The following is a 72,089-nucleotide window of genomic DNA, read 5'->3' on the forward strand; positions in this document are numbered from 1 at the left end:
TTCCCTGTTTATGTCAAACAGAACAAACAGATCTGGTGTTGTAAAGACCTATAGCTAGCATAACTATGGACCGGCTGCTAGCTAGCTGCTAGCCGAGATAGTTTTGTGGCCACAGCAGCTTCCACCGAGGGAAACAGAGTGACAGTGACGCCATTTATGAGTCCTTGGGATGCCTGTGTCATTGTCAGGCCTTATCAGGATCTAAGGGGGAAACGGGGAGAAAATGCACATGGCTTTAATAACAACTTTATCAGCTTCTGCCTCCCCCCTCTAATATGTAAAGGACTCCGGATTCTCGGCTAAGGGAGAGGAAACGCGTTTACCTTTACCAGTTTCTTATTGCCTGTCAGTCTCTCTAATTTGATCTGGCATTGGACAGTTATCGTTTTGGGCAGCGGAGTCAAGCAACATATTGGCAGGAGGAAGACTGGCAGCTAATAAAGCCCGTTGGAATTTACTCTCCCCCTTCCCCCCCCCCCCTTTATTTATACATCTCAATATTGTCATTATGAATATATATGTATTTAGCTTCACCTGTATCTGCTCTTGGCCCTGCTCAGCTAATAATGTGTTATTGATTTCCGTATACTGGACTGTGTGCCTGTATAGCTATTTTAATTGTAAAGTCTTATCTCTTTGCGTTTCGCGTGATCTCTGGCTTTCTTTTCTCATCAGTGTATTATTAAGTCTTTTATAAGACTGGAAGCAAGCATGTAGGCCTACTGCATTGTGAGCCTGTCTACTTTCTTCTATCAGGCTCCTTGCTTCAGTCAGGCTTGAGCAGCCTGTAGTCTTAATGGATTTAAACAGGTGTCGTCAATGTAACAGATTGCTGATATATAATGTAGAATATAATAGAACAGAATAGATCAGAGAAAATACAATCCAGTGTCTGGATTAGCAATTAACACCATTTATAAGCACTTTATGCACAAATGAACAATTTGCTAATTACACCAGCTAATTTGATTTATTTCATGAAGGTTCTGTTCTTCTGCTCCTCCACAAGTGCTATCCTCAGACTAGAGAAAGGTCTGACGCCCCAGCCTAGCTGACCCTACTGGGTAGAGAGGCCTCAGAGGGCCACTGACTTGCCTTCCATCTTCTTGGCCCTACTCCCATCATTCTGGAACAAGGGAGGGATGAAAGATGTGAGGGAAAGGAGGAGCAGGAGGAGGACGAAGAAAAATAGGTTTGGCATGGAGAAGGAGAAATAAGCAGCGCATGTGCGATACATATATGCCCGCTCAGCAGAAAAGGGACCGAGTCAGCCGATTGCCGGGCCTTTGCCGCATGCTAAAACACATAGAGGCAAAGCCCATTAAAAATGAATGCCCAGCGATAATCACATTCGCACTTAACGTTTTATGTGGGCTACTTGGTGGCTTGACAAAGAGGAGCAGGGATAGGGCACTGTGATTATGGCCCACGTCTTGTGTACTTCCGCACTCGGAGGTGACGACTACGTTTGGAGGTGACACCTTCGTTTGGCCCCTGCGAAGCGTTCTCTGATTCGAGGTGAGTGGAGGAGTGGAGTGCAGGTCACAGGTCCTAATTGTTATAAATATCTTAAAGGGCTTCCTAGATCAGGGCCAGTATTCACAAAGCGTCTCAGAGTAGGAGTGCTGATCTAGAATCAGGCCCTCCTTGCATGTCCATGTAATTGTATTCATTATGATCTAAAAGAGAAAACTGATCCTAGATTAGCATTCTCATTGCCTTAAAGGACGTACAGTATGAGGTACTCTGAAAGGGCCTTTGATGGAAGGGTGGATTTATTTCATACCAGGCCTTTTCTCTCCGTCATATTTGTATCAATGTGTACAGTTCTCATTCTATGAATCTTGGGAATATTTTCAATATTTTTATCTGTGTATATGTGACTGGTTTGAGTCAGAAGACTGCAATATGCATCTCTTTGCAGGCTGGCTAGGAAAAGACAGGACAAAATGGTGGACAGCAAAATCTCCAAAAGGTTACACCATCCCCCTGCCAGGTGATGCAGGGAGACCCAGGGGCCCTCATTTGGGGAGGCAGGCAGGGGAGACAATGAGTGGGTGAGGGAAGTGAGGAGAGCCCCATTCGCCACTCCAAACCTGAGCTCAAGTGGGCTGGAGATGGCCAAGAAGAGCACTTCCTGGCAAAAAAAGCCAAATAAATGTTAATTTGGCCTAGCATAATATTGTCAGAGTGAAGCACAAAAGAAGCCTCTTGTCCCCCGTGTGTGTCTGTGTGCTGTGCAGTCCCCACTTAACCCCTCCTGATCCATGGAGGTAGAGTGTGTCCCAAATGGCACGTTATTCCCTTTAAAGTATACTACCTTTAACCAGGGCCCACAGGGCTCTTGTCAAAAGTAGTGCACTTTATAGGAAATATGGGATCATTTGGATGGAAGCGTAAAGTGTTCCCTGGTTCTCTTCCCAAGGTCAGGTTGCCCTGAAAGACACCCTCAGAACAAATTCTGCCCTTTTATGAACGTGAGGGATATCGCTGTCTCGACCCCCTTTCTCACCCCCTCACCCCACCCCCTCCACATCACCCACCCCCTTCTTCCTCCTTCTGCCTTCACAAAAATATGGAAGTCCTTGGAGTACAAGAAAGACAATAAAACAGAAGGAAAAGTGATGTTTTGAATGCGGGCGAAGTACAGCAAAGCAAACCAGGTTAGCGAGTGTTGGACGGAATACAGAGCTCGTCTTTTTAATGACTACTTAATAAGGAGAGGCACATTGGCAATGGTGGTTGTTTGTGTTAACCCTTCCTTCATTACTATCTTATTATCATACACATGGTAGGGTAGAAATGATGCAAAAGTTTTGAGACAACTAGACCAGCAAAACAAATGGATAAGTGTCAAACGCCTAGACACGGCAGTAGTCCTAGCTACCTATGAAACAGAACTTTTCCATCGTTATCTAGGTCACAATATGCGGAGCGATTTCAACAGATGGGTCGCAGAGTACTCCCCAGGCGAACAGAAGTTTCTCTCTTTCTTTTCTCTCCTTGACGTTCTTCCCCCTCTCTCTCTCTTGCGAAGGATTCCATCATCTCTTTGTCACGGATACCTTCCCTAACACAAACTTACGCACACGCCCATACCTACAAGCACAACCACACACAGGCACATTCTCATAGTTTAATGTCAACACATGGCCTGAGACCAACAGTAGACATACTGTACATGCAGCAAGGAACAAAACACAAATTCTTTGAACTAGTTCATAACTACGTCCTCATTCTTCCTTGATTTAATGTATTAATGCACCAGTAATAACACAATGACAAAACAACGGCGGGCCGCACATTACTACTTGTGTACATCACTATGTGACAAGGTTAGTTTAATAAATCAATGCTATTTTCCTTCTATCGTCCATAATATACGACTGTTTCCTCAAATTCCATATGCACTGATAAGACTATTGATCAAAACACATTCACTCCTGAACGATGCTGTAATGACTGAGGAAGACCTGGGAACGAAAAGGAAGGAGCACAATTGTTGGAAAAATGGAGGGAGTGATGGGGGAAGGAAGCAGTAGAAGAAAGTGAGTGCGGTGACGTGGGGGGCCAGACTGTGATATGGATCCTGTGGAACCCCAACACCCCCTCCACACCCTCCCGTCCACACCCACACCCACACCCCACTCTGTGTACGATGTTACAAAGAGCGTCGGTGAAAGACACCCTGGAGAGGCGAGGGAGGCCGTTGTGAAGGCTTGTGGCCCAGCAACAGCACAAAGGGTCCTGTTTTGAACGGGGGTAGAGGGGGCCCGGAAAAAAAATACACACAAAACAAAATAGGAAAAAAAGCCCACAAGCAGTGGGGTGGTGGGCAGTGATGGAGGAATGCAGCGGAGAGGGGGAGTGTGTGTGTGTGTGTGTGTGTGTGTGTGTGTGTGTGTGTGTGAGGTAGTGTGTGGGAGATGCGGAGAGGGGACCCACACAATGGAGGGGCTCCACCTGTTTACACTTCTTCGCCTGGCACATTCTTCAGCAGGCCCCTTTGGAGGGCCCTTGTCTCCACTGGGGCGGCTAACTGCCTTTAGGGAGCCCTCCACCAACCCTCCACCAGGGTACAAAGAACATCAGAAAGAAGCCCAATGAAGGGAAGAGAGGGAAAGGGGGAAATGGACAAGAGCAAGAAGGGTGAGGAGTGAACAAAAAAGTGAAAGAGAGGGAGTTGGAGGTAGAGAGAGAAAGAGAGATCCAAAATAAAAGTGAATCTCTTCCAATCAAGTCCCTCTAATGAGGTCTACCGTTAATTCAGTGACATCAGGGGAAAAAATGAGAGAGAGTGGAGGGGGACGAAGATGAGAGGGTCGAAGGGAGTGAGTGAGGGAGGGCGATGTGTGTACAGTGAGCCATTTTTTTCCATCTTTCTAGTCCTTCGTAATGCTTTCCCCATTCCCCGGACCTGTGTGTGTCGGAGTGTGGGATGGTGATGAGAAAGCGAGGGAGGCTGGGGGGGAGGGGGGGGGGCAGACATCGGGCCTTTGTGTGCAAATTTCCCAGCAGCTCCTTACTAGTTAATTAAGGAGGTCGGAGGGAGCGGGGGAGCGGGCCTAACGAGCTGTCCACACCGCATGAATGAGGGGTTTGTCCCAAACTGAGCGGCAAGAGGCCAAACAATGTCAGAAGCAATTAGCGCCAGTGGTGGGCAGCCAAGGGCCCCCGAGACTGAGCATAGCAGAGTATGGATGCAAACACACACACATACAGGCACGCACACACACACACACACACACACACACACACACACACACACACACACACACACACACACACACACACACACACACAGATGTAGACAGGAACACACACACACACACCCAACATGCACAAATACATTTGTGACGGAGGAGGAGTGAGGGGGTGGAGGGGTAGGTGGATAGCTGGGCAGGTGGGACTTCACCTCAGCTCAAATATAGGTCTTGAAGTCCTTGACCTGCTGGTTGAGAGCTTCGGATCTACAACGTAGTGGGAGCTCATAATACAGTTGCCATATTCTGTATAGTGTGACTACGGTTGGGTAGTAACTGATTGCACGTAATCTCTTACATGTAACCTGATTATACAAAAAGTGCACCTTTAATCAGGTACATTAAATATTGTAATTAGATTCAAATCAATCTTCTTAGGAATAGCCCCCTTTTTTTGTCAATTTTCGCCTAAATGACATATCAAAATCTAACTGCCTGTAGCTCAGGCAAATCGTGAAGCAGACATTCGCATTTATATTCCATTTTCTGCAAGAATATCGTCAAATCTGTATACTTGGACTTTGATTTAGCTTTCCAAGTATTAGTAGCTATATTATAAGTTCAACATTTGCAAAACAACCAGTTTTCATAACTCTGAATATCCTTATAATTTTTGTCCAAAATTAAAAGGCATGCTATTGTACAAGGTTAGTACCTACATTTTATGACATATACATGGTTTCCCGTAAATCCCAGTTCACTGGCTATCTAGCTAGCTTTGTTTGACCCTGATTGGTGCTTTATTTGACAAAGATACAGCCGTTCAAGTGATAGCCTCCGCATCATCGGCGTGCCATGAAGGCGTTGCTCTCTGACCAAATATGGTGTCCTACAGGATATACTATACCCCTAATGAAATAGTGAAGTCTTGTTACTTTCTAGGATCCCGGGGAAATAGATACGAACGTGATTTGACCTGTTCAAACAACGTTTAGGGTGAGATTTTCACAGATTCCTTTTTTGGCAAATTGAACGAGCAAAATCGATCGTGCGTGCTATATGGATCTTTTTAGGATATGAAAAATTATTTTATCTAACAAAACGACACTTCATGTCATCTCTGGGACCCTTTAGATGATAAATCAGAGCAAGATTTCAGAATGTAAGTACACATTTCACCTTCAGAGATGAATTTATCAAACCTATCGTGTTGAAAAAAAACTGTTTTGTTGTTAGGAGCTCTCCTCAAACAATAGCATGGCATTTTTTCGCAGTAATAGCTACGTGCAGTTATATTAACAAGAATGTAAGCTTTCAGCCGATGTAAGACACTTCTATGTACCGACATTTGTTGTTACTCTAAAATCTGCAATCTTTATATAACACGCTGCATGATTTATAACTGTCCCGTTGACGGACCGACAATCTTATTTGAAGATACTTTAGAAAACGACATGATTACTTTTTGTAAACATTTTTGTAAACATGTTACGACACCTTTCTGTTTTCTCAATGACATTCAAAACAGTATTTAAAAAAGTTGCAAGTTAACATCTGTAATCAGATTACATTACTGAGTTTGGGTAATCCAAAAGTTACATTACTGATTACAATTTTGGACAAGTAACTAGTAACTGTAATGGATTGCATTTATAAAGTCACCTACCCAACCCCGAGTGTGACCTCTGGGGTATGTTGTTAGTTATTACCGCTGGTTGTGTGTGACTGTGTGCGTGGCTTCTACAGGTTGTATGTCTACAAATGTGTCAAGGTCGACGTTGAAACCCATTGTTGGATTGTTCCATACTCTGTTTGGAAAAACAGACGCCCTTTGGCCAGTGAGTCACTCAAATCACTCCTCCACCGGGTCCATCGTTTGGCACTGTATAACACATTCACTTGTCTGAACACAATCGTTACCATTCTTGGCACAATATGAGGGACTAAAGTGTTTGTTTAATTGTGATCTGTAAAGTGAAGTGCCCCTCTTGTACTTCAGTGTCTACAAGCTGGCAGAGGCACCGGTTTCTAGTTGATTTGGACTCGGATGAAAACCCAAAGGCACTGAGAAAGGCACCCAAAGGCACTGAGAAAGTGCTGTGTTTTGCCTTTGTGTGTATAAACTAAAGCAAACGAGAAGACCACAAAAACAAGAGGCTGAGATAGTGTCAGAGTTTGACTTTTTCCCCATTTTCCTCTTTGTCAATATTTATCATATTTTTTTTTGTATGCTATTGTGTACCGGCCAATTGTGACGAGATGGAGGGAAGAGGGGAGTTGGTGGCGGTGAGAAAATAGAGAGCGCAGACTGGGGTCTGTCTGGAAAGTAGGTTGAGGTGGCGTGGATGGGAGGGATGTGGGGTGGTGGGGGGGAGTGTTTTGGCCACCGTCATTGCTGTTGGAGAAGGAGAGCGTGGTCACAATGGGGCATGAGAAATGTGGGCACAAGTCCTGTGCCAGGGTCTGTCTGGTTCTGATTCTGTCTGCCATGCAACAACAGTACCGGTCAACTAGTGGGTCAGTTCCTCAACCATTCCATATACAGTATTATATAGTATAGTTGTGTACAGTGTACTGTGTCATACATTGTGGTTCAATTAAAAGCCAGAGCTGGCTCACACCCAGAGAACATTATTTAGTGTAGAGGTGCTGAGTAACGGAGAATAAACTGGAAGCTATAAAAACAAAGAGAGTCAGACACTCCATATGTATAACCTCACAGTAATTTATTGGGTAAAAAAACGAAACGTTAGTTGTTTTTTACCCAATAAATTACTGGGAGGTTAAACATGTGGAGTGTCTGACTCTCTTTGTTTTTATACATTGGGGTTCCACACACATTATTTACATACTGTACACTATATTGTAAATGGTAGTACTGAGAATTTCCCTCTTTATTTCTTCTCAATGCTCTACTTATTCCATAATATCTCACTATTTCTACATATACATCTTAAGGAATATTGATAATCACTTGACTGTGCAACATTTTGGCCCAGAGCTGTAATCAACGACAAACGAACCAAACGAACCAATCCATATTCCGATTTCCAATTTCCTTCCACCTAGGCTACAGCCGCAATACAATGAAGAAAACATCATTTTGGGGGTTGCGTCCATCCTGTCCTTCAGAGCAATCCATAACACTCCTCAACCAGTAATCAGAGCTGGGCCGGGTGATCAGTGACAAAAGATAGGCAGCCAGACGTAAACCTGCTGGAGGGGGTGAGGGGGCGGAGTAATCGAAGCGCCGGCGAGCGGCACAGAGAAATTGCCATGCAGATTTAGTGCCCATAAAGGCGGATGCTTGGTCGGTTCCTTTGCCTTGCTCCCCCCCTCCTCTCCTCCATCCCTCCTTCCCCCTCTCCCTCGCTCCCTCTCTCCAGTGCTAATTGGAGGCAGGTAGCCCCAGATGCGAGCCCAGGTTACTGTAACCTTGGTGGCGAGATCTGCTGCTTGCCTTCATGCGGCTGGCTATTCATCAAATGCAGAAGGGGAGTGGGAGTGGAGGGGGTTTGGCGGAAGGGGGTGGCAGAATATGCAGCAGGGGAAATGAGCGTCCAAGACAGCCTCCCAAAAGGGTAACAAATCACCCCCCTCGCCCCTAATCCACTGAGAGGGGGACCCGGCAGACCGTGGTACCGAGTGACCATGGGATTTCACTGCCAGTGTGGATGTGGCGAGGTCGGTCTGAGAGGTGTACACAAATCTGGGACTGTAGTGACATATTCACCTATTATTACCCTCTCCTTCCCTACATGGTCCACGAAAGGTTCTACCCTAATTTCCCCTAAACGTGTTAACGTTTCCATCCTTATGACACACATCCTATACACATACCTGCTTTTACCCTAAAGATGTTTGTTACTCTATCTATCCCTACTCTATCCATCCCTATAGTGTAGCTAATAGATCTGAATTATTTACCTGATTTTAACTTAAACATTTAGGCTTCCTAAAGATGAACAACAGTCTGACACTAACTAAACACAAACATATACGAATCAAACCCATCTTTATGGTGTTGATATTCATTCGTTAGACATGGGACATAGAAGAAGTCGAGGCGAGGCTGTGGGTAATGCAATCGAAGCAATAGGCTGTAAACCAGTAGGATTCTTATCGGCTCCATCCGCCATAATCGATTGCTGCGGTTGTATTATCAATCATCCGTCGCAGCATTGATATCTCTACAATACCCATAATCTCACCTGATCAGAATCATTGATTGATCAAAATATCTATTAGAGACCAGTGGCTAATTAAAGTATGATAGAGACGTTGTCAAAAAGCGAACAACACTAACCTTTTTAAATCTCCGTTACTTACAACTAGCTGGACAACGACGTCGTGCAAAATGTAATAGTGAGGGTATGCTTTGGAAAATATGATTTTTAATCCAATAGTATGAAAATTCAAATGTTTTACTATTAGAGTATATTTCACATTTGACATTACAATATAATTACAGCTGATCTTGTGTTGGAAATGATGGTTTCATCCTCCTTGGAGAATACTGTGACAATGCCTCATATATTCAGCAGGGAAAACAAGCAGCCGCAGCACAGAAGCACTCAAAAACCCCTCTGCATAGAACCTTAATCATGCCAGGTTGGTGTGTGTGTGTGTTTGTGCATATATGGATATTGTGTGTGTGTGTGTGTGAATATGTGTGTGCGCCTGAGAACTCATCCCTCCAATTCCCCCGTGAAGCCCTCTACACCAATTTCCAGCTTTGGGCAATCACTCACTCAGCACACACATCTACATACAGGCTGATGAGATCCTCGGAGGACCCCGTCATGTGACTAGGGCCGGTCATGTGAGCCGAGGCTCCCCCAGTGTTCTCACTGTATGCTGGTAGAAGAGTCACAAGGGGGTGTGACTGTATCCGAATGATCTACATACACTTATGATACATAGGTCATCTCCGAGGGAGAAATCAAAGATACTCCCTGCTATGTTTCCCTTGAATGGTAAAGAATCTGTCATTTTTGCATGCTTATTATCAGCAGGGGTGATATGTCTTCCAGTTCCTCCAGTTTCAGATGTCCTTGCACCTGGAGAGTGTTTTTATATATATTGGCTTTCTGTAGTGACTGATGAACTACATTGGATGTAGGCTTTACTATATTCAGATTAGATCCTAGATATTTAACCCTTAAGTGCTCATGGTAATGCAGGTTATCATACATGTATGACCACCGCTCATTTGCACCCTTTTCTGAATGAAAACCCATTGGCATGGTCATGTGATATAGAATATTTACATTGTAGCCTATGCATGGCAAATACTTCCAGCGTCGCCTCGTGCCATGATTTGGTTGAGTCCCTTCACTTCCTCATGTGCGTTCAGTTTCTACTGCACCCCAAGCTTCACTTTACATCTCACCTCATCTTCATTTATCCTGCCAGCTATTCGTTTCCATGTCGTGTTTTGTCTGTATATTGTAGCTAGCTGGTCTCCTGGGAAAAGTGCTGTTTTGACTGAACAAGAGAGGGAATTTCCTCCGAGTTGCACAACAGAACATGGCTCCCCGCCCACCTGCCTTCAACCAACACCCTCCACCCCCCCCCCCCGCTGCTGAAGTCAGTCAATACACAGCCCAGGTTGGTTCTGGGGACACAATTGCTAATCTGAAGGTAGACAGATGTAGTTCCTAGAGGTGGAAGGTCAATACATAGGCCTATAATGGAAAATGTGCAGAGTGAGTTATACCACTCTAACTTGTTTCTGCGAGGGAGATATTGGAAGTGTTAAAAATGTCGTGTTGCAATTATCCCCAGTCCCCCCTGATCTCTGTTTGCTCCAGGGGAACAAGTAGAAGAGATACAAAGGTGCAGTGAACGGTAAGTGTTAGGCGGACATCCTAAAATGTGAGTTTGCCTAAATGAGAATGAACTATTAGCTAGGCAGCTCACCTGCATCTGTGGCTTACGTTTTGAAAGACATGTTGCAAACATGCTAGTGAGGTTGCACTGCAGGCTGCCGTGGTGATAACAACATTTCATTAGCTTGGAGGGGGGGGGGGGGGCACATGGTCCTCCACTGTCTTCCACAGCCCCTAGCATGCTAATACAGTGGAGGCTGGTGGGAGGAGCTGCAGGAGGATGGGCTCAATGTAATGGCTGGAAAGGATTAAATGGAACTGAGTGAAACACGTGGCTTCCATATGTTTGATATGCTTGATTACCGTTCAATTGATTCGATTTCAGCCATTTAAATGAGCCCGTACTCTTAAAGATCCTCTCAACAGCTTCCTCTGTGCTAATATTATGCTAAAAGTAAACAAGGGGCGCTACATTCCTTCTTTTTCTGGCACAACATGTGAGTCAATGATTGTGCCCCCAAACACTATTTTATATGAAAATATAAGTAATCAGTGTCACTTTTGACACATTTCATAGGGTTACGATTGGCAATAATGTAAAAGTGAAAGAGAACAGTCAAATAGTGGTTAGCATGCTAATCTATTCATCTGTATTGTAATACTGTACATATTTGTTGTATAAGATGGAACATCATCACAAACTATAGGCTTATACGTAAAGGTCCTTTAGCCATACATTGCAAACAGCTAGCATTAAAGCTAGTATTTATTTGGGCATTAGCATTGAGGCAAAATTATAAACGGAGCCTGTGAAAGCATATTCTGTAAGCATCCATGTTTTGTCATGTGGTGTGTAATGGTCAAAGATTTGACCAATAAAAATGAAGAAATAATGTATCTTTCATCTCTCTGTGTTTTCATAATTTTGGCTGAATGGCTGAATCTCACCAGAGAAATCATCAGCGCGAAGGAAACAGCACCTCCCTGTCTCAGTTTGTGTAGCCCATGTATCTGATGGTGTCTGGACCAAAATAGTATAACATGTTGCCTCCTTAGCATTTGATTGATTGATGCCAGCAAGAATATGGCCTTCCTTGATAAAAAATTCAGTAAAACAATTAGCCAATCAGCGTTGAGCTGAGGCCAGTATGGATTTGACTTCAGACCAATCAAATCACTTCCTAAGCAAAACATAATTTTCAGAAAACGTGTCTGTTTCTGGTCAGCTTCTGTTGATGTCCTGCAGTAGCTAGCTTGCTAAATCGTCCCTTTCCTAAGCCATGGATCGAGATGGGGATTTGGACGTACAGTGGGGCAAAAAAGTATTTAGTCAGCCACCAATTGTGCAAGTTCTCCCACTTAAAAAGATGAGAGATGCCTGTAATTTTCATCATAGGTACACTTCAACTATGACAGACAAAATTAGAAAAAAAAATCCAGAAAATCACATTGTAGGATTTTTATGAATTTATTTGCAAATTATGGTGGAAAATAAGTATTTGGTCACCTACAAAGAAGCAAGATTTCTGGCTCTCACAGACCTGTAACTTCTTCTTTAAGAGGCTCCTCTGTCCTCCACTCGTTACCTGTATTAATGGCACATGTTTGAACTTGTTATCAGTATAAAAGACACCTGTCCACAACCTCAAACAGTCACACTCCAAACTCCACTATGGCCAAGACCAAAGAGCTGTCAAAGGACACCAGAAACAAAAGTGTAGACCTGCACCAGGCTGGGAAGACTGAATCTGCAATAGGTAAGCAGCTTGGTTTGAAGAAATCAACTGTGGGAGCAATTATTAGGAAATGGAAGACATACAAGACCACTGATAATCTCCCTCGATCTGGGGCTCCACGCAAGATCTCACCCCGTGGGGTCAAAATGATCACAAGAACGGTGAGCAAAAATCCCAGAACCACACGGGGGGACCTAGTGAATGACCTGCAGAGAGCTGGGACCAAAGTAACAAAGCCTACCATCAGTAACACACTACATCGCCAGGGACTCAAATCCTGCAGTGCCAGACGTGTCCCCCTGCTTAAGTCAGTACATGTCCAGGCCTGTCTGAAGTTTGCTAGAGAGCATTTGGATGATCCAGAAGAAGATTGGGAGAATGTCATATGGTCAGATGAAACCAAAATATAACTTTTTGGTAAAAACTCAACTCGTCGTGTTTGGAGGACAAAGAATGCTGAGTTGCATCCAAAGAACACCATACCTACTGTGAAACATGGGGGTGGAAACATCATGCTTTGGGGCTGTTTTTCTGCAAAGGGACCAGGACGACTGATCCATGTAAAAGAAAGAATGAATGGGGCCATGTATTGTGAGATTTTGAGTGAAAACCTCCTTCAGCAAGGGCATTGAAGATGAAATGTGATTTTCTGGATTTTTTTCCCATTTTGTCTGTCATAGTTGAAGTGTACCTATGATGAAAATTACAGGCCTCTCTCATCTTTTTAAGTGGGGGAACCTGCACAATTGGTGGCTGACTAAATACTTTTTTGCCCCACTGTAACTCCGTACAGGCCAAGGATTATGACGGCGATTCTGATCCAACAATAAAAATAATATAGCCTAGATGTCGCCTAGTAGGCTCACGTCAACTAGCTAGCTAACTTAGCTGGTTCATTGTTGCACATGTGAGGAACTTAGGCTAGTAGCAAGCATTTGAGCTAGGTAGCCTATGAAGAAAAAATAAGAAACCTGCACACTGCTCTTGCTAGTATCACTGCTCTTTATTAAGGTTTACGTATTAGCCTCAAGCCCTTCACTAGGTAGCCTAGGACACCAAAACTAAAAGCGTACTGTATGACAGAGCCAAAAACTGTTTTGCCAACACGAAAAAGAGGAGGATGGCATTGGTGTTCAACTAGTCTGCAAGTAGAGTGAGTCAACATTTTCTGTTTTAATTGCGTGTGCACACACGCGCACACACACACACACACACACACACACACACACACACACACACACACACACACACACACACACACACACACACACACACACACACACACACACACACACACACACACACACTCACACACGAGACGTATGTGGCAGGGACGTTACAGCCTTATTATAAAATGGATTAAACTATTCCCCCCTCATCAATCTACACACAATACCAGATAATGACAAAGGAAAAACAGGTTTTTAGACATTGAAAAAACATCACATTTACTTAAGTGTTCAGACCCTTTACTCAGTACTTTGTTGAAGCACCTTTGGCAGCGATTACAGCCTTGAGTCCTCTTGGGTATGATACTACAAGCTAGGCACACCTGTATTTGGGGAGTTTCTCCCATTCTTCTCTGCAGATCCTCTCAAGCTATGTCAGGTTGGATGGGGAGCATTGCTGCACAACTACTTTCAGGTGTATCCAGAGTTGTTCGTTCATGTTCAAGTCCGGGCTCTGCTGGGCCACTCAAGGACATTCAAAGACTTGTCCCAAAGCCACTCCTGCATTGTCTTGGCTGTGTGCTTAGGGTCGTTCTCCTGGTGGAAGGTGAACCTTTGCCCCGGTCTGAGGTCCTGAGCGCTCTGGAGCAGGTTTTCATCAAGGATCTCTCTGTACTTTGCTCCGTTCATCTTTGCCTGGATCCTGACTAGTCTCCCAGTCCCTGCCCTGAAAAGCATCCCCACAGCATGATGCTGCCACCGCCATTCTTCACCGTAGGGATGGTGCCAGGTCTCTTCCAGATGAGACTTGACTTTCAGGCCAAATAGTTCAATCTTGGTTTCATCAGACCAGAAAATCTGGTTTCTCATGGCCTGAGAGTCTTTACGTGCCTTTTGGCAAACTCCAAGTCGGCTGTCATGTGCCTTTTACTGAGGAGTGGCTTCCATCTGGCCACTCTACCATAAAGGCCAGATTGGTGGAGTGCTGCAGAGATGGTTGTCCTTCTGGAAGGTTCTCCCATCTCCACAGAGGAACGCTGGAAGTCTTTCAGCGTGACCATCGGGTTCTTGCTCAGGCCTTTCTCCCCAGATTGCTCAGTTTGGCCAGGCGGCCAGCTCAAGGAAGAGTCTTGGTGGTTCAGTGGCCCATTATCAGCAACCCTCACTCGTGTGTTCCAATGACACGTTGTGTTAGCTAATCCAAGTTGATCATTTTAAAAGGCTAATTGATCATTAGAAAACCCTTTTGCAATTATGTTAGCACAGCTGAAAACTGTTGTTTTGATTAAATAAGCAATTAAACTGGTTTTCTTTAGAAGTTGATTATCTGGATCATCAGCATTTGTGGGTTTGATTACAGGCTCAAAATGGCCAGAAACAAAGACTTTCTTCTGAAACTCATCAGTCTATTATTTTTCTGAGAAAGGAAGGCTATTCAATGCGAGAAATTGCCAAGAAACTGAAGATCTCCTACAATGCTGTGTACTACTCCCTTCACAGAACAGCGCAAACTGGCTCTAACCAGAATAGCAAGAGGAGTGCACAACTGGGCAAGAGGACAAGTACATTAGAGGGTCTAGTTTGAGAAACAGACATCTCACAAGTCCTCAACTGGCAGCTTCATTAAATTGTACATGCAAAACACCAGTCACAATGTCGACATTGAAGAGGCGAGTTGCAATGAAAAAGCCATATCTCAGACTGGCCAATAAAAAAAACGATTAAGATGAGCAAAATAACACAGACACTGGACAGAGGAGCTCTGCCTAGACGGCCAGCATCCCAGAGTCGCCTCTTCATTGTTGACGTTGAAACTGGTGTTTTGCGGGTACTATTTAAATGTAGCTGCCAGTTGAGGACTTGATTTTCTTAGAATGGTGGTCCTTTACTTGTCTCAGGATTACACTGTACATTCCATGTGTTGGACCTAATTCCTTTATTTAAACTGAGCGTTTGTGTATCATTTCAGTCTGTTTGTTCGTTTAATTTATTTTGTATTGTATCTGTCTCTTAATGTGGGAGAAAATTGAGAAATTGAAAAAAGAAATACTATTTACATTTTTCTTTTGCAAGGGCCAAGTGTGTTCCCTGATCACATCACGCACCCAGGAAACACTCCTGACCTTCAACTTAAGGCTTTACAAGGGTTCTCAATCATTCATTAAGGATTTATTTGGTCTACACATCCAGCTTGTCTATCTCCTGGGAAGTCCATTGACCGTGGAGGACATCTGTCAGCACCTTGTGCTGTGGTGGTGGTCAGTGGCCAGTGGGGGCCAGAGGGCCACACTGCAGACAGAGAGACCCTCTCAGGAGCTTCTGCCACGTGGCTCACACAACACCGCCCATTAATCAGGCCCAGGGTGGAGCAGATAGGCCATAATGGAGGATTTATTTCAGCTCCTCACAGCACTTAGTGCCCAATCTATACCTCTCCCTGCATCCCTCCATCCCTAGTTCCCTCCCTTCCCTTGCAGGCGCTGACGTACACCCCCCCCTGAGAGAGATGTAGGCGTGGAGGAGGGAGGTTGCAGGGGGTGGGAGAGGGAGAGGTGAAGGGGATAGAGGTAAGAAGAGAGAACAAAACTAAGTTGAAGAAAAGATAGGTTAGATGGATGGAAAGCTGGATGTAGAAAGGGGTGTGGGGAAATGATGCTGACATGGTCAAAATGGTGATGACTAGGGTTGGGTCATCTGGGAGGTCATTTGTGACTGTGTCTATGATCCTGTACTGAGATTTTACAATTGAGATACATTCTAACATGGATCTGAGTTCAAACGTCTAAGTTCACATCTTGTTTATTGACAACATATGGTCCATATCATTTCATAAACCATGAGATTCTAGCTTAGCCACCCAGAGTGCAATTGCGCCATACAGTAGAATCTTTACTCATGTTAGCCATTAGCAATCATACATCATTTGGTTAATTATTCACAGAGATTCTGCACTGTGATTAATGGACTCATGAAGTGTTAAATGTGATATAATGGGTAGAGGTGTGCCAAATACTCAGACAAAACGAGTATTGTAATGAATAGGGGCAATTTCCTGGATTCGATTATGATCCGATTATTCCGTCTGAAAAAAATACATTTTTGGGTGGGAGCACACATTTTTCTCATGTCAGTCAGGTGAGGTGCTACGAGGTCTAAACTCGACTGGCTAGTTTGCCTGTCTGTAAAGAGAAGGCTGAGCTGTACGTTGATCCTGCTACTCTGATTGGATATTCACTTCTCTGTTTTGGTCTGATCATTCAGATTCCTGCTGCCTCTTATTAGTCTTCTACTATGATAAATCAAATGGCAAGGCCTTTTGCTATCAAGCTATCAGTGTGTATAATATATAATAAACGGGCGTGAGTAGGGAAAAAAAATATTATTCGCCTGACACGCATTCTGACTGATAGCAAACTTGTTTGCCACGCTGCAAGTTAAGGACAAACAGACACAGGTCAGACACATACACACACACCCCCTCCGCAGCTCTTAATAAGCAGTTTGTTTAGTCTATTAACGTGCCTGCCCGTGTAGGCTAACAGTCCTGCCCGTGTAGGCTAACAGTCCTGCCCGTGTAGGCTAACAGTCCTGCCCGTGTAGGCTAACAGTCCTGCCCGTGTAGGCTAACAGTCCTGCCCGTGTAGGCTAACAGTCCTGCCCGTGTAGGCTAACAGTCCTGCCCGTGTAGGCTAACAGTCCTGCCCGTGTAGGCTAACAGTCCTGCCCGTTTAGGCTGACAGTCCTGCCCGTGTAGGCTGACAGTCCTGTCTGTGTAGACTAACAGTCCTGCCCGTGTAGACTAACAGTCCTGTCTGTGTAGACTAACAGTCCTGCCTGTGTAGACTAACAGTCCTGTCCGTGTAAACTAACAGTCCTGTCTGTGTAGACTAACAGTCCTGTCTGTGTAGGCTAACAGTCCTGCCCGTGTAGACTAACAGTCCTGTCTGTGTAGACTAACAGTCCTGTCTGTGTAGACTAACAGTCCTGTCTGTGTAGACTAACAGTCCTGTCTGTGTATAAATACATGCAGCTTCATGTAGCGATACATTGTTACGTTTCATCCTTTTCACGCAAATGGGATTCTGAGCATAGTCCTGCTTGTTTGTGTGTATGTTTGTGTATATGTCCCCCCCACACACACGGGGGTAGAGGGTGACTTGGTGTATGAGGGGGTGGGAGGAAGGCGGTGACAGAAATTGAGGGGGACGGGGTGGCAGCTGCGGGCTGCTCGGAGCACTGTCAGAGCAGAATGATTAATGAACGACGGCCCCAGCTGAGCCTAACCTTTGGAGAACCGCACAGGACATCTGCAGAACTGTCAGCGCTCTGACAAGGACAGAGCTGAACAACCAATTATTTCGCCATCACTAAGGTGGGCTGTCAGCTTAATCCTAGCCATTCACTTAGGCAAGGACAGGCAAATTTCTCCTTTACATACACATAGCCACAGCCAGGGATGCACGGACAAACACACACATATATACACACGGACAAGAACACGTAAACACACACACACACACACACACACACACACACACACACACACACACACACACACACACACACACACACACACACACACACACACACACACACAGTTTGTTTTACCATCCTTGTGGGGACCAAACAATTGATTCCCATTCAAAATCCTATTTAACCCCAAATCCCTAACTCTTACCCTAACCATAATTCCAAACCTAATCCTAATTTTAACCCTAAAGCCGAAATAGACTTTTTCCTTGTGGGGACCAGCCAAATGTTCTCACTTGTCCGAACTGTCCTTGTTTTACTATCCTTGTGAGGATAGTAAAACCAAAAAAACACACGCTCACGTCACAGTGTGTGGTTGTGGCTGAAGAGGGACAGTTTTAAAGGTAATTGATTTTATCCTCTGCCTAATTTCACGTCTCTCCCCCTCTCTTTTGCTTCATCAGCAGTCAGTCAATAGGCTAGCTGGCCAGGCTCGAGCCGTTATTACCGCGGAAACACCTCAATCAGATCCCCTTCAGTCAGTCACACATCACACACACACACCTCCAGCCCACGCCCTGTCTGGCCACAGTCCAATCAGCACACACACCACCAGCCAACACCCTCTCTGGCCACAGTCCAACCACCACACACACACACACACACTCACATACCTACACACACTCACTCACATACATACAGTACATACATACAATCATGCACACATACTGTACGTATTCTCATGCACACACACAGATATGTACAGAGACACACGCGCACCTATGTGTGCATAAAGTATAGATACATATGCTCCCACAGATACTGACATCCATTAGCATTGGAATCCCCTAGCCAATCAGTAGCAGTTGCTGATCATCTGTTCATTAGTTTGAATTACAGGAACTAGTGTGCCTGTATTATGACTGATAGAGAGTAGAGACCCTGCTACATTTTCAACCCTGATTTCTGTCACTTAAATTATCAATATAATATTCACTGCTACATAAGCCAATTAAATAATCCACCAATCGTCATTATCACCATCTCAATTGCCGTCTCTCCTATTCCAATCAGAGTTGTAATGTGTCAGCTGGAGGCAACTGTGCAATTGGTTGCATGACTATGGCTTGATGAGATAAGGTCAAATAAAACGAGTAAAACATTGGGGAGTTAGCCAATAGGAAGCAGACTGAAATAACCTATAAAATACCTAGGTTTAATTCCCCATTTCGCCCCACCTCCAGCTCCAAAAGAGATACACCAGCCAGGCTTAAAAACAGGGTAGAGGAGCATAAATCTGTGTTGGAACACTATGTAAATATATGCTGCAGCCAGGGGGCATAGCCCCCACCTTCCCTACTCTCTTACATGTACCAGACAGTCTGTGTGTTTGCTTTCCCTAACAGCCCCACCCATGTCCAGTTGGCAGCTCCACACAGCTAGCCTGGACCGGCTCTGTTTGGTCATCATTATAGCTCCACTGCTCTCCCTGCTTTCTCTAATGCATGTCACCTGCATGAGGGTGCCACCGCTGGCAGAGCAAGGGTTAACTCTATTTTGGCTAGGCGCCTGTGTGTGTGTGTGTGTGTGTGTGTGTGTGTGTGTGTGTGTGTGTGTGTGTGTGTGTGCAGGAGTGAGTGCCTCATTAAAAAAAACTGTAACACACACAGATACACGCTTCTCTCTCTCTCTCTCTCTCATCCCCACACGCTCACTCTGTGTCCATTCTGTGCTCTATGTCTGTGCTCAATCATGCATCTCCCTCAACTACCGACCAAATGGGATGCAATGTTTTAGGAAGAATGGTTTCCCCCCCAGACAGCTGAAAGATGAAATGCCAAGTCAAGCCATGTGAATCCTCAATGTGATTTGGCAAGTGTATATTCATGAGTGACCTCAACCCAATAGTTGAAGAACAGGGAGGACTTGGCAGTTCAGCTCATTTGATCCCAGGATCAGTCACTTAATTTGTCCTGTACTCCAACCAGTTCAAACCTATGTTTAGCTAAACAAAGAAGCAGAACTATTGAATAATCAATAACGCATTGAAATACATCGACGATGCATAAATCCACCGGGTGTCAACAGAAGTTCCTATCTAAAAAAAAACGATGTGTTTGTGTGTGTGTGTGTGCGCGCCCGCCCGCCCGTGCGTTTGTGTGCCTGTCTAAAGTACAAGACATAGAAGGAGATATTGGCTGGATCTGTAACTGGGTTAGTGGACCAGAGAGGAGCAGCCAGGAGAAGAGAGACACATCTGAGCTGAAGCCCAAAAACTGGGACAGAGAATAGCAGTAATAGAGAGGAGTATCCCTCCTCATTTGTAAAACAGTACCCTACTGTGAGAGTGTGCATGTGTGTTTGAGAGAAAGAGTGTGTGTGTGTGTGCCTGAGAGAGAAATATGTGTGTGTACGTGTCTGCTTGTGTGCATGTCCCTGCGTGCACCTACGTGTGTGTGTGTTTATGGAAACTACTGTATATGCATAATGTTATATATATTGTGTAATGAATCAGACATATATTTGGCTGATGCTATACATATTTTTTGGTCTGCTTTTTATATCCCACTCATTTAGAACCCAAATGGCATCCCAATTAGCATTTGAGAATCATTGCTGAGCCTTCAGGTTGCAGCATAGCAACACACTGTGTGCCAGTGTGACAGAGGTCAAAGTGAATCATCTCCTCTGCACCAGATGATTACGGAGGCCGCCAGCCCGCTGCCACTACCTGGTCTGGTGAGGGGCGCGCCGGCAATGAGGGGCGACACCTCAGCCCCATTGCACTTGCCCTATACGGGGGGGGGGTGACGGAGAGAGATGGGCGGGGGTTTCAGTAGACACCAGGTTCAAGTGTGTGGCGCCTCGCGTGTTCCACATGACTCACTGCCAGGGATGGTCACATGATGAATGGTGGTCGCGTTCTCTAATGGCCTCGGGGCCAATTTCAGTGTCGACATTAATAATGGACGCTGATGACATCATAGGAGGGAGACATTAGTAGTTGGCAGTGATCGTGATCGAGATTTAGTACATGTAGTATGAGGAAGACACCTAGGAAGCACTTTTTAGGAAACACACAGAGACTTGTGAGCGCATTTATAATGCTTATGATACATTTATGACGCAATTATAACACTTATACGCTGTCATAACATCACATAAGTAGCTATAGCATAGTGTAGGGAACGGCGGGGCAGGAAGGCGAACCTGGGTCGCTGGCTTGAAAGGCAAACACCATACGCAACCGCGTCAGTAGGGTAACTTGGTGGAAATGGTAACATGGCTCGTATAGAGAGGATCGTTACAACAATATAGTGGATACAATAGAAGTAGCAACATGAGGAAGACGCCTCCCACACACAGATTAATAGAAAAGAAAGGCACTATCAGTTGTCTTGTAGCCTTGTGCTAGTTGCGTTAACAGAAATAGCAATTAGCGACTAGCAGTGGTTAGTTGGTCAGTGCTGAGGTGCTGTTAGACACAGATGACATCATAGTAAAGAGACAGTTGCCAATGCTAGTGATCAGGATACAGTAGCAGCAGGAAGAAGAGGCTTCAGATTGATGGAAAAAGGTTGCATCAGCAGAATAGTAGGCTAGTGCTAGTGGTGTTAATTGAAGATGGTCTAATTAGCGACGAGCTAGCAGTGGTTAATTGGTCAGTGGTGAGGTGTTAGTGCTGTGATAATTGAGAACAACGTTGGCATTTCACTGTGTCAATACAGTTGCTGACATGGAAGAAATGTCAGTTTATGCTATTTTATTGCAACACACAACTTTAGGCACCCTCCATTATCTTGACTTTGTCCTTGCTGACTTACATTTAAGCCTAGAACTTCGTATTCAGCAACCCCAGGCTTGGGCTATCTGGCTCACTTTCTCAATTAATTATATCAGAGGTGTGACACAGAATCTTACAGTGGACTCACACAATCACACACATAGACACACACGAGGACGCACATGCACACATACGCATCAGCACGCACACACACACACACACACACACACACACACACACACACAACCAGACTCACACATGCACAATACACACACTAAGTGGCACAGCCAGATGACGACAATGGGCTCTTTAAATCTGGTGGCATCAATGAGTGACAATGAAAACCTACTCGCTACACTAACTACTGATTCAGGTGTGAACACAGCTGTTTGATTCACAACAAATCCAGACACATTTCATCATGTCTTAAACAACCCATCAACAAGTCTAATGTTTTATATGTCTGGTACAGTGAGCTATCCTGCAAACCTGCTATGCTTGCTATGCTATGTTTGCTATGCTATGTTTGCTATGCTTTGCTTGCTATGCTTTGCTTGCTATGCTATGTTTGCTATGCTATGCTATGCTATGCTATGCCTGCTATGCTATGCTATGCTTGCTATGCTATGCTTGCCTTCGCCACCAGCATTTAGCACAATCTAGCGACATCTTCAGTAAGCACTGCAAATTCCTCATTTTTTAGAATACAGATTTATGTAACACTACTCTAATTGAGTATTGTTGCGATTTCTTAACGGCAGCTGTTCTGCGTAAAAAATGATAACCCTAATCAGCCTTTATTAATAATTTCACAAGCTGGAATCTTTATTGTGACTCTGTTGGGGAATGGGGAGACACAGGAGTCATGGGTGTCAGTGTCACTCCCAGTTGAATTTAGCGAGCCCTAGGAATCCACCTAGCGTGTCTGTCCCTGAGCTTATGCGCTTACTCTCTCATGACGCCTTACCATTTTAAACCATATTTGGTTTGCAAAAGTGAATCTAAGCTCCCTTCTTTTTCCCTCTTGGTTCATTTTTTTTGTGCATAGCTAGAGACTGAAGATAACGGCGAGCTGGTGGGATAACTTCTGGGACAGTGGACCAACAGATTTAGACGAGAGGTCACTGGAGGGGATGGAGAGATTTGGGGGGGGGGGGGGGTGCAGAGTAGACTGTGACACCCTGGAGAGTCAGTGGAGCTTCAAAGGGAAGACAGTGTGATTGACAGGCCCCCTAGAGGGGTGGAGACCCTGGTGGGGAGAAAGGCAGGCCACAATCACAGGAAGCCTCAGCAGTGTCCATGGCTCCCCAGTTCCCACAATGCGCCTGGGGAGGGGCACTGAGTGGGGACGGGATGCTGAGGGTCTTGGGGACCTTTGGACGGATCGCGGCACTCCGTTTTGACGCTATACTTTGCCCTTGAGATAATGCCATGAAGGACACAGAGTGTCCCCATGTACTCCTCACTCGAGTCAGGAGAAAGTTGCAAAGTGAACAAAAAGTAGTCTATTTTCCAGATGAGTCCACATCATTTGCCATTTGTTGAATAAATCCAGCGACATCCCCAGATGAATGGAAAAGATATCTGGAAATTAGATTATTTTCCATTTTCCATACAAAATAGATGCCATGGGGCTTGCTCTGGACAGGCGGCCACTTTTGAGCTCTAAAAACATCGGACAAGTAACGGATGATGGCAGCTCAGTGTCTGTAGCCAGGGCACATGTTAGAGCCAGTCATAGGGGCTGTAGTTTTAATGTGTCTCTGTAAACACACTGAGCTCTGTCTAAACAGGACTCCATCGACCAGCCTGTAATCATGATGAGGATGTCTTTCTCTCTCTCTCTCTCTCTCTCTCTCTCTCTCTCTCCACTGGATTAGTCAACACTTGGTCCGTCTGCTGTACTCTACAGTAAGCTGTGTCTGATCTTACGGCCATGTCCTAATTGTTAGAATGTATATTAGGACTTAGCATTGGAACATGACGCCTAATACTGTATGTACCTCAACCATTTTCTTCAAAAGGCAAATGTCTCAAAATAATGTCCAACGGAGAACATTTAGAGCCGAGTTTCCCAGACACAGATGAATAAGTAGTTCTGGACTAAAAAGCAGTCCTCAATTGAGATTTTCCATCGAAAGCGGTTTTTGTTGTTGTTCAGGACTAGGCTTAATCGGTGTCTGGGAAACCGGCCCATGGGAGTAAGAATTCTCATGAATTTAACAACACACAGGCATAAGACATAATAATGCAATTAAATAAAAACACATGAACCAGAGTAGAGAAACATAACAATATTACAGGTATCCACTGCTTCCAGACACATCCCACTGGGCACACACTGGTTGAATCAACGTTGTTTCCACGTGGACCCAACGTGGAACAGGCGTTGAATTGACGTCCGCGCCCAGTTGGATGCGTCTACCACACATTTAAAGCCAACCACGTCTCTGTGAGAAAATGGAATGAATAAGGGTCAAAATGAATAAAATAAACCAGAACACTGTTGAACCCCTTGTTTCCTCCACATCCCTGTATTCATTATGTACAATAACATCATAACATCCGTGTGTCTGTGAGACTGTGTCCACAAATAACAAGCTAGAGTCACTAAAGCTAGTGTCACTAACAGGCTCTGCTGTCCCTCTCCCTCTCCCTCTCCCTCCCTCCCTCTCCTCTCCCTCTCCCTCTCCCTCTCCCTCTCCCTCCCTCTCTCTCCCTCTCCCTCTCCCTCTCCCTCTCACTCAGAGGAATAACCATGTAACTTGGCCATGGAGAAAGAGAGGTGGACAGATAAAAGAGAGAGAGAGAGAGAAACAGTGGAACGTGGAGGGCAGTTGCCATGTACTACCCCATTTTAAACCATCACAATATGTATGGGGGACATTTTTACTTATTTTTGCATCGTAATTATTTTCCACCCCAAAGGTTGCTTCAGGCAACGTCAACCACTGCGTCAGGCACCACTGCATTAGCGGCACATTGCATTATTTATTTGTGTTCGGGCAGGCGGATAGATACCCCAATACCGGGGAGACTTGTGTTTTGGGGGCTTCTCAATGTCAACTTCTAGCATTGTGGGAGGCAGTTGGGGAAGGCCGGCCTTCTTAGCAGGGAGGTAGAGCTCACGTAGATAAAGAGTTTGGCTCAAGGGCAAAAGAGTGGAGCGTGACCGTGGTGTGGCATTGGGGACTGGAGTGTATGTGTCATGACTAGACCCATATCTATAGTGCTGGCCCTCCCCAATGCAGGAGTCAACTGGCCAGGGGGTTGGTGGTGTGACATATTGAACATTTATGGGGTCTATAGGTAACCTGGTATATTGTTTACTACCATGTGTAAATAGTACAAAACACATGAAGACTTGTTGTGGAGATAGATGGTCCACAGTCGATTACCCCTGGGTAACATAGTTAAATAGAGCTAGCTGCAGTATGCGGACCAGTTCATATTGTATTATACCTAGCTAGGTCCCCAGTGAATTGATAAAGGGGTTATTAGGCTACTGTATACTGAACAGCATTGGGTTGCATGTGTTTTCTGCATGTCATGCTTCTAGGCAGTGTGGATCATGCCCCGGTGATTGTGACGTCTCAGAAGGTAATACCCAGGTGTCCCCCTCTCTGTAGAACCGCCCAGAAACCGAAACCTCCAGCTCGCGCTCTGCTACCCATCACCCACCTGACCTGTCAGCCCAGGCCAATCTCCCTCTCCCCTTTCTCCTCTCTTCCCCAGACTGACAGCTGAACCATTGTCCCTGTCATGGCTCTTCAGTGCCCCCCCCCATCTCTCCATCCCTCCACCTCCCTCTCCTAGCACTACTACAACAGCAGCAACATCAACAACATCAACTCCTCTCTCTCTCGCCGGCTCGGCCACACGAGACGCTCAGACGCCTCTGTGACATGACAGCGACAACGTGCTGATGCTCCGGCAAGCACCCACACCCCTCCAACTCCCCTTCCTTCCCCTGTCTCCCCGAGGCCAGATCCAAGCTCCTCTTTCACTCTCTCACCTTAGCACAGATCCAGTGGACCGGAGAGGCAGACAGACAGAGGGAGAGAGAGAGAGAGAGTCACTCTCCATTCTTGCTTTCTCCCTCTCATTCTCTTTCTCTCTCATGTCCTGGGAGGCCTAATGGGAGCTGACACCGCTGAAGCGACCCGGATGGACGGAGGGAAGGGGCAGCATATTGCAAGCGGCAGCATCCAATTATTTTTCTGGCTGATAAGTGCGCTGCTTGTTTAAGTCTGCCAGGCTAGGGTAAGGGAGATGGTGTAGTGGGAGACTGGGGCTGGGGGTTTCGAGGGTGTGGCTGGGGTTGGGGATGGGGAGGGCTGCATGGCTGGCAGGCCCAGATTTGGCAGGAAGGCCTGATCTGTCACACTCACACAGCCATGGCTACTCAGCCAGGCTTAGGGATAGTGCGGAAGAGAGTGTCTGTGTGTGGGTGGATGGATGGATGGATGGATGGGAGGGTAGATTGTGTGTGTGTGTGTGTGTGTGTGTGTACAGTATGTGTGTGTGTGTGTGTGTGTCTCAGGTGTGTACTTGGTGAAATATGCATTTATATGTAAAAGTATGACTTGTATATAATTTGTTCATATTGTGTATGTTTGTATCAGTGCTTGTTTGTATGTTCTGGTGAGTCTTTGTGTGTGTCTGTCTGTCTGTGATGTATTTGTTCTATGTGTGTACATACACTCCTTGCTGACCCCCACTCTCCTTGTCTAGTAACGGTCCCTGCCCTTGCTTTGACAGATATAGGATTGCTGTGGATTTTGTGAACGCTCAGATGCCTCAGTGTACAAGGGGAGAGCTGATCACTGGCGAGAGAAATTAGCAATTTGTGTCCCTGTGCATATGTGCATGTGTGCAGAAACAGCATATGGTTGGATGACAAAGTGCTTTGCGCCAGTCACTTTGAGCCAGAGCTGCAGTATAACAAGCAGAGAGCCTTTGAGCGCTGAACCTTTGGAAGAGAGTTTGTGTGTGGTGTGCGTGCATGTGAGAAAGAGAGAGAGAGAGAGAGAGAGAGAGAGAGAGAGAGAGAGAAAGAAAGACAGACAGACAGAGGGGGCACTGCATAGTTGCAATAAGTATATAAAAACATGGGCTATGTCCCAAATTTGGCTTGCCTACTGCTTACTAAAACGGCATAGTGTGTACTAATCATACTACATACTATTTCGAACGTACTGTTAAGGAAAAAGGTCTGCAGTGAGCAACATATATCATCATGCTGCTCGTTCTGAGAAGGCTTCATTGAATGCTCAATCGCTCTTGTTCCCTACCATTCTGATGAGCAGCTGTTGTCAAACACACACCAGTGAGAAAATACGATTCTCTTCCTCAACAGTATGCAGCAAATTCTACTTGATGAAAAGCCGAAATGAGCATGACATCCTGGCATTTAAAGCGTACTACATTTTCTAAAGTTCACATACTATAAAATCATGCATTACACATTTCCTCTCGAGATTCCTATAAATGCCATAATTATCACATTAAACACCATAGTAGGAGACCCATTCCCTCTACGCGTGACTGTCAGTTCTTGTCTAAACAGAAAAGGTGTCGTTGTTATAAGGGTGACGCAATCCAAGTGTCACAACCTGTAGAGCGGCTGCGTTACAACGGGTGCCGGTTTTCCTATCCTATATGCTTCAGTGAGCGCAGTAGCACATGTCACCTGACACTGCTGTAAACAAGGAAGTGCCCCTCAAAGACTCGGCATCACACATGAAATGGGGGCTTGCAGTTCCTGAGAGGAAGGAGGGGTATTGTACAATATGACCCAGGTTTACATGCAAGGTTTTAACTCCTCTTGTTCTCTTACGCATTCACACCTTTATTATGGAATGTTTCCATTTGACTGTCTTGCCTTGCTCTATCCCTACTCTCTCACCTCTTCTCTCTTCTGTCCCAAAATCATTTTAGGGGAACTGATTGGAAGCTGGAAATGTGCAGTTTCAAGGTCCCCCTAGTGAGGAACCCTGTACAGAGGGGGTTTCTAACCGGGAGGGAGTCCCTCAAATGCTTTAATTAAAGTACAGGAGACCCCGCAGGCTTGTTGAAATAGACCAAATAGTAGAAGAAAGAAGAATAGCTAATCAAGCCTGTAATGTTGCTGACCACGCTGCTTCCACAGCGGGGCTGAGTGTTATTGGCATTAGAAGGACAATGAGATCTGGATTCAAGGGACTTATTCCCTTTCTTGTTTGCGTGCTCCTGCCTACAGGCGTTCACTGAGCTAGAGACACATCTTTACAAAACACGGTCGACCAAAGACAGTGTGTAGAATGTTGTGGTGTTTGTTTATCTCTCGGTGTACTGGGCGCACTCTTTTGAAAAAGAGAGAGTGTGGCATATACTGCTTGTGTGAATACCAAAAGGTATATGAACTCAAGCGTGTGTGTGTATGTGTGTGTGTGTGTGTGTGTGTCCTAGTGCCTCCCCTTTATTTCGGTGCAATGCAGAACAGGAGCTTTTAATGCATTACATGTTCAAGGCCCGGGCAGAAGGGAGAGTGGGAGAAGAGGGAGAGAGGGAGAGAGGGATCAATAGTATTGACCTGTTTACCTTAGTGCAGAGCACACGAGCCAGTGCTCCGGTTTACCACTTGAAACATTACACCAGACTATTAGTAATACCTTGGTCTAGCTCTTCAGAGATTGACCACACAGCACGGTGGTATAACGGACATTGGGAAAGAGAAGGAGAGAGAGGGAGGAGAGGGGTATGGAGAGAAGGCGAGAGAGAGAGGAGAGGGGTATAGAGAGGAGAGAGAGAGAGAGAGGAGAGGGGTATAGAGAGAAGGAGAGAGAGAGAGAGAGGAGAGGGGTATAGAGAGAAGGAGAGAGAGAGAGGAGAGGGGTATGGAGAGAAGGAGAGAGAGAGAGGAGAGGGGTATAGAGAGAAGGAGAGAGAGAGAGAGAGAGAGGAGAGGGGTATAGAGAGAAGGAGAGAGAGAGAGGAGAGGGGTATGGAGAGAAGGAGAGAGAGGGAGGAGAGGGGTATGGAGAGAAGGAGAGAGAGAGAGGAGAGGGGTATAGAGAGAAGGAGAGAGAGGGAGGAGAGGGGTATGGAGAGAAGGAGAGAGAGAGAGGAGAGGGGTATAGAGAAGAGAGAGAGAGGAGACAGGGGGTATAGAGAGAAGGAGAGAGAGAGAGGAGAGGGGTATAGAGAGAAGGAGAGAGAGAGGAGAGGGGTATGGAGAGAAGGAGAGAGAGAGGGGAGGGGTATGGAGAGAAGGAGAGAGAGAGAGGAGAGGGGTATAGAGAGAAGGAGAGAGAGAGGAGTATAGAGAGAATGAGAGAGAGAGGAGTATAGAGAGAATGAGAGAGAGAGGAGTATAGAGAGAATGAGAGAGAGAGGAGTATAGAGAGAATGAGAGAGAGAGAGAGAGAGAGAGAGAGAGAGAGAGAGAGAGGAGAGAGAGAGAGAGAGGGAGTATAGGGTATAGAGAGAATGAGAGAGAGAGAGGAGTATAGAGAGAAGGATAGAGAGAGAGGGAGGGGTATAGAGAGGAGAGAGAGAGAGAGAGAAGAGAGGGGTATAGAGAGAAGGAGAGAGAGAGAGAGAGGATAGAGGGGATAGAGAGAAGGAGAGAGAGAGGAGAGGGGTATGGAGAGAAGGAGAGAGAGAGAGGAGAGGTATAGAGAGGAGAGAGAGAGAGGAGAGGGGTATAGAGAGAAGAGAGAGAGAGAGAGAGGAGAGGGGTATAGAGAGAAGGAGAGAGAGAGAGGAGAGGGGTATAGAGAGAAGGAGAGAGAGAGAGGAGAGGGGTATAGAGAGAAGGAGAGAGAGAGAGGAGAGGGGTATAGAGAGAAGAGAGAGAGAGAGAGAGGGGAGAGAGAAGGAGAGAGAGAGGGATAGAGAGAGGGGTATAGAGAGAAGGAGAGAGAGGAGAGAGAGGGGTATAGAGAGAAGGAGAGAGAGAGAGGAGAGGGGTATAGAGAGAAGGAGAGAGAGAGAGGAGTATAGAGAGAGAGAGAGAGAGAGAGGGGTATAGAGAGAAGGAGAGAGAGAGAGGGGAGAGGGTATAGAGAGAAGGATAGAGAGAGGAGTATAGAGAGAGAAGGAGAGAGAGAGGAGTATAGAGAGAAGGAGAGAGAGGGTAGTATAGAGAGAATGAGAGAGAGAGAGGATAGAGAGAAGGAGAGAGGAGAGAGGGAGTATAGAGAGAAGGGAGAGAGAGAGAGAATAGAGATAGAGAGAGGGAGAGAGAGAGAGGAGTTTAGAGAGAATGAGAGAGAGAGAGAGAGAGAGAGAGAGAGAGAGAGAGAGAGGAGAGGGGTATAGAGAGAATGAGAGAGAGAGGAGTATAGAGAGAAGGATAGAGAGAGAGGGGAGGGGTATAGAGAGAAGGAGAGAGAGAGGAGTATAGAGAGAAGGATAGAGAGAGAGAGAGGGGTATAGAGAGAATGAGAGAGAGAGAGAGAGAGTATAGAGAGAAGGATAGAGAGAGGAGTATAGAGAGAAGGATAGAGAGAGGAGTATAGAGAGAAGGATAGAGAGAGGAGTATAGAGAGAAGGATAGAGAGAGAGAGAGAGAGAGAGAGAGGGGTATAGAGAGGAGGATAGAGAGAGGAGTATAGAGAGAAGGAGAGAGAGAGGAGTATAGAGAGAAGGAGAGAGAGAGGAGTATAGAGAGAATGAGAGAGAGAGAGGAGTATAGAGAGAAGGATAGAGAGAGAGGGGTATAGAGAGAATGAGAGAGAGAGAGAGAGGGAGTATAGAGAGAAGGATAGAGAGAGGAGTATAGAGAGAAGGATAGAGAGAGGAGTATAGAGAGAAGGATAGAGAGAAGGAGAGAGAGAGAGAGAGAGAGGAGTATAGAGAGAAGGAGAGAGAGGGAGGGGAGGGGTATAGAGAGAATGAGAGAGAGGGGGGTATAGAGAGAAGGAGAGAAAGAGGAGTATAGAGAGAAGGAGAGAGAGAGAGGAGTATAGAGAGAAGGATAGAGAGAGAGGAGTATAGAGAGAAGGATAGAGAGAGAGGAGTATAGAGAGAAGGAGAGAGAGAGAGGAGTATAGAGAGAAGGAGAGAGAGAGAGAGTATAGAGAGAAGGAGAGAGAGAGAGGAGTATAGAGAGAAGGAGAGAGAGAGAGGAGTATAGAGAGAAGGAGAGAGAGAGAGGAGTATAGAGAGAAGGAGAGAGAGAGGGGAGGGGTATAGAGAGAATGAGAGAGAGGGGGGTATAGAGAGAATGAGAGAGAGAGAGGTATAGAGAGAAGGAGAGAGAGAGGGTTATAGAGAGAAGGAGAGAGAGAAGGGTATAGAGAGAATGAGAGAGAGAGAGGAGTATAGAGAGAAGGGGAGAGAGAGGAGTATAAAGAGAAGGAGAGAGAGAGAGGAGTATAGAGAGAATGAGAGAGAGAGAGAGGAGTATAGAGAGAAGGAGAGAGAGAGAGGAGTATAGAGAGAAGGAGAGAGAGAGAGGAGTATAGAGAGAAGGAGAGAGAGAGGGGAGGGGTATAGAGAGAAGGGGAGAGAGAGGAGTATAAAGAGAAGGAGAGAGAGAGAGGAGTATAGAGAGAAGGAGAGAGAGAGGAGTATAGAGAGAAGGAGAGAGAGAGAGAGAGAGAGAGAGAGAGAGAGAGAGAGAGAGAAGGAGAGAGAGAGGAGAGGGGTGTAGAGAGAAGGAGAGAGAGAGGAGAGGGGTATAGAGAGAGGAGTATAGAGAGAAGGAGAGAGAGAGGAGTATAGAGAGAAGGAGAGAGAGAGGAGTATAGAGAGAATGAGAGAGAGAGGAGTATAGAGAGAATGAGAGAGAGAGGAGAGAGAGAGAGAGAGAGAGAGAGAGAGGAGTATAGAGAGAATGATATAGAGAGAGGGGAGGGGTATAGAGAGAATGAGAGAGAGAGAGGAGTATAGAGAGAAGGAGAGAGAGAGGAGGGGTATAGAGAGAATGAGAGAGAGAGGAGTATAGAGAGAAGGATAGAGAGAGAGGGGAGGGGTATAGAGAGAAGGAGAGAGAGAGGAGTATAGAGAGAAGGATAGAGAGAGAGAGTGGGGTATAGAGAGAATGAGAGAGAGAGGAGTATAGAGAGAAGGATAGAGAGAGAGGGGTATAGAGAGAATGAGAGAGAGAGAGAGAGAGAGAGGGGAGTATAGAGAGAAGGATAGAGAGAGGAGTATAGAGAGAAGGATAGAGAGAGGAGTATAGAGAGAAGGATAGAGAGAGAGAGAGAGAGAGAGAAGAGAGAGAGGAGTATAGAGAGAAGGAGAGAGAGGGAGGGGAGGGGTATAGAGAGAATGAGAGAGAGAGGAGAGGGGTATAGAGAGAAGGAGAGAGAGGAGAGGGGTATAGAGAGACGGATAGAGAGAGAGAGAGAGGGGAGGGGTATAGAGAGAATGAGAGAGAGGGGGGTATAGAGAGAATGAGAGAGAGAGAGAGGTATAGAGAGAATGAGAGAGAGAGAGGTATAGAGAGAAGGAGAGAGAGGGGTATAGAGAGAATGAGAGAGAGAGAGAGGGTATAGAGAGAATGAGAGAGAGAGAGAGGAGGGTATAGAGAGAATGAGAGAGAGGGGGTATAGAGAGAATGAGAGAGAGAGAGGTATAGAGAGAAGGAGAGAGAGAGGGGTATAGAGAGAAGGAGAGAGAGAGGGGTATAGAGAGAATGAGAGAGAGAGGAGTATAGAGAGAAGGAGAGAGAGGGGTATAGAGAGAAGGAGAGAGAGAGGGGTATAGAGAGAAGGAGAGAGAGAGGGGTATAGAGAGAAGGAGAGAGAGAGGGGTATAGAGAGAAGGAGAGAGAGAGGGGGAGAGGGTATAGAGAGAAGGAGAGAGAGAGAGAGAGAGGGGTATAGAGAGAAGGAGAGAGAGAGGAGAGGGGTATGAGAGAGAAGGAGAGAGAGAGAGAGGGTATAGAGAGAAGAGAGAGAGAGAGAGAGGAGAGGGGTGTAGAGAGAAGGAGAGAGAGAGAGGAGAGGGGTATGGAGAGAAGGAGAGAGAGAGAGAAGAGGGGTATAGAGAGGAGAGAGAGAGAGAGATGAGAGGGGTATAGAGAGAAGGAGAGAGAGAGAGGAGAGGGGTATAGAGAGAAGGAGAGAGAGAGAGGAGAGGGGTATAGAGAGAAGGAGAGAGAGAGGAGAGGGGTATAGAGAGAAGGAGAGAGAGAGGAGAGGGGTATAGAGAGAAGGAGAGAGAGAGAGGAGAGGGGTATAGAGAGAAGGAGAGAGAGAGAGGAGAGGGATATAGAGAGAAGGAGAGAGAGAGAGGGGAGGGGTATAGAGAGAATGAGAGAGAGAGGAGTATAGAGAGAAGGAGAGAGAGAGAGGAGAGGGGTATAGAGAGAAGGAGAGAGAGAGGAGAGGGGTATAGAGAGGAGGATAGAGAGAGGAGTATAGAGAGAAGGAGAGAGAGAGGAGTATAGAGAGAAGGAGAGAGAGAGGAGTATAGAGAGAATGAGAGAGAGAGGAGTATAGAGAGAATGAGAGAGAGGGAGAGAGAGAGGAGTATAGAGAGAAGGAGAGAGAGAGGAGTATAGAGAGAATGAGAGAGGGAGAGAGAGAGGAGTATAGAGAGAATGAGAGAGAGAGAGAGAGAGAGAGAGAGAGAGAGAGAGAGAGGAGAGGGGTATAGAGAGAATGAGAGAGAGAGGAGTATAGAGAGAAGGATAGAGAGAGAGGGGAGGGGTATAGAGAGAAGGAGAGAGAGGAGTAGAGAGAAGGATAGAGAGAGGTATAGAGAGAGAGAGGGGTATAGAGAGAATGATAGAGAGAGAGAGAGAGAGAGAGAGAGGGTAGTATAGAGAGAAGGATAGAGAGAGGAGTATAGAGAGAAGGATAGAGAGAGGAGTATAGAGAGAAGAGAGATAGAGAGAGAGAGAGAGAGAGAGGAGTATAGAGAGAATGAGAGAGAGAGGAGTATAGAGAGAATGAGAGAGAGAGGAGTATCGAGAGAATGAGAGAGAGAGAGGAGTATAGAGAGAAGGAGTATAGAGAGAGGAGGAGAGTATAGAGAGAAGGAGAGAGAGAGGGTATAGAGAGAGAGAGAGAGAGAGGGGTATAGAGAGAATGAGAGAGAGAGGTATAGAGAGAATGAGAGAGAGAGGAGTATAGAGAGAATGAGAGAGAGAGGAGTATAGAGAGAATGAGAGAGAGAGGAGTATAGAGAGAATGAGAGAGAGAGGGGTATAGAGAGAATGAGAGAGAGAGGAGTATAGAGAGAATGAGAGAGAGAGGGGTATAGAGAGAAGGAGAGAGAGAGGGGTATAGGGAGAAGGAGAGAGAGAGGGGTATAGAGAGAATGAGAGAGGGAGGGGTATAGAGAGAAGGAGAGAGAGAGGGGTATAGAGAGAAGGAGAGAGAGAGAGGAGTATAGAGAGAATGAGAGAGAGAGGAGTATAGAGAGAATGAGAGAGAGAGGAGTATAGAGAGAAGGAGAGAGAGAGGGGTATAGAGAGAATGAGAGAGGGGGGGTATAGAGAGAAGTAGAGAGAGAGGAGTATAGAGAGAAGGAGAGAGAGAGGAGTATAGAGAGAAGGATAGAGAGAGAGGAGTATAGAGAGAAGGATAGAGAGAGAGGAGTATAGAGAGAAGGATAGAGAGAGAGGAGTATAGAGAGAAGGATAGAGAGAGAGGAGTATAGAGAGAAGGAGAGAGAGAGGAGTATAGAGAGAAGGAGAGAGAGAGAGGAGTATAGAGAGAAGGAGAGAGAGAGAGGAGTATAGAGAGAAGGAGAGAGAGAGAGGGGAGGGGTATAGAGAGAAGGGGAGAGAGAGGAGTATAGAGAGAAGGAGAGAGAGAGAGGAGTATAGAGAGAAGGAGAGAGAGAGAGGGGAGGGGTATAGAGAGAAGGAGAGAGAGAGGAGTATAGAGAGAAGGAGAGAGAGAGAGGAGTATAGAGAGAAGGAGAGAGAGAGAGGAGTATAGAGAGAAGGAGAGAGAGAGAGGAGTATAGAGAGAAGGAGAGAGAGAGAGGAGTATAGAGAGAAGGAGAGAGAGAGGAGTATAGAGAGAAGGAGAGAGAGAGAGGAGTATAGAGAGAAGGGAGAGAGAGAGAGAGAGGAGTATAGAGAGAAGGAGAGAGAGGGAGCAACGTTGGATGTAATCCTCAGGATTAAACCCGCCAGGGTTTTACCAGCGCTAGCCTCCGGACCTGATGTGGTCACTCAAGCCTGACGTCGAACTGCAGGGCATTTTGGTCCGTCCGCCTCAAGCAAGCTCCCCCGGGCGCTTTTGTGATCCCAGTCGACCCCCTTCACACCTCCTCCCACTAAAACAGAATTTCTTTAAATGGCTTTTTTTTATTTTATTTTCTGCTTCCTTTTCTATCACTTCTATTGCCTCTGTGGCTTGTTTGTCCATTGATTTTTACCCCTCTCCCTCTCTCAAGACACAGCCCCACTCCTCCCCTCCTCCCTCCTTCCACCCCTCTGCATCTCCCAATCTCCCCTCTGTTGTTGATCCAAACTGATTTATTTATTTATTTTCATCTCATTGCCCAGGTAATTTGTACGGGGTAATGACTTTCTGTGAATCTACATTGAACTCATTTTTTCAGACCTTTGCACCTTCTGCGTCCTCACTTTCTGCTCTCTCTCTCTCTCTCTCTCTCTCTCTCTCTCTCTCTCTCTCTCTCGCTCTCTCTTTACCTCCACCATCTTTCTATCCATGTTCTCTCTCTCTCTCTTTCTCTCTCCCGCTCTCTTTAACACACTTTATTTCTATCTATTTTCTTTCTTTCTCCCTCTCTTGCTCGTTCTCTGTCCTCTGTGTATTTAAAATTCCCCTAGATATCAGTGGTGGAGGGGGAAGAGGATGGGGAGGGGGGAAGCTGGCCTGGCAGTAGGTCTCTGTAGCCCGCCTGAGAAGGTGATTGACACCTGGCTCTCCACGGTGGACTTTTCCTCCCTCCTTCCCTCCCTCCCTCTGGTAGGAGAACAGGGGCATGGGGAAAGCTGGGAAGTGCAGGCAGAGTGGCTGTTGTTTTGCTTTAAAAATATTTTATATATCTTTTCTATTTTTTGCCCTTTTAAGATCCAGTCAAAATTACCATTCCTAATTCAGGAGGTACAGAGAAGGAGAGAGCGAGGCCTTTTCTTGCGCAAAATGATCCCTGTGCCTCGTTAGCTTGAAATATAAGGGAAGGAGGAGGCGAGGGGGCAACGATGGGGATTTGGATGTCTTGAGGGGGACTCTCCCCCCACCACGTCTCCCTCCACCTGGAGACCTCACCCTCTCCCCTTCTCTTCTTCCTCCCCCATCTCTCTCTCTTGGCAGGCTAGGCTGTATTAGTATTCATAGTGTGACTCTGTCACTGGGGTAAACAAGGGCCTGGCTGACTCCAACACCCAGCTGGCACACTGTCTCCAGTCTGCAGTGCCGGAGCCGGACTTAAGGATCACAACAACAACAACCACAGAAGACCTAGTGACACTGGGCTTGCATCCCAAACGGCACCCTATTCCCTACTTAGCACAATGAATTTGACTAAGGGCCCAATAGGTCTCTGGTCAGAAGTATTGCACTTTCCAGGAAATAGGGTGCTATTTGGGACACAGCCTGGTAGACAGGGGGACAGGTACTCTATAAGGTGGGAGAGAGAATGGAGGGAGTGGACAGATGTTTGTCAGACTGGACTGGGGTGGACATTTTTTATTTATTGATATAGCCTAAAGATACTGTATGAAGGCTAAAATCCACACCCACTATACTGCTGGCTTATGGATGAAACTAAGCAGGGTCGGTCCTGGTCGGTTAAACTCCCAATCTGGCACTCATCTCATCACGGCCACCTAATCATCCTGAGATTTCAATTGGCTAATTCATCCCCCCTCCTCTCCCCTGGAACTATTCCCCAGGTTGTTGCTGTAAATGAGAATGTGATCTCAGTCAGCTCACCCCACCACCCACACACATACACACCTTACTTACTTCCTCCCTTGAAATAATTCAGAGGTCATCCCGGTATTCATCTCCCTTAATCATGCATATGAACGTGACCTTGGCAAGGCCTCGGGCACTCTGAGACATGCCGTCCCATCCCACCCAGTATGCTTTGCATCTCTGATTGCGTTAAACCATGTTTTGGTATCATCAGCATACATAAGATCAACAGCCCCATGCACTAAAGAGGACAAAATGGAGAATCGCTGAGATCTTTAAAAGCCTTTTGGCTTTTGAAAATAAAATCAACATAATTCAGGTGAAGGTGAAAATGGCAATATGCGGGCGGACTGAAGTAAAGTAGATTAGGCTATCAAGCAAATCTAGCAAAACCATAAGAGTTGTAGCTAGCTAGCATAACAGCGGGCCTTAAATGGCTGGGCATTATTATTATGATGCGTTTATCCATGCAGAGTGGCTTGGTCCCGATGGAGGCCCCTAAATGAAGGGGTTGACCTTGAACAAGCCCTCTCTGTTCATTAGCAACGTGGTACTTATCTGCAATAACGCTGCCAAAGAGGATACACGGGCCCAGGACCAAAGTCAATGCTGTACCGTTGGAGAGGGGAGTTCACCGTTAGCATATAGTTAATGGCGTTGGGTCTCTTATGGGGGGCTGCTCTGCTCTCAACCCACCCCATGATGGATAATGCCAGGTTAACCATCTCGTGTACAGATGAACTTGAGTGTGGTTTTGTGTGTGTGCTTGAATGCACGTATGTGTGTGTCCCTCTGTGCAATGTTTGCATGCACGTGCACGTGTGTGTGTGTGTGTATGTGTGTGTGTGTGTGCACGTGTGTATGTGCGCGCGCGTGTGTGTGTGTGTGTGTGTACATGTGTGGTGTGCGCGCGCGTGTGTGTGTGTGTGTGTCTGAAGGGGTGGGGTGGATGGTGGGGGTAAATAAATGAATAAACCAGACAGTCCATGGTCGATAGTGTCAAAAGCAGATGACAGATCTTAAAGAATGAATATTGATCTTTGTCGGGGCCTTTACTCCGGCGACCTGTGGGAGGTCAGCCTGTGTAATTAGAGATGTGGAGGAGCGCAGGCGCCCCCTAAAAGCCTTCCCCTGCAACCTCAACCCTAGGTACAAATGCTCCATTTACATACCCTCTATGTCCTCCAGTCCGGACGGACAACTACGGAGTTAGCTGTGTCTGACTGTGACAATGTGCGAATGGTTTAATTGGTATATTGTAATTACTTTGCCACCATGGCCTATTTATTGCCTTACCTCATTTACACTCACTGTATATAAACTTTTTCTACTGTATTATTGACTGTATGTTTGTTTATTCCATGTGTAACTCTGTGTTGTTGTATGTGTCGGACTGCTTTGCTTTATTCTTGGCCAGAATAAAGTTGTCGCAGTTGTAAATAAGAACTTGTTCTCAACTAGCCTACCTGGTTAAATAAAGGTGAAATAAAAATAAAATAAAATCTGTGTCATTTTGTCTTTTGATTTTGATGATGTGTGGATAGATGTGTGATTAACGATGTGCATTCTTTACAGCAAATCTTGTTTCCATATGGATTATCTTGTCTCAGGAAGAATACCAGTACTGTGGATCAGTGTTTTCCTTACATATACTCGCATTTTGAAGTATTCTTTGCTTTTTCAGGAATACTTGCGGTGATTTTACCTACAAGAGATGCTGAACATATGGGTTTCATAAGACACTTCATGTCAGGCCAGTGGGTATGTGTGGTAAATGTGAGCTCAATAAGACACTTCATGTCAGGCCAGTGGGTATGTGTGGTAAATGTGAGCTCAATAAGACACTTCATGTCAGGCCAGTGAGTATGTGTGGTAAATGTGAGCTCAATAAGACACTTCATGTCAGGCCAGTGGGTATGTGTGGTAAATGTGAGCTCAATAAGACACTTCATGTCAGGCCAGTGTATGTGTATGGTAAATGTGAGCTCAATAAGACACTTCATGTCAGGCCAGTGAGTATGTGTGGTAAATGTGAGCTCAGTAAGACACTTCATGTCAGGCCAGTGGGTATGTGTGGTAAATGTGAGCTCAATAAGACACTTCATGTCAGGCCAGTGGGTATGTGTGGTAAATGTGAGCTCAATAAGACACTTCATGTCAGGCCAGTGGGTATGTGTGGTAAATGTGAGCTCAATAAGACACTTCATGTCAGGCCAGTGAGTATGTGTGGTAAATGTGAGCTCAGTAAGACACTTCATGTCAGGCCAGTGGGTATGTGTGGTAAATGTGAGCTCAATAAGACACTTCATGTCAGGCCAATGAGTATGTGTGGTAAATGTGAGCTCAATAAGACACTTCATGTCAGGCCACTGGGTATGTGTGGTAAATGTGAGCTCAATAAGACACTTCATGTCAGGCCAGTGGGTATGTGTGGTAAATGTGAGCTCATTAAGACATGAGTAAGGTGAGGCTTTTTACTGGAGCGGGGATCAGGGATTAAAACCACACTACCCTCAAGCTACACATACGCTGGACAGGGAAAGGACACATTTGATGATGGCAGTTTAAAGATATCTCAACATCTCTCTCTCTCTCCTCTCTTTCTCCTCTTTCTCTCTCTTCTTATGGTGTAAACATACACTACTGTTCAAAAGTTTGGGGTCACTTAGAAATGTCCTTGTTTTTGAAAGAAAAGCCCAGGCCATGCCTAGAAGGCCAGCATCCTGGAGTCGCCTCTTCACTGCTGAAGTTGAGACTGGTGTTTTGCGGGTACTATTTAATGAAGTTGCCAGTTGAGGACTTGTGAGGTGTCTGTTTCTCAAACTAGACACTCTAATGTATCTGTCCTCTTGCTTGTTTGTGCACTGGGGCCTCCCACTCCTCTTTCTATTTTGCTTAGAGCCAGTTTGCGCTGTTCTGTGAAGGGAGTAGTACACAGCGTTGTATGAGATCTTCAGTTTCTTGGCAATTTCTCGCATAGAATAGCCTTCATTTCTCAGAAGAAGAATACATAGATGAATTTAAGAAGAAAGTTCTTTCTTTCTTGCCATTTTGAGCCTGTAATCGAACCCACAAATGCTGATGCTCCAGATACTCAACTTGTCGAAAGAAGGACAATTTTATTGCTTCTTTAATCAGAACAACAGTTTTCAGCTGTGCTAACATAATTGTAAAAGGGTTTTCTAATGATCAATTAGCCTTTTCAAATGATAAACTTGGATTTGCTAACACAACGTGCCATTGGAACACAGGAGTGATGGTTGTTGATATTGGGCCTCTGTACACCTATGTAGATATTCCATACAAAAAATCTGCCGTTTCCAGTTACAATAGTCATTTACAACATTAACAATGTCTACACTGTATTTCTGATCAATTTTATTTTATTTTAATGGACAAAAAATGTGCGTCTCTTTCAAAAACAAGGACGTTTCTAAGTGACCCAAAACTTTTGAACGGTAGTGTACACACACAAATTCAAAAATAAACATACAGCAACAAGCACAGCTACATACATAGGAACACATAAGCAGGCGAACACACACACAAACACACACACACACACACACACACACACACACACACACCCTCTCTTTATCTTTCTAGCTATGGATAACTGCAGGCAAAGTGTTAGTGTGGCTGTAATCCCTGTATCAGTGGCTTTATCCACAGCAGTAGCACTAATGATTTAGTGCTTGGCGGCCCAAGTAATGGGCCCCTGACAGGCCCCCCAATTCCCCTCCCCCACGCCATAGTGCCCCACACACAACATATATCCCACATGCCGTTCCTTGCCTAGACGTTACTACATACGGGATGGCCCTCAGTTCACACACACAAACAGGCACACACACACACAGCACACAAACGGGCGGCAGTATGGTTGTCACCGCCCGGGGACGCCTCATGGTAAGGTGAACTCAGAGTGAACCTGCTCACGACATAAATAACATCTCTCATCTCTCCAAAGCCCACTCAGCCTCCACTGCCTTCTCTCTCTTCTCCCTCTCAAGTCACACTCAGCCAGACTTTGATAGGAAAGTACACTTACAAATATACACACAGTCACAGACACATGCACATGGACACACACACACATATATTACAGACACCCACCTCTGAAAACACTGGTGCATAAATGCCTCAGGTCAAGTCCAGCCCCCTCACCACCATACAGAAACTAGTCATTTGAAAGTTGACTTTTAGAGGTGTAGTTCAGGTTGTAGCGTACTGCATATATACAGTGCATTCGGAAAGCATTCAGACTCCTTCCCCTTTTTCACATTTTGTTACATTACAGCCTTAAACTATGTATCAAATATTATTTTAAGGCTTTAAACATCAACCTACACACAATAACCCATAATGATAATTTTGATAATTGTTTGCAAATGTATAAAAAAATCAAAAAATATCCTTTGCTATGAGACTTGAAATTGAGCTCAGGTGCATCCTGTTTCCATTGATCATCCTTGAGATGTTTCTACGACTTGATTGAAGTCCACCTGTGGTAAATTCAATTGATTGGACATAATTTGGAAAGGTACATACCTGTCTATATAAGGTCCCACAGTTGACAGTGCCTGTCAGAGCAAAAGCCAAGCCATGAGGCCAAAGGGATTCTCCGTAGCACTCTGAGACAAGATTGTGTCAAGGCACAAATTTCTGCAGCTTTGAAGGTCCCCAAGAACACAGTGGCCTCCATCATTAAATGGAAGAAGGTTGGAACCAACAAGACTCTTCCTAGAGCTGGCTGCCCGGCCAAACTGATCAATCGGGGGAGAAGGGCCTTGGTCAGGAAGGTGACCAAGAACCTGATGCTCACTCTGACAGAGCTCTAGAGTTTCTCTGTGGAAATGGGAGAACCTTCCAGAAGGACAACCATCTCTGCAGCACTCCATCAATCAGGCCTCTATGGAGTAGAGTGGCCAGACGGAAGCCACTCCACAGTAAAATGCGCATGAGAGCCCACTTGAGTTTGCCAAAAGGCACCTAGAGGACTCTCAGACCATGAGAAACAAGATTGAACTCTTTGGCCTGAATGCCAAGCGTCACATCCCTACAGTCTTTAGCAAATCCTCAAATCCTACATGGTGTTGGCAGCATCATACTGTTTGGATGGTATTCAGCAGCAGGGACTGGGAGACTAGTTAGGATCGAGGAACAGAGAGATTCTTTTTATTTTAAATTTTTGTTGTTGTTGAATTTTACCCCTTTTTCTCCCCAATTTCGTGGTATCCAATTGTTTTTAGTAGCTACTATCTTGTCTCAACTCCCGTACGGGCTCGGGAGAGACGAAGGTTGAAAGTCATGCGTCCTCCAATACACAACCCAACAAAGCCGCACTGCTTCTTAATTAACGCAGCACGCATCCAACCCGCACTGCGCCCGGCCCGCCACAGGAGTCGCTGGTGCCCGATGAGACAAGGATATCCCTACCGGCCAAACCCTCCCTAACCCGGACGACGCTAGGCCAATTGTGGGTCGCTCCACGGACCTCCCGTTCGCAGCCGGTTACGACAGAGCCTGGGCGCGAACCCAGAGTCCCTCCCCGGGAGGCTGAACAGAGAGATTCTTGATGAAAACCTGCATCAGAGCACTCAGGACCTCAGGCTAGGGCAAAAGTTCACCTTCCAACAGGACAACTTGAACATCTCTGGAGAGACCTGAAAATAGCTGTGCAGCAACGCTCCCCATCCAACCTGACAGAGCTTGTGAGGATTTGCTGCGGATGGGAGAAACGGCCCAAATACAGTTGTGCCAAGCTTGTAGTGTCATACCCAAGAAGACCCGAGGCTGTAATCGCTGCCAAAGCTGCTTCAACAAAGTACTGAGTAAAGGGTCTGAATACTTATGTAAATTTGATATTTTTTCAGTGTCTAAAAACCTGTTTTTGCTTTTGTCGTTATGTGGTATTGTATGTAGATTGATGAGGGGAAAAAAAGAGTTTAGTCCATTTTATAATAAGGCTGTAACGTAACAAAATGTGGAAAAAGTTGAGGGGTCTGAATACTTTCGTAATGTGTTGTATATATACAGTAGATATTCCCGTAGAATCCATCCTCAATGAATATATGAAAACCACTCCCCCGTGCAATGTACACTCTTTCCCTTTGACGACTACAGTTCACTCAAGTACAGACTTAACTGAATGAACAAAGACTTAATGCAAGGTGACATTTTCTTTTATAGTTTGGGGAATGGCCTCGTCTCTGAGGGAAGATCCTCGGATCCCTATGCGGGTCTGCTGGCTTGATGTGATGGAAGGGAGCCCTTTGCAGGGCTTCTGGCATCGAATCCCCCCCCCCCCCCCCGCCACCCCCCCCCAATGACAGGCCTTTAAGGTTATTATAGCTGGTGGTGGTGCGGAGGAGGTGGATGGTTGCCGAAAAGTTTAGCTGAAAAACAGAAAGTGAGAGAACAAGGCTAAGTTGACATTTAAATACATCCCAAGATTTACGCCCATTGGTTGAAAGAGAGGAAGGTGATAATTGCAAGAGTGGGCCCATAAGTTAAACAGCAAGCATGAGGAATGTTCATAATTGTGCCATACCTATAGGCTATAGGGTAAATTGGTGAATGACTTTCCACACATGGCTATCGGAAAGAGAAGAAATAAGACGCTATGCTGATGATACGTTTGTATTCATTCCCACTATGCCCATAGAATAGGAAACCAAGTGAATCATGTTCTGCTTCCTGGATGAAGATAAACAAGCATTCCGACCGGCCTTCTTGATTGAACTTTATTGTGAACTACATTACAACTATTCTCCCACCTGCTATTATTAAGGCAACAGCATCACAAACACCAACCAGCTCTACCAGCTGCACAGTGTACAACAAGCTACACTAATGACACAACTCCCTGTTTAAGTCTATTTACAGTATATCTCAGGGACCACCTCCTCTGTCCCTTCCTCCTCTCCCCTCCTCATCATCCATCTCCCTCTCGTGTCCTTTTTGCTAGCTTCCTGTTAACCTGTACAACAATCCACACTAATGTGACGGACCTCCCTGTTTAGGCCTATTTATATCTGAGAGACCAACTCCCCCCTCCCTGTCTGTGCCCCTCCTCTGTCCCCAGTGCTATCCACTTCCTGTTAACAACACCATGCAGGCGTTTATTGATAGGTCGTTCCCATTAGTGAATGTTTACCTGTCAGGGCCTGGACGGCTAATGAGAGCGCTTTGGGACGAGGAGGAAAAACGAGCCCCCTCATTTGCCCTGGTGTGTGTGTGTGTATCATGTTGGTGTGTATTGTAGGCCCTATGTGTGGGAGTGAGGGTGTGTGCACACACACGTGTGTGTGTGTGTGTTGTGTGGCCCATATAACCACTAATGGATGCTTACCGCCTTCCCCGATACTGTTACACACAAGCTGCCACCACCTCCACCGCTAATGCTACCGCTTCTGCCATTGCCATCATTGGTAGCCTATAACCGGCCCAGTTAATTGGTGTCACCGCTTCTCTTCTTCGAGGCCCCAACCTATTTGATCATCTAGGAGGAGGGTGAGGAGGAGGGAGGATAAGGGGAGAGAGGTATGGATGGTGTACACAATGGGTAAGGGACTGGAGGGGTGGGGGTGGGGTGGTTGGGGTCACCCTAATCGATACAAAGGGAGCTTGGGCTTTGAGGAGGTAGGGGTGGGAGTCCAGACACTCGGGTGGGGGTTGAGGGTTGTCATGGGTCATGGGGATGACTACCCCACTCACCCGATTCTCTCAGATCACTATTAGTGGTGATGAAGGGTAATTGCACCATTAGGAGTGTAAGTGGCAATAGGAGGTGGTGTTGGGAAGTAGTTAGGGTAACTGGACTAACTGGTAAGGGATTGGCGAGTCCCAATAATGACTAAAGGTATACCCTTCAGAATAGCTAACACTCTGACTCTTTTTAGTGAGAGATATCAATGCCAACAACTGGGTTGCATTAATTAGGGCACACTGTTGCAAATCGTTTTCCAACAGAAAATCCAAACAAGAGTTCCGTATTGGACAAGTTCAAGTTGTCCCTCTATTTCAATGTTTTCTTCTGGTTTGTGTCAAATGAATACGATCCTGAATTCGACAGAATCAGCTTGCTACTTTAATCATGCAATTTAGTCACATTGCATTTATTGTGTTCATTTGTTACACAAGTAAGTAGCCTTCAGAAGTTCACTGTAGCCCTGAGCCTAAATTTGAAACGCTCGTCGTATGAAGTAGACCAAGGTGCAACGCGGTATGTGTTCATGATTCTTTATTTTCTCAGAACACTAAACAAAACAACAAAAAATAACGAACTTCAATTCTGTAGGCTTTAAAAAGCTAACAAAAAACATCCCACAAAACTAAGGTGGCAAAACAGGCTGCCTAAGTATGATTCCCAATCAGAGACAATGATAGACAGCTGTCCCTGATTGAGAACCCTACCCTGCCAAAACATAGAAATAAAGAACATAGAGTTTCCCACCCGTCACACCCTGACCAACCAAACATAGAGAATAAAAGGATCTCTATGGTCAGGGTGTGACAAAATTATTAACAATTCCTAACCGATATGACATGATAAATAACACATTTAAATAACAAAATCGATAAAATTGAAGACGGGATGATCTGTGTTCAATACAGTAAGAAAACATACTGAAGCATGCTTTCTGATCATGCGCCTCTATCAAACAGTACACATGAAGTGACCCTCGTTCAAGATGGCCGTACTTCTTCATTACACAAAGGAATATCCTCAACCAATTTCTAAAGACGGGTGACATCCAGTGGAAGCGATAGGAACTGCAAGCAAGTCCCTTAGAAATCAGTATTCCCAATGAAAAAAAAATAATCTGAATGATTTGTCCTTGGGGTTTCGTTCTGTTATACTCACAGACATGATTCAAACAGTTTTAGATACTTCAGAGTGTTTTCTATCCAAATCTACTACTAATATGCATATCTTATCTTCTGGGGATGAGTAGCAGGCAGTTGAATTTGGGCATGCTTTTCATCCAAAATTCCAAATGCTGCCCCCTATCCTAGAGAAGATATACTTTTTAAAACAATTGTAAGTTGTATATTTTTAAGACACATAAATTAAGCAAAAAAAAAGAAATGTCCCTTTTTCAGGACCCCGTCTTTCAAAGATAATTCAGAAAAATCCAAATAACTTCACAGATCTTCATTGTAAAGGGTTTAAACATTGTTTCCCATGCTTGTTCAATGAGCCATAAACAATTAATGAACATGCACCTGCGGAACGGTTGTTAAGACACTAACAGCTTACAGATGGTAGGCAATTAAGGTCACAGTTATTAAAACTTAGGACACTAAAGAGGCCTTTCTACTGACTTTGAAAAACAAAAGAAAGATGCCCAGGGTCCCTGCTCATCTGCGTGAATGTGCTTTAGGCATGCTGCAAGGAGGCATGAGGACTGCAGATGTGGCCAAGGCAATAAATTGCAATGTCCGTACTGTGAGACGCATAAGACAGTGCTACAGGGAGACAGGATGGACAGCTGATTGTCCTCGTGGTGACAGACCACGTGTAACAGCACCTGCACAGGATCGGTACATCCGAACATCACACTTGTGGGACAGGTACAGGATGGCAACAATAACTGCCCAAGTTACACCAGGAATGCACAATCCCTCCATCAGTGCTCAGCCTGTCTGCAATAGGCTGAGAGAGGCTGGAAGGAGGGCTTGTAGGCCTGTTGTAAGGCCCGTTGTAAGGCAGGTCCTGTTGTAAAGCAGACATCACCGGCAACATCACCTATGGGCACAAACCCATCGTTGCTGGACCAGACAGGACTGTCAAAAAGTGCTCTTCACCGATGAGTCGCGGTTTTGCCTCACCAGGGGTGATGGTCGGATTCGTGTTTATCATTGAAGGAATGAGCGTTACACCGAGGTCTGTACTCTGGAGCGGGATCGATTTGAAGGTGGAGGGTCCGTCATAGTCTGGGGAGGTGTGTCACAGCATCATCTTTAATAAAGATGATAACTTGAACAATGTATAATACAAAATAAGAAACGTGAAAAACCGAAACAGCCCTATCTGGTGCAACAAACACAAAGACAGGAACAATCACCCACAAAACCCAACACAAAACAGGCTACCTAAATATGGCTCCCAATCAGAGACAATGACTAACACCTGCCTCTGATTGAGAACCATATCAGTCCCAAACACAGAAACAGACAAACAAGACATCCAACATAGAATTCCCACTCAGATCACACCCTGATCAAACAAAACATAGAACATACAAAGCAAACTATGGTCAGGGTGTGACACTCAGTTGTTGAATCTTGTTATGTTCATACAAATATTTACATGTTAAGTTTGCTGAAAATAAACCGGGTTGACAGTGAGAGGACGTTTCTTTTTTTGATAAGTTTACATTTATACCTTTAAAAAATGTTTTAGGTGTTTTAGTTTGGGACAATGGCATTAGTTCTGTTCTTAATACACCTTGTTGGCTGGAGTTTACATTCCCTGGAGTTGCAGTGACGTGAAACAGTATTTTCCCTCTTTCTGATTTTCTTCATTTTTGCATATTTTTTATACTGAATGTTATCAGATCTTCAACCAGAACCTAATATTAGATAAAGGGAACCTGGTTTACATATAACAACAACAAAAAATGATACCTTTTTTATTTTTCTAATTAACAAAGTTACGCAACACCTAATTCCCATTTGAAAAAGTAATTGCCCCCTTTCACTCAATAACTGGTTGTGCCACCTTTAGCTGCAATGACTGCTTCCTATAGTTGTTGATCAGTCTCTCATATCGCTGTGGTGGAATTTTGACATAAACTCTTGCACGCAGAACTGCTTCAACTCAGCGACATTTGTGGATTTTCAAGCATGAACTGCTCATTTCAAATCCTGCCACAACATCTCAATTGGGATTAAGTCTGAACTTTGACTAGGCCATTCCAAAATGTTAATGTAGACTCGATTGTGTGTTTTGGATCATTGTCTTGCTGCATGACCCAGCTGTGCTTCAGCTTCAGCTAACAGATGGGTGACCTGACATTCTCCTGGAGAATTCTCTGATACAGAGCAGAATTCATGATTCCTTCTATTAAGGCAAGTCCTCCAGGTCCTGAGGGAGCAAAGCATCCCCAAACCATCACACTACCACCACCATGCTTGACCGTTGGTATGAGGTTCTTACTGTGGAATACAGTGTTTGGTTTTTGCCAGACATAATGGGACCCATCTCATCCAAAAAGTTGACTCAAGTTTCCCCCAAAAAACTGCATCTGTAAGCACCTGGATGATCATCAAGCCTCTTGGAAGTATGTTCTATGGACAGATATGTCAAACGTATAACTTTTTGAGTTAAAGCAGTTCTGCATGGAAGAGTTGGCCATAATTCCTCCACAGCTGGCAACCCCCTTGTTACAGGGAGCACAACTTCACTCCCATTAAGAGTATTTCAAAGCGTTATCATTGTACTGCTACCAAGTTCCCAGGGGTATTGTCAGTCAAATTCTTGTGACCATTAAGTTCAATTCCACTGTTAGCTCTGTTACCGTTAGCCAAATAGGGAAGCCCACTGTGGTAAGTGCATCCAGTGCTATTATTTAAAATACCACAAATATGGATACCCCCTCTGTTTTCAAATTCCTTAGGGGGCTTGGGCCGTAACAGATCAATGTACAAAGTCTGATGTTAAAGATGAACCTTCCAGATATTTCGTTTTTTCAAGAGACTTGGCTAAATGTCTTGATCCCGGATCAGGACATTGACATAGCCGATTACAAAATGTTCACGTGTGCCAGATTGAAAAAAAGGGCTATATACAATATGTGAATTCAACTCTTTTGACACCATGTTCTCAAAATATCACTATCCCCTCAAAAATGTAAGTTTTTGTTTAGAGATGTGGCCATAAGCCAAAATACATATTTCTCTGTTGCAGGGATTTACCACCATCTCTCTGCATTGGCAGACACTGTTGTTACTATTTCTGAGTATTTCAACCTTTTCTTTCATCTGAATTAGTTGTTAAGAAGATCATTTTGTTTGTTGAAATTTGAGTCATTTAGAAGACGCTCTTACCCAGAGCAACTTGCAGTTAGCGCATTCATCTTAAGATAACTAGGTGGGTCAACCACATATAACCACAGTCATAATAAGTATATTTTTCCTCAATAACGTAACAAGTAAAGTCAGATCTATTAAAGGGGAGGGGGGGGGGGGAAGTCAAGTGCGAGTGTTAGTTCACAAACTTAGATTGGCTAACTTTCAGCAAAAAAATGTGGTGGTCTCAGACCATTTTAAGAATGTTCGTTATGACTTTAAACCTGACTAAACTGATTGCAAATCTCCTCACTGATCGACCTCATTCTGACAAATAGCCCCCACAACTACTTGTCCAGTGGTGTCTTTGTTAATGATCTGTGATCAATATGTTATTGCATGTAGAAGAAATACCACACAGATTAACACTGATCCTCGGGTAGTTATGAAGAGATTAAAACAAAAAAAATCCCCAAACATCTTTTCTCCATGATATGTATTACTCTGACCTTTCCTCTATCAGCTGCATGCCTGACCCCAAATCAGTTCTACAATTGTTCTATCTATTTTATCACTGGCAGACAAGCACGCTCCCTTTAAACGCCTTAGAGTAAAGAATAGAACAAATCCTTGGTTCTCTACAGATATGTCCGATGTTGTTATGATGAGAAATCAGGCAATGGCTAAAAACTATGCATGGGCTGCATCTCAATCCTCATATCTGCCTATGTCGCATCTGCGATTAAAGGTGGCCGAGCAACAGCTGTGTTTGTCAGACCATGAGACATCCTGAAAATCAGTCTTCTCACAAAAACATTTGTTGCGTCAGAACCGTTCTGGCTGCAAACTAATATGACCACTCTATGGAAAGATGAGATGCTCACGAACTCAATGGTTATGAGTTCTCTCCAGCGCCGACAGAGATGGCCGCCTCACTTCGCGTTCTTAGGAAACTATGCAGTATTTGTTTTAAAATATATTATTTCTTACACTGTTACCCCAGGAAATCTTAAGTATTATTCCAAACAGCCGGGAGAAACTATTGGATATAAGAGCAACGTCAACTTACCAACATTATGACCAGGAATACGACTTTCCTGAAGCGGATCCTCTGTTTGGTCCACCACCCAGGACAATGGATCGGATCCCAACAGGCGACCCAAAACAACGGCGCGCAAGAAGGGGAAGACAGAACGATCTTCTGGTCAGGCTCCGTAGACCGGCACATCGCCCACAGCTCCCAAGTATACTACTCGCCAATGTCCAGTCTCTCGACAACAAGGTAGACGATTTACGAGCAAGGGTTGCCTTCCAGAGAGACATCAGAGATTGTAACATTCTCTGTTTCACGGAAACATGGCTCACTCAGGATACGTTATCAGAGTCGGTACAGCCACCTGGTTTCTTCACGCATCGCGCCGACAGAAACAATCATCTCTCTGGTAAGAAGAAGGGCGGGGGTGTATGCCCCCAACTCAAGTTATTTTGTTCACCTATAATTCCTTACAATCAAATGCCAACCGCATTACCTACCAAGATATTTATATTTGATTATAATCACAGTCGTGTATATTCCCCCCATGCAGACATCTCGACAGCCTTGAAATAACTTCATTGGACTCTATGTAAACTGGAAACCACATATTCTGAGGCTGCATTTATTGTAGCTGGGGATTTTAACAAGGCTAAGCTGAAAACAAGGCTCCCTAAATTTTAGCAACATATCGAATGCGCAACCCGGGCTGGCAAAATTCTGGATCATTGTTACTCTAACTTCCACAACACATTCAAAGCCCTCCCTCACCCTCCTTTCGGCAAATCTGACCACGACTCCATTTTGTTGCTCCCAGCCTACAGATAGAAACTAAAACAAGAAGCACCCGGGCTCAGGTCTGTTCAACGCTGGTTCGCCCAATCTGATTCCATGCTTCAAGATTGCTTCGTTCACATGGTCTGGGATATGTTCCGGATAGCATCGAACAACAACATTGATGTATACGCTGATTCGGTAAGCGAGTGTATTAGCAAGTGCATCGGTGATGATGTACCCAAAGCGACTATTAAAACCTTCCCCAACCAGAAACCGTGGATTGATAGCAGCATTTGCGCAAAACTGAAAGAGTGAACCACTGCTTTTAATCATGGCAAGGCAACCGTAATCATGACCGAATACAAACAGTGTAGCTATTCCCTCCGCAAGGCAATCATACAAACTAAGTGTCAGTATAGAGACAAAGTAGAGTCGCAATTCAATGGCTGAGACACGAGAGGTATGTGGAAGGGTCTACAGTCAATCACGGATAAGAAAAGGAAACCAGCTCCGTCGCGGACCACGATGTCTTGCTCCCAGACAAACTAAACCATTTCTTTGCTTGCTTTGAGGACAATACAGTGCCACCGACACGGCCCGCTACTGTCCTGCTACTAAATTTCCGGGCTCTCCTTCACCGCAGCCAACGTGAGTAAAACAGTTAAACTTGTCAACCCTTGCAAGGCTGCTGGCCCAGATGGCCCCTAGCCGCGCCCTCAGATCATGCGTAGACCAGCTGGCTGGTGTGGTCACGGACATATTCAATCAATCCCTATCCCAGTCTGTTGTTCCCACATGCTTCAAGAGGGGCACCATTGTTCCTGTTCCCAAGAAAGTGAAGGTAACTGATCAAAACGACAATCGCCCCGTAGCACTCACTTCTGTCATCATGAAGTGCTTTGAGAGACTAGTCAAGGATCATATCACCTCCACCCTACCTGACACCCTAGACCCACTCCGATTTGCTTACCGCCCCAATAGGTCCACAGACGATGCAATCGCAATCACACTGCACACTGCCCTAACCCATCTGGACAAGAGGAATACCTATGTAAGAATGCTGTTCATCAACTACGGCTAAGCATTTAATACCATAGTACCCTCCAAACTCGTCATTAAGCTCGAGACCCAGCCCTGTGCATTTGGGTCCTGGACTTTCTGACGGGACGCCCCCAGGTGGTGAGAGTAGGAAACAACATCTCAACCCCGCTGATCCTCAACACTGGGGCCTCACAAGGGTGCGTTCTCAGCCCTCTCTTGTACTTCCTGTTCACCCATGACTGCGTGGCTATGCACTCCTCCAACTCAATCATCAAGTTTGCAGCCTACAGTGGTGGGCTTGATTACCAACAATGACGAGACGGCCTACAGGGAGGAGGTGAGGGCCCTCGGACTGTGGTGTCAGGAAAATAACCTCACAGTCAACGTCAACAAAACAAAGGAGATGATCGTGGAATTCAGGAAACAGCAGTGGGAGCAACCCCCTATCCACATCGACGGGACAGTAGTGGAGAAGGTGGAATGTTTTAAGTTCCTCGGCGTACACATCACGGACAAACTGAAATGGTCGTCCCACACAGACAGCGTGGTGAAGAAGGCGCAACGATGCCTCTTCAACATCAGGCGGCAGAAGAAATTTGGCTTGTCACCAAAAACACTCACAAACCTTTACAGATGCACAATCGAGAGCATCCTGTCTGGCTGTATCACCGCCTGGTACGGCAACTGCTCCATCCACAACCGTAATGCTCTCCAGAGGGTAGTGAGGTCTGCACAACGGATCACCGGGGGCAAACTACCTGCCCTCCAGGACACCTACATCACCCGATGTCACAGGAAGGCCAAAAAGATCATCAAGGACAACAACCATCCGAGCCACTGCCTGTTCACTCCGCTATCATCCAGAAGGCGAGATCAGTACAAAGCTGTGACAGAAGCTGTATTTCAGTCTCTCGATCTCAAGGCCATCCGGATGTTAAAAAGCCATCACTAACATTGAGTAGCTGCTGCCAACATACTGACACTAATCTTTAGCCACTTACATTTTTTACATTCAATTTTTAATTATTAAAGTATCACTAGTCACTTTAAACAATGCCACTTTATATAATGTTTACATACCCTACATTACTCATCTCATATGTATATACTGCACTCTATACCATCTACTGCATCTTGCCTATGCCGTTCGGCCATCGCTCATCCATATATTTATATGTACATATTATTATTCATTGCTTTACACTTGTGTGTATAAGGTAGTTGTTGTGAAATTGTTAGATTACTTGTTAGATATTACTGCATGGTCGGGAAACTAGAAGCACAAGCATTTCGCTACACTCACATTAATCTGCTAACCATGTGTATGTGACCAATAAAATTGGATTTGATTTGATTTTACGACACCCACAAGTGTCGCCTGCCATATCAATTCTGTTATAGTCTCAGTGTCACGCCCTGGCCATAGAGAGGCTTTTTATTCTCTATTTTGGTTAGGCCAGGGTGTGACTAGGGTGGGCGTTCTATGTTCTTTTTTCTATGTTTTTGTATTTTGTTTTTGGCCGGGTATGGTTCTCAATCAGGGACAGCTGTCTGTCGTTGTCTCTGATTGAGAACCATACTTAGGTAGCTCTTGCCCACATGGGTTTTGTGGGTAGTTATTTTCTGTTTAGTGTGGTTTGCACCTGACGGAGCTGTTTCTTTTGTTCCTTGTTGTATTTAGTGTTCAGTTTATTAAAATAATGATGAACACTTACCATGCTGCATCTTGGTCCTCACCTTCTTCCACCTACGGTCGTTACACTCAGACATTATTTTAACAGTTTTAGAAACGTCAAAGTGTTTTCTATCTAATTCTACAGATTATATGCATATCCCGGTTTCTGGGCCTGAATAACAGGTAGTTTACTTTGGGCACATCAGTCAGGCGGAAATTCAGGAAACTAGACCCTATCCCTTACAAGTGGTTTATCTGTAAAAATGCTTAACTTTCACCTGTATTCAGAACACATTGTAGCGTATGCTATTGCCCCACAGCTGACTAGGCTCTGTCAGAGCTTCAGTCTGCCTTTATTGCCCTGCAGAAAGCCTTCACTGAATTGAAATGGCTATTTATGCAGGTAAAACCAAGTATATGTTATTTTCCAAATCACTTAAAAATGTATCTGATTTATGCATGCATACCTTGAATGGTGCCCTCTTTGATCGTGTCCCCAGTTGTAAATATCTGGACTGACAAAGAGCTATCTTTCAAAAAGCATGTTGATAAGTTAAAAAATGGCTTTCTTCTATAGAAACAGGTGCTGTCTTTAGTTAAATAGCAGAAAACAAATAATTCAGTCGACATTCATTCCGTTTATTGACTATAGCGATATTGTCTATATGAATGCAGCTACCACTATACGTTTTTACACACAGTTTATCATAGCCCATTGCACTTTATTACAGGCAATAGGTTCAGTGCACATCATTGCATTTTGTATCAGAAAGTAGGCTGGGCCTCCTTGGCATCTCGTAGATGTATTGCACTCATTTGTGTCTATAAAGCCCCCTTGCCTAAACTTCCTCTACACCTTACCTCATTGTTAACCTACAGACGTATGAATTACCAGACCCGAACTCAGGAATGGCTAACCCTGGAGATCCCTTCAATCTCTACAGAATTAGGTAAATCTGCTTTTAGTTTTTTTTCAGTCTCTCATGTGGAATGATCTCCAAACATCGTTAAAGTTGGTGCCTTTCTAGGGCAATTCAGGCAGATGTTATAGAGCCTTTTTTTCCTGAAGAATGTGTTTGTTTCATATGTTTGTGTTTTTCTTTTCATGTATTGTGTAATTGGATATATAAATGTATAGTGTAAATGTGGTTTATTGATGTGTTAATGCAGGACTGATCTGCGAAAGAGAATGTCGTTGAGTGCTGAGCGATTAGTGTTTTTTGAGTTTGGTTTCGGTTCAAATACACAAAAGAAAAAAAAAACATTAAATAAATATGCCCTATGCATTATCTGGGTTGAACACTGTAACAACACAGAATAAAACAATGAATAAAAGTCCCATGATGGTAGTGACGGCCCATTAATGCTTATCACTTATTAACCATCATTTATTCACATTACTTTAGTTTAATCAAATATTTCAGTTATGTATATTTCATTTGTTCTAGTTGATGACTTTATTCTTTCATTCCAAGTCATCATCTCATCTCTATAGAACTGCTGCCTATTGCTGTCTAAATAAAATCCCTATTTTAATGTTGTTCAAAGTAAATAAGTCATACTTTTATGACTGCTGAATACCCACTATCAATCACTTAGAGCATGTACTTTCAGGTAGAGACACCGAGCGAACCAACTGCTGTCTATCCCTTTCGATCGCACATTCTTCTGTCTCTTTTACGTAGCAGGCATGAAAGAAACACACAAGGAGGCGCGCAATGCATTGTGGTCATTGTTTTTAATTACCACTTTTCTGCACTAAACTATGTAGAACAGTGGAGGCTGCTGAGGGGAGGACGGCTCATAATAATGGCTGGAACGCAGCGAATGGAATGGCATCAATCAGATGGAAACCACGTTTGATGTATTTGATACAATTCAACTGATTCCGCTCCAGCCATTACCATGAGCCCGTCCTCCCCAATGAAGGTGCCACCAACCTCCTGTGATGTAGAATAATGGCCTGTTGGAAACTACAACTCCCTACTACTTCGCACAGTTCGAGCTTGATCTGATTTATCTCTAGGGAAACTGCACAATGTGCACATTGAACTTACAAAATAAATAAATATGGAATTCAAATAATTGAACTGACCTTGGTCAATCAGTTCTTTAAAAAACACAAAATAACCACCATCTTGGTTAATCTCTCAGCACTAGTATGAGTGTATCGTCTTCTCAAGTACACTGTAAGTATAATGGTTTCCTCTTTATAGTGTAGTGTGAGTGCATGCTCTTTATGGTATAAATATTAGTGTATCGTCTTTTGCTGGAAGGTGGTGTGCTCCCCAGAGAAGATACATTTGTGTTATGATGAAATTATTATGGAAATCCTATCAGGGCTGGATTAGCCATGGAAGGTATTTATCTGTTTATTGAGCGGCTGAGCTCATAACCTCTCCTCCTTTTCCTCCTCCTCCCTTGTTCTCTCTCTACTTAGAGCACACACAGAGTTCTGTAAGACTGCCTTGTCTAATCAATAGCTAGTCAGACACTTTCAATACAGTCTAGGTAGGCCTATCCCAGAAATAGGACTGAGGTAGCGATATTATATAACGTCTCCAAATAATTAAATGTGAAATTAAATTAAACTGAATGAAAGGTCATGCCATGTATTCATGTGTAAAAAAGAAAGAAATGGAAGGTATACGTGTATATATCCATGGAAGTATTCATGCGCCATCGGGTTGAACTTCTATTGATGGTTAATATGCCTGTCACTTTATGTATGTGAGTTAGAAGGTAAAAGCAAAATGGCCGCTGGGCGAGAAACAATCGGTGAATAGCAAACCACCCCCTCGCTCCTACCGACTCGCTCAGAGGGCCCTCCATTGTCACGTGTTACTGACGAAACTCATAGGGAGACTTTAAGAGAGTAGGGGGGATCAATAAACCAAACAAATCCCCCTTTTTGTTTTACAAGATATAAACCTCTGTAACAGTTCACACACTTCATTTGGGAGGTATTCCATTTGTTACATGTGCAAGCTTTGAAATCACATAAAAACAAATGCACTTGACATATAATTAGGCACACCTCTCAATTCTTTTGAATGAAATTGCTACAAACATATCGCGGTGTGTGTTGGGATATCACTTTGATCTGGAGCCTGCAGCCTTGCTGGCTTGGTCAAAGTAGCTATCAGAGGGTCTAATTAGCCCCTACACCAGGGATAATCAACTCGAATCAGCTGAAGGGGCGATTTTTTTTCTTCGACTGGAATATAATTACAAATCATTTGTAGACTGCAAATTTGTAGACTGCAAATTGACCGCAAAGAAGCCCAAATATATATGCTATTTGAATAAAACACCATTTTTTATGTCCAACAATGAGAATTCTACAAAATATATATATGTACATTTCTCCGAAAACTACGGGGGAGGGGCAAATGAAACCACCCGCAGGCCAAAGTCGGCCTGCGAGCCGCCATTTGGGGACTCATGCCCCACACCTTCAGTAATTTTAATTCTCTCAAATTTATGACACTTGTGCATATGGCGAAGGGGCGCACAAATGTAGGGGCGAGGGAAGGGGAAAGGGGTGATTTGGGATTTAGCCAATTAATTAAATGTTTGTTTGAAAACTTTGAAAGTATTAGTTCAGTAATTGTACTGCAAAAAACTGTTCCTTTGAATTATCTGCCTGGAAAAGGGGAATTACTAAACTACTTTCACTCAAGCACTTCTTATTATCAGCAAGGAGTGGGGGGGGTGTATCATATTGTTTTTAACTTTGTTAATTGACTCTCCTGAATTTTCATATTGAATTAGAATTTCTTATTTTGTGGATTTACCATTTTTCTGTGTAAAAGAATGTATCGAACCGAATTTAATTGTTTTTGGGATTCAATGTCATCACATTGGAAACAACATTGATTCAACCAGTTTTTGCCCAATGGGTAGATAGTCCGAATCGCTATCTTCATTTTACCACCTGTAAGAAAGTGCACAATGCCCATTGATTATTGTAGATTATTCCACTTCACTCCACCAAAAGAATTGCATTCAATTAGCAAGGGTGAGAAGGTAGGAGGGGTACTCACCATCTCTCACTCTCTCATCCCCCCTCTCTTTTTCTCTCTCTCTTCACTCTCTCTATACCCCCTCTTACTCCCACCCCCTGCTCCCTCCCTCCCTCCCTCCCTCCCTCCCTCCCTCCCTCCCTCCCTCTTATCAGTCATTGGTATTCATATCGTAGTCTATCCTATATCGTCTAATTGAAAAACCTCCTCTAACCCTCCCCTTAACACGTTGGCGGTACAATTACCAGGCAGGCCTCTGGTGCCTCATTGGATCTCTATTAGATGGGGTTCGTCCTCATCGTAATGACTGGCAGAGTTTAATTACTTCCACCAGGCTTGCTGTTGTAAAACAAACTGATAAATGAGCCAACAGGCCCCTCGCATCATTATTTTTCCATGGGAGTAGGGCCTTGTTACATGATTATGAGAAACAGGAGGTAAGGAGGGATGGAGGGGAAAGGGGAGAGGAGGTTCTCTACCTGGTAGAGCTGGCTTAGCTAACATGGAAAGGGGAGAGAGAGAGGGAGGAAAGGGAGAGATGAAGGAATTGTAAATCCCTTAATGATTGTGACATGCTGTTCTGTCTACTCGTGTTAGTATAATGATACTGGGGGTGAAGAACCCCATAAGGTTGACAGACACACACACACACACACACACACACACACACACACACACACACACACACACACACCACACACACCTCCAAACAGATATACATATTCATAGTCATTAATTATACACACTTTTAGGGGACCCAACATAAGACCCCCTCTGATTGATTGTGTTCTTCCTCCACCATTATTAAATCGCTGAGGCAAATATCCTCCATTCCCCTGGACTATGATTAATCAAAAGAGTGTGAGCTTAAGAGTGCTGGCAGGTAGAGTTACTGTGCTAAATCTTCTTTATTGCAGGATGAGCAGGTTTGTGTTTAAAGGCTAAAGGGGCCAGTGGTCATATAGGAGAGTGGGAGTACAGTGGAGTACATCACATGTGGCCTCTGGTCAGTGTGTTTATACCCCAGGGGTCACACACACACAGACTCATACACACGTAGGCATTGCGCACACACACACACACACACACACACACACACACACACACACACACACACACACACACACACACACACATACACCCAAGGCAGTCCAATGGCATCCAGGTCATTGATCAAACAACACGGTCGGGCCACAGAGGTGAACAGGACTCTAGGTGGATAGACTCTGGAGAGGACCAGTGATTACATGGACTTTAGCCAGAAGTTATCCCATCAACATGTTTTGCTGCTGGTCACTTTCCAAGCTGAATGAAATGACCAGAACTGATTTGTCATAAGAGATGTGTCAGAATAAGTCATTTAGTAGTTTACCCACGCACACTTTTTCATTTAGCAACCAATTAGGCATCCTGTCCAATTAGTGCCGGTTAGCGAATCAGGTCATGCCGTGATAATTGAAAGTGGCTTAATTAAGATGGGTACCTCCCTCTCTCCTTCCTTTTTACCGTCCATCACTCCCTCTGTGTGTGCCTGGTTCCTACCAGGGGGAAGCAGAAAGAGTGAGATAGAGGGAGAGAGGAAGAGAGACAGGGGAGACACAGTAGATATCTTTCAGGTTCAGCTGCTTAGCAACCTCAATTAACCTGAATGATTAGCTGTAGCCGTGCCGCCGAGCGCTAACCTGACATTTCTCCACCAAGCTAATATTAACCCAGTGACTTCATTCGGTTCCTCTCTATCCACTTTATCATCATTATTGTCCTTTAACCGGGGGTTCCTTCCTTTCTCAGAGTTCTTTAGTGAATGAAAATGACAATGTTTTGGACCAACAAAAAAAATCATTATTTCCATTTATTTTATCGGAGAAGTCGATTATTTTGTTTGAATCTTTATTTCACTAGGCAAGTCAGTTAAAGAACAAATTCTTATTTTCAATGACAGCCTACCAGGGAACAGTGGCTTAACTGCCTCGTTCAGGGGGCAGAACGACAGATTTTTACCTCTGCAGCTCAGGGATTCGATCCAGCTACCTTTCGGTTATTGGCCCATCACTCTAACCACTAAGTTACCTGCCGCCCCTAAGAGAGATGGATGCTATAATGAGTTTTACGTGTATTTGATGAATGGGGGTAGTTGGGTGGTGGCAACAACAGCGTAAGCTACTGTGGTCAAGTCTTTAATTTTACATTATGTTAAATGCCCCCATTGATTCCAATGCATTTTAAATCGCACAATAATTGCCGAATACACAGAAGAAAAGCCCAGGCTAAGTCAGGGGTTGCAAGAGGGTTGTTTGAGGGTGTAATAAGGTTTAAAGGCCATACTCTTTTCAAGCATCTTCAACTAAATGTCACCGTCGTCTGTTAGGGTGTCACCCAAATCAAACACGCACAGTGATTGGGTGAGAGAAGTGACAGGAGACCTTGGTGGTGTGATGGAAGACTGGGCCTGTATTCATAAGGCGTCTCAGAGTAATGCCTTTTAGATAATAATGAATAAGATTGCACGGACAGGGTAGACCTGATCCTATATCAAACTCCCTACTCTAAGGAAGCTTTGTGAATACTTGCCTTGAGATGATGTTTGAACTCTTTGATCTAGGGGTTGGAGATCAAACAAACATGCAGTATGTGTTCTAAACTCAGATGCAACAGCCAAACTCAACGATGACATGCAAGTGGTACCCTATTTCAAACGTAAGGAATGGGTCTCCATGATTCTAATCTAAGGCCCCCCCAAGAAAGTTGTGAGGACTGTTTACAACTCTGGCAGAGGTCAAAGAGAGGGCAGAGTTCTCTTTAAGACGTTCAAGACAGAAACGTCTCACCTTTCCTGCCCCACCTCTTTCTCTGTCTCTCTCTGTGTCTCTCCCCTCCATGTGCATAATACGAAAAGCCACACGTTTGATTTGATTGAATTATTTCCCTATTCTTTACTCTCACCCCTGGTTACCCTCTCCCCCGCCCTCCTCCTTTCTCCTCCGCCACCCTCCCCCTCGATGACCCCTTCGATGACTCACAGTGAGTGGACCAAACACCTAGTAGGTGTGAGTGGACCCCCCCCCACCTAGGCCAACTGTAGTGTTCGGTAATGTTCTGAGTAGTCAAGCATATATACAAAGGTGAGTCGAAATGACTGCCTCCGTCTTGACAGAAGTGCTGAACCACAAAGATCACCTTGAAGGGCATGTTCACTGTCAATAGAGTTTTGTGTAAGCTCCTTCAATTAACATAAAACTAAATGGCTCCCTAGTTAACTTCAGAGAGAGAGAGAGAGAGAGAGAGAGAGAGAAAGAAAGAAAGAGAGAGAGAGAGAAAGAGAGAGAGAGAGTGTAATCGGAGACGCGGCCTTCCCCTTCCCATAGTATCGTCATGCAGTGTAACTGCGGACGTCGGACGTAAATACTGCACACACACACACACACACATTCCACCCCCTCCAGACTCACACACACTTTCACCGAATCCCATTTTCTGCTACGTGACCAAACATCCGAGCGTTACACAGCCTCTCTGTGGCCCCATGTTCATTCTGTTGTAGATTTGTGATGCAGTGGGGAGATGCATATGGAAGGCCTGCTCTCTCTCAGCTCTCAGTCATGCACCCCATTAGGGCTATTTGCTGCTACTACTTAGCTTGGTATCCAACCTGATTTGGCTACGTTGAACAATGGTGAGTGCACTGCTTAGTCTGGGTTTAACCAGGCTACCTACCCACAGAGCTGAAGTCAATCATGGGAACGGGAAGGGGGATACCTAGTCAGTTGTACAACTGATGCCATCAACTAAAACGTGTCTTCCACATTTAACCCGAACCCCCTGAATCAGATTAGGACTAGTAAACTCAGCAAAAAAAATAAACGTCCTCTCACTGTCAACTGTGTTGATTTTCAGCAAACTTAACATGTGTAAATATTTGTATGAACACAACAAGATTCAACAACTGAGACATAAATTGAACAAGTTCCATAGAAATGTGACTAACAGAAATGGAATAATGTGTCCCCAGACAAAGGTGGGGGGGTCAAAAGTAACAGTCAGTATCTGGTGTGGCCACCAGCTGCATTAAGCGCTGCAGTGCATCTCCTCCTCATGGACTGCACCAGATTTGCCAGTTCTTACTGTGAGATGTTACCCCACTCTACCACCAAGGCACCTGCAAGTTGCCCTCACCCTCTGATCCAACAGGTCACAGACATGTTTAATGAGATTGAGATCTGGGCTCTTCTCTGGCCATGGCAGAACACTGACATTCCTGTCTTGCAGGAAATCACACACAGAATGAGCAGTATGTCAGGATGAGCCTACAGGAAGGGTACCACATGAGGGAGGAGGATGTCTTCCCTGTAACGCACAGTGTTGAGATTGCCTGCAATGACAACAAGCTCAGTCCGATGATGCTGTGACACACTGCCCCAGACTATGACGGACACTCCACCTCCAAATCAATCCCGCTCCAGAGTACAGACCTTGGTGTAACGCTCATTCCTTCGATGATAAATGCAAATCCGACCATCACCCCTGGTGAGACAAAACCGCGACTCGTCAGTGAAGAGCACTTTTTCCCAGTCCTGTCTGGTCCAGCGACGTTGTTGCTGGTGATGTCTGGTAAGGACCTGCCTTACAACAGGCCTACAAGGCCTCAGTCCAGCCTCTCTCAGTCTATTGCAGACAGTCTGAGCACTGATGGAGGGATTGTGCGTTCCTGGTGTAACTAGGGGCAGTTGTTGTTGCCATCCTGCACCTGTCCCGCAGGTGGGATGTTCAGATATACCGATCCTGTGCAGGTGTTGGGTGTTGTTACACGTGGTCTGCCACTGCGAGGATGATCAGCTGTCCGTCCTGTCTCCCTGTAGCGCTGTCTTAGGTGTCTCACAGTACGGACATTGCAATTTATTGGCCACATCTGCAGTCCTCATGCCTCCTAAGACACGTTCACGCAGATGAGCAGGGACCCTGGGCATCTTTCTTTTGTTGTTTTTCAGAGTCAGTAGAAAGGCCTCTTTAGTGTCCTAAGTTTTCATAACTGTGACCTTAATTGCCTACCCTCTGTAAGCTGTTAGTGTCTTAACAACCATTCCACAGGTGCATGTTCATTAATTGTTTATGGTTCATTGAACAAGCATGGGAAACAGTGTTTAAACCCTTTACAATGAAGATCTGGATTTTTCAGAATTATCTTTGAAAGACAGGGTCCTGAAAAAGGGACGTTTCTTTTTTTTACTGAATTTATTAGCGACTGTGCTGTGAAAAGTACTTGCCCCCTTTCTGATTTTCTCTATGTTTGCATATTTTTGATACTCAATGTTATCAGATATTCAACCCAGACCTAATATTAGATAGTTTACAAATAACACAAAAAAAATTATACTTATTTTATTCATTTAATTAACACAGTTATGCAACACCCAATTCCCCTCTGTGAAAAGTAGTTTCCCCCTTACTCTCAATAACTTGTTGTGCCACGATTAGCTGCAATGACTGATTGTTGATTCAAGTTGACCAAAAAGAACCTGGAAGCACCTGGATGATCCTCAAGACGTTTTGCAGAATGTTTTATGGACAGATAAGTCAAACATATAACTTTTTGGATGACCTGGGTCCCATTATGTCTGGTGAAAACCAAACACTGCATTCCACAGTAAGAACCTCATACCAACGGTCAAGCATTGTTGTGGTAGTGTGATGGTTTGGGGATGTTTTGCTGCCTCAGGACCTGGACGACTTGCCTTAATAGAAGGAACCATGCATTCTGCTCAATATCAGAGAATTCAACTGGAGAACACGCATTCGTTGGCCGTTTAGACCTGTTAAAGTTAGCGCTCTGCTATTTTCACACTGTTACACAAGGATTAGTAATTGACCTGTCTTTAATCAGCACTCTTGCGCTCATATGGGAGGGGTGGACATATTTTAGGGGTGTCCTTAATGTGATCCAAAGTGCTAATTTCAGGCATCGCTGGGAGTGATATTTAAGCAGCCAGGTCACCTGTGATTACAAGTCAGTTTTTGACGTCCATTCATGTCTAAGGACGTCGGGAGATGACGTGGGAACTGGCCACTAGGAGGCAATAATGTGCAGTTGTAACGTTGAATCCAGCGTTAGAAAGTTGTTTTTGATACTTTTGTTTTTAAGCCTATCCCAAACCTTAACCCTTACCTCAACCATTCAGAGTTAATGCCTAACCTTAAGATTTCTGAGTTAATGCCTAAACTTAACCCTAACCTTAAAAATTCTGAGTTAACCTTAAACACTTCTAAATTTGATGTTTGCAACAACTTAGAAATTTGACGTTTTGAGAAACATGGATAATCGTCTAATTCTGAAGTGAGACTGTGAAAGCTAGTTGTATTTAAGACCAACCGAAAGCTAGTTTTAGCAGTAACATGGTTGGTTATTGCTTGAATTTTGACAGCGGAAACGCAGCCTATCCAGCTGTGATGCACACTGCCCATATGCACATGGAACAAGATAAATGTGCTTCTGGTACCTGTACTGTATACTTTGTATTTAGAAACAGAAGAAAAACTGCAGTGCTTTGAAAGACTAGTCAAGGATCATATCACCTCCACCCTACCTGACACCCTAGACCCACTCAAATTTGCTTACCGCCCCAAAAGGTCCACATCAACAGACGACGCAATCGCAATCCCACTGCACACTGCCCTAATCCATCTGGACAAGAGGAATACCTATGTAAGAATGCTGTTCATCGACTACAGCTCAGCATTTAACACCATAGTACCCTCCAAACTCGTCATTAAGCTCGAGACCCTGAGTCTCGACCCCGCACTGTGCAACTGGGTCCTGGACTTTCTGACGGCCCGCCCCCAGGTGGTGAGGGTAGGAAACAACATCTCCACCCCGCTGATCCTCAACACTGGGGCCCCACAAGGGTGTGTTCTCAGCCCTCTCCTGTACTCATTGACTGCGTGGCCATGCACGCTTCCATCTCAATCATCAAGTTTGCAGACGACACTACAGTGGTAGGCTTGATTACCAACAGTAAAGAGACGGCCTACAGGGAGGAGGTGAGGGCCCTCGGAGTGTGGTGTCAGGAAAATAACCTCACACTCAACGTCAACAAAACAAAGGAGATGATCGTGGACTCCACAATCACGGGACAGTAGTGGAGAAGGTGGAAAGTTTTAAGTTCCTCGGCGTACACATCACGGACAAACTGAAATGGTCCAACCACACAGACAGTGTGGTGAAGAAGGCGCAACAGTGTCACCAAAAACACTCACAAACCTTTACAGATGCACAATCGAGAGCATCCTGTCGGGCTGTATCACCGCCTGGTACTGCAACTGCTCTGCCCACAACTGTAAGGCTCTCCAGAGGGTAGTGAGGCCTGCACAACGCATCACCGGGGGAAAACTACCTGCCCTCCAAGACACCTACACCACCCGATGTCACAGGAAGGCCAAAAAGATCATCAAGGACAACAACCACCCGAGCCACTGCCTGTTCACCCCACTATCATCCAGAAGGCAAGGTCAGTACAGGTGCATCAAAGTTGGGACCGAGAGACTGAACATTGAACACGCTGCTGCCAACATACTGACTCAATCTCTAGCCACTTTAATAATTAAAAATTGGATGTAATAAAGGTATCACTAGTCACTTTAAACAATGCCACTTTATATAATGTTTACATACCCTACAATACTCATCTCAACTGTATATACTGTACTCTATACCATCTACTGCATCTTGCCTATGCCGTTCGGCCATCGCTCATCCATATATTTATATGTACATATTCTTATTCATTCCTTTACACTTGTTTGCATAAGGTAGTTGTTGTGAAATTGTTAGATTACTTGTTAGATATTACTGCACGGTCGGAACTAGAACACAAGCATTTCGCTACACTCGCATTAACATCTGCTAACCATGTGTATGTGACCAATAAAATTAGATTTGATTCACTGTTTTTTCCTATTGTGGCATAGCCTCCCCTCCTCTCAAATAAGGCTTTTTTATGCAATCGTGAAGTTATCAAGGCTGTGGATACAGGGTTTGGCTCATGAGATCGCTTGACAATAAGTCTTAATCAGCAAGCTGACATTCTCATTGTATCTATGTCTGGTAGGCAGGCCTACATTATTTTTGCCATGCAGCTCCCAGTTTGGAGGTGCGTAAACCCCCTCCATGATGTAGGCTACATTTGACCATGCCCCTCATGAAACGAGAGCTGGGAACCTCTGTGAATACCGATGAAGCATCATATTAACAAATGGTTTGGCTGTAACAACTTGTTTTTCATTTCATTAGATTAAAACCAAACTTATTAGAATGATTCACCGTCCTGGTTTTATGGTGAGAACATCCGTGGCAGGCATGCAATGCTACTTCTGGAAATGCTACATCTGCAGAAGTGTGACTGCAATCTGATGTGTATGTTTGGCATGTTTGGTATGTTCATTCTCAGCCAATAAGCAATTTACAGTACGCATAGCACCTATATCCGTGAGAATGCTATTTAGGCCTTTATACAATATATGTACAAAAGTATGTGGACACCCCTTCAAATGATTCTATGATTCTGGAGCAGTGGAAGCCACACCCGTTGCTGACAGGTGTATAAAATCAAGCACACAGCCATGCAATCTCCATAGATAAATATTGGTAGTAGAATGGCCTTAATGAAGAGCTCAGTGACTTTCAACGTGGCACCGTCATAGGATGACATCTTTCCAACAAGTCAGTTTGTCAAATTTCTGCCCTGCTAGAGCTGCCTCGGTCAACTGTAAGTGCAGTTATTATGAAGCGAAAATGTTTAGGAGCAATAATGGCTCAGCCGCGAAGTGGTAAGCCACACAAGATCACAGAATGGGACCGCCAATTGCTGAAGCATGTAACCTGTAAAAATGGTCTGTCCTCAGTTGCAGCACTCTCTGCCGAGTTCGAAAATCCATCTGGAAGCAATGTCAGCACAGAACTGTTTGTCGGGAGCTTCATGAAATTGGATTCCAAGGCCCAGCAGCCGCACACAAGCCTAAGATCACCATGCGCCATTCCAAGTGTCGGCTGGAGTGGTGCAAAGCTCACCGCCATTGGACTCTGGAGCAGTGGAAAGCCGTTCTCTGGAGTGATGAATAATGCTTCACCATCTGGCAGTCCGATGGACGAATCTGGGTTTGGCGGATGCCAGGAGAACGCTACCTCGGGGAATGCATATTACCAGCTGTAAAGTTTGGTGGAGGAGGAATAATGGTCTGGGGCTGTTTTTCATGGTTCGGGCTAGGCCCCTTAATTCCAGTGAAGGGAAATCTTAACTCTACAGCATACAATTACATTCTAGACGATTCTGTGCTTCCAACTTTGTGGCAACAACTTTGTGGCAACATTTTTCAGCATGACAATGCCCTGTGTACGAAGCATACATAAATTGTGTGGTGAGATCTGTTTGGAAGAACTTGGCCTGCACAGAGCCTTGACTTCAACCCCAACGTATACCTTAGGTTGAATTGGAACGGAGACTGGCCTAATCACCCAACATCAGCGCCAGACCTCACAAATGCAAGTCCCAGCAGCAATGGTCCAACATCTAGTGCAAAGCCTTCCCAGAAGAGTGGAGGCTGTTATAGCAGCAAAGAGGGGACCAACTCCATATTAATGCCCATGATTTTGGAATGAGATTTTCGACGAGCAGGTATCCACATACTTTTGGTCATGTAGTATGTTTCCATGCAATTGCTTTGAACAATGTGGACTGCTAACAGGTATTTAGCATTAAGATGGGATAGGTATTTAGCATTAAGATGGGATAGGTATTTAGCATTAAGATGGGATAGGTATTTAGCATTAAGATGGGATAGGTATTTAGCATTAAGATGGGACAGGTATTTAGCAAAGATGGGATAGGTCTATATTTTGTTATTTCATTTCTGCACTCTTTAAAAAATATATATAATGGTCTCAGTCAATCAGCATTCAGGACTCGAACCACCCGGTTTCTAATTTACAATATATCATAGAGTAGACCTAGAGTTTGTGTCACATTACAGACAGTAATTTGCCTAAAGACATGTCGAATTTCTGGGTCACTTAAAATCCCCAATCCCCAAATTGTGTATTTAACTCCCACTAATGTCTTGGTGTTTGTGAGATACCAGCCAGTGGTCTTTGTTTTTCTCCAATACCCAAATGGTGTCTTTCACATCGACTTTCCATCAGCTGAGATTGTAAGGGATTCCAAGAGCCCGTTATTTATGCACTGTACAACAGGCCTGCTCTAGTGTAATTGTGTTGGATCTGCAGAGGGCCACTTGGCTTTCATTGCTATTCATTGAGCCAGCCAACACACATGCGCATGGAGAGATGCTTAGCTAACATGCTTAGCTGTTGTTGTTGTTGTCGTTCGCTGCCATTCATCTGGGAGGGACTTAGTTCTGGTCTGGATTTGAGAGTTGCAGAGTGCCAGCGGTGTTCTGCCTAGCTTTGCCCGCCTGCCTGTGTCTTCAGGAGAAAGATGGCAAGGATGGCATCGGTGGCTATGATTCAAATTGTGGTCTCTCTCTCTCTCTCTCTCCCTCTCCGCCCTGTTCAGTACAGTACATCGCTAGGGGGAGACTAGGCTACTAACTGCCGCCACCCCCCTCTCCCTTTTCTTTCCCTCTCATTCCCTCTCTCTTTTTCTTTATTTCATTTCTCATCCTCCTTCGTCTGCTCCTCGTCTTTGTGAATTACATCGTTCCGCTTGGTTCCCTCTAAGACGAGACGGGAGGATGGGAGGAGTGTGACGGAGGGATGGGCAATCAGATGGGCACCCTTCTGTGAATGGGGCCGCTAGCATGGAAAAGAGGGACGTGGAGGAGTGAGGGAGAAGAGGAAGAGAGGAAGAGGAGGATAAAAAAAGAATAACAAATATGAGAAAAATATGAAGAGGAGTAGGACAAGGTAGAGGAACAAAAACCTACTTTTAAAGAAGAGAACAGAGAACAGAGAGAAAGAGAGGAAAAGGAAAGAGCGAGTGAAATAGAGAAGGGGATGCCCATGAGCTAAAGGTGGCTCATCCTATTGCTTCCCGGCGTTATCCATTTAGCGGAGTAGTGGTTTCAGGGAGGACGATACCGGCGTGAAATTCCGGCTAAGCACGGTCGGGAGCCGCGGAACATGGAACACGGATGAGCTGGGATTAGGGAGGCCCAAAGCTTTCACTTCTTCCCTTCATCCCTGCCTCGCAGGGTGTCTGTGATCCGGTCCGTCACTCAGTGGGCGACGCAAGCCCGTCAATGTCCACCGGCTGCTCACGGCGAGTCTGGCACCTCCCGTGGGCCAGGGGATAGACGGACACACGCCACCCTCTCAAATCCTCTCTCCCGTGGAGGACCCTGCAAACACACACACCAACTGCACATCTCCCTCTCTTTATCTCCCCCCGGCTTTCTCTCGCTCTCTCGTTCCATCTCTCCCTGACAACATGTTCTTACCACGATCCCATCACGCCTCACGCCACACCAGGGCACATAGGCTAATATCTCTTGGTGTGCGTGTGGTGTGTGCACATGTGCATGTGGCGAGTGAGTGTAAATGTGTGTACGGATTGGAGTATGAGGATGCGTGTATGTGAATTCGTTGTGTGAGTCTGTCTTTGTCCTGATGCATGCTGGCTTGCATGTCCCTTTGAGTGCCTATAGGCCTAGATGTTCCAGCTCATAAAGGCAATGAATTCTCCTTGTCGTCCCTCTGTTCTCGTCCTTAAGGCTCCAGCGTACTTGCACATGCTTTTCATCTCCAAGTCAATACCTATTGAGCTGCTCCTGAAAGGGAAATGACAGCAGGTTCATAACTTCCAAGGATTGATCAATACCCACCTGCTCCATCTCATTTCACTCCTGTGTCTCTTCCTCTCCACCTCTCCTCTCGTGACATTCCCAAATCCAGCTTGATCTCTACGATTAATGAGAAGAGTCATCGGAAGACCTTGGGAATATTGTATTGCCGAGCAAGCGGTGGGGAAGTGTTTTGGGGGTTTTACTTCGAATTCTCTCTCATTATAGTCTTGTGACCCCACGGTATGTTTTATAGGGTTTACTCTACCTGGTTAAATGTTGGTCATTTTATACCATGGAATCACATGGAGAGAAAGTGTGATGTTTGAATGGTTCATTATTATTATTATTTTCTTTTCTACAGTGAACTTTAAGCAGTTGATTCACAGGTGGGTTTGGGAAATGTGTATTTAGAATCTAATTCTCTGTTGAGACGTACAGAATATGATAAAGCTATGGCAGTGTGTGTGTGTGTGTGTGTGTGTGTGTGTGTGTGTGTGTGTGTGTGTGTGTGTGTGTGTGTGCGTGTGTGTGCGTGTGTGTGCGTGTGTGTCCTTGTGTGCACGTTTGTGTGCATTGTATGCCTTATTGCATTTGCACGTCTCCAAACCCCACTGTAGAGAGGAACAAAGCGTTTCTCTTTCTCGCACACAAACAGTTCTCCCCAAAGTCCAGAGAAGTCGACAATCGACAGAAAGCAGAGTCTTTGAGGGCTAGACCAGCCAACAGGGCTGAGGGGCAGAGGGAGGAAGAAGTCAAAGAAAACAGCCACTCGAAAGGAAGAAATGATAAATATCTTTGCTTACTTTTTTACACAGACAAAAAAAAGCGATCTCCCTAGTCCCTAGCAGAGCTTAAAACGCGGAACTTTGCCTAGGTCTCTGAGTCTAACCAAGCAGCCGGTAGGCAGCTGCGTCTCTCCCTCGACCTCGCGTTCAAAGAAAAGTTGGCTCCTTATTTATGTGCAAATTTGCTCTTAGGCCCTACGAGGGTGGCGCGCATGCTGAATCCCTCCTTTCTGGGCTTTAGCAGATTATCCCCCACTACTCCCTTTGGTCCCCGTCGCCCTAAGCCCAGCTGCCCCGACCTTTTGTCATTGAGACTTTCTCTCCTTCTTCTTGGTGTCTTTCTCCCCCTCCTCCCTCTCATCCTCTTCCCTGACACCCCCATCCAGCATCCAGACGTTACAGTGAGAGAGAGAGACCCCCCTCCCCCCTTCCTCTCGTCTTCATCCCTCTCTACCCCTCCCTCCCTCCTTCAGTCCATCTCAAAGGGCCATTATATCATTCTCTTCATGGATAAAGGGCCCTGGAGAGAGAGAGCAGAGGGAGGGAGGGAATGAGGGAGAAGGTTGCCGGAGCTTGCTCTCTCCTGCTCCTAATCGATGAGAGTGGCCCACGTGGAGCTCTGAAGGCTAATCGATACTCTCTCTCTTTTTTTCTCTCTTCTTTTTGTATTCTACCTATCTTTTTTTGACCATCCGTTTTGCTGCTGACTCTTACAAAACATGATTGCAGAGCTGAATTAGGGAGGGGGGAGACCTCTGATCACTTCTCTCTAGGGGGTACCAGAGGATTGGTATGGGTGTGTGTGTGTGCGTGTGCGCGTGTCTGTGTCTGTGTGTTTGCGCATGTGTGGGAATAGGGGGGAGTTACCTATGTCTGCGTGAATGTAGAGTAGGCGCGTAGAACAGCCGAGCAGGCAAAAAAATTAAATCAACAACACGACACCCCCGCAACACCCAGACACATTTGTCCCTTTTCTCTTGCCGTACATCTCCTCCACGCCAGTCGAGGGTTGCTGAGCAAACAGAAGGCCAAAAGTTGACTCTCCGCCGCCTCTGCTCTCCGTATGGGCACACGGAGGGATTTGCAGGATAAGCCAGTGCATCGTATTCCGCTCCATCTCCTCTGTCTCCTACTGTTCTGACTCTGTCCACTTCTCTTTCTCCAGTCTATCATTCTTTAATCAGCCAAATACTGGCCAGTGGCCCCTCTCTCTTTGTCTCTTTCACACTCACTCCCCTACAGTAGATCCTTGTCCTTTATGTATCCCTGTTACTTTCTGTCACTCCCATGGCCATACTGAATGTCTGTGAGAAGGAGAGGTGTGCCAGTTAAATACATAACCACTAGAAATGTCAAATGAAGGAATTCTCTGTCCCCATAGCTGTGTAATCTTCCAGCTGACAAGACCCCACTTGTAGTTTAGGGGTCTATGTTCTCCCACTTAGCTATTTTCTTATTATTGACCTACACCTGACCGTACACAAGCGCATGTACACATACTGTACATGTGTGCACACATGGATGCCACGCAACAGACGCACACACACACACACACACACACACACACACACACACACACACAGACACAGCCAAGTGTCCTGACATCCCCGATGCCTCTTCACATTCCACTCTACTCCTCCCCCTCTCACCAAACACCTGCCTAACTGTTAATATAACAGCTTCTTAACTTCACTATCAGTCTGTCAACACCAAAAAAAACAGAGAAAAAAAAGCTATTATCCTCTGTGTGCGTCGTGAAACGAGGACAAGCGCAACATGCTTTTTAGGTTTACAGTCCCACATTGTTAACCGTGTGTGGTAATTACTTTTGGCTGCCTCTCTCTTCTCCGTCTCTTTATTAGTTGTCTAACAAGCCCCTTCTCATGTAAATAGAAGGCAATAAAATGGCAATTAACCGTGCAAATAGGTATAAATGACTGTCCAGGCGACGGGGGTATTGACAGGCCCCGCGGTCAGCCTGCCTGGTTAGTGAGGAGCGTGGAGGAAAGAGAGGGAGGGAAAGAGGGACAGAGAAAAAAAGACAGCGTGCATAAATCCCACAGGCCGTTGTTTGTTGTGTCTGCTCCCTGCGCCCGTTGTTTTGGTCCCTATTAACCCCTGACCTCCAGCGCGAGAGCGGGAAAAGATGGCGGGGATTCAAAATGACAGATGTGGCCCGCTGACACGGAGGACATTGGATTTAAAGAAGGGAGAGGGAAGAGTTAAAGGAGGCTTTAGGTGGGGGCAGTGGCTTTAGGTGGGGGCCACCCAGACCCTGGGTTTAAATGAGGAGGAGTGGGGGGCTTGTGGGGCAGTCTAGCTGACCGGGTGGAGGAGTGGGGGGAGGAGGAGTCTGGATAGCCCCAGACCAGGGTAATGCGATCCTCCTGCTGTCTAGCCCCAAACAAAGACACG

This window comes from Oncorhynchus nerka, linkage group LG3 (genome assembly GCF_034236695.1).
Source record: "Oncorhynchus nerka isolate Pitt River linkage group LG3, Oner_Uvic_2.0, whole genome shotgun sequence".
Classification (NCBI taxonomy): domain Eukaryota; kingdom Metazoa; phylum Chordata; class Actinopteri; order Salmoniformes; family Salmonidae; genus Oncorhynchus; species Oncorhynchus nerka.